Source organism: Haemaphysalis longicornis, unplaced genomic scaffold (assembly GCF_048455015.1).
Source record: "Haemaphysalis longicornis isolate Haplotype H1 unplaced genomic scaffold, Haemaphysalis longicornis Haplotype H1 scaffold_53, whole genome shotgun sequence".
Classification (NCBI taxonomy): domain Eukaryota; kingdom Metazoa; phylum Arthropoda; class Arachnida; order Ixodida; family Ixodidae; genus Haemaphysalis; species Haemaphysalis longicornis.
The window spans coordinates 690,407-762,495 of NW_027526389.1; the positions used below are offsets into that span (position 1 = coordinate 690,407).

The window sequence follows — 72,089 nt, forward strand, 5'->3', positions numbered from 1 at the left end:
CAAATGGGCGTAAAGGAAAAATGATTGACCTCGACCTTTCTTCCTTCAAACTCCTAATTTTCGGATCTACACCAGCTGAAATGCATAAATTTTTAATACGTGTCTTGTGCTCACCCATACTTTGTTGTAAATCAGGCAGAATACAGTGGACAGGCAACTGAGCTCTGCAAAACCTTTTCTTTGAAAAAACCTTTTCTTTGAACCTTTCCTGATGCCATCTGCCGGCAAAGGGCAGGATAATTCTGTTGCCACAGCTATCCCTAGAGAGATAAACCGGAAAGCCTCTTATTGATTGACGGGTATGCGGGGAGTTTTGCAACTGCGCGTATTTATAACTCTTGCTTACGTAGCAGTAACCCTCTCATCCCAAAAACACGGAATACCTCGTACGGCTCTTGTGTTATGCTTTCTTAGATGCAAACAATCTAACAGCAAAAAAACTATAAGGAGACCAAAAAACCGCAAAGCCGTCTACTGGTTTGCTTCTTTCGCACTGGAAAATAGGCGTAGCTAATGGACTGTTATGTAACTGCATGAAGCCCTTCCAGAGACTTTCTTCTGTTTGCACACAACTGGCCCACGTTGGCTCCCTTATAACGCTGCGCCGATTATCTGGAAAGACACGATTATGCTTCTGTGGGATGGGTGATACGTGTCTAGTGATTTCTGATGCTACATCGATGCTCAAGGCGTGAAGAGCAGTATTTCCCTTGCGGAAAGTCGGAAATTAAAGTGCGCCGAGGCAGAAATCCTTGCATATTGTGTGTGTTGCACAAAGGGCAGGTATTTTTTCACTACTCCCATAAAATCCTAAGAATTAACAGGTTTTGTTATAGTTTCATGGTCAGGTGGGGAAGTGGCATTCCGAGAAGATGGCTCAACGCTGAACACATGTGCAGGGGATGACACATGCCTGAGGATATTTTGACTTCGAACTAATGTTCACTTTCCGATGATAAATACAAGGATAAACTTTATAAATTTGAGCATGAGACATGCGAGTATTTTTAAAGTAAGCTTTCAATGCCTTACATGTGGTGCTTACCTCCGAGTAACGTGCAATGCAGCATAGCCAACTTTACGCATTAGGTTTCACAATAAAATTAGCAATACCACACCAGATAACATAACAATGGGATGTCTTTGCACAACTGTATCGTAAATTTCCGCTCTGTATCTATAGTGAATTCTATTTCATACCCATATTCCACGTGGTTGAGGCTTTAAGCCTGACAAAATTGGGGATTAAGTGCCTTCTGGCCATGGTGTACCACGCAAAACTCAGCCAGTCAGTGAGCACTTAAAAATACCTGGGGCGGTGCCAATGCGCCACCAAGTGTCTCCAGAAATAGCGTCTTAGCTGCTACCAATTTTTGACGCGTATTAAATTTCCGAATCAAATATGATCACACTACGCAACGTCTTTATGAAAGACTAGACCACCACGTTTCTGAACAAGTGTGGTATCCAACTAAACCACAGCTGCGTTCGGCAATCACAAAGCAAGCGTGCAGAGAGGGTGAATTGCAAAAGTTCATAACATGAAAATGTAGCTTTTTTGTGAGGCCTAAATGAACCACCACTCCCTAAAGCATAAGTAAAAACTATTGCATCTTTTAAACTTTTTTCTACCTAGAAATATTTCTTAAAATTTCCACGCGGTGGCTGTGCCCTTTTTGTTGCAGTGTTTCAAATATAAAGGGAGACGAATGGTTAGGACACACTCAATAGATAACTCTAAAATGTTTCAACGTACCTTGCGTCTTGGTGAAAGAGCACTACAGGAAGCATTAGCTGAAAAAGGAAGCATTAGCTTCCTTTTTCTGAAAAAGGAAGCATTAGCTGAAAAAGGAAGCATTAGCTGAAAAAATACCTACCGCGGCTGCTGCATATTGCGGCGTTAAGAAAGTACTGAACAGATTACTCCTACAGCAAGATAGTATTACACTGGGTTTTCATACGTTTTGTGATGTACTCACATCAGAACTTCTGAAGCTCCATGTGGGTTCCAAGTGCGATGCGTTCCATAGCACGCACTCGGCAGAAACAAAAGATAACGAACAGTCGCGCAACGCCTAGAAGACAGATCGAAGCCCTTTGGGAGCGCAATTCTGAAGAGAATCACGGAGCTAATCATGCCAATTGGCAATTTGGAGAAGCCCTCTGTGGACGCTGGGCGGGAAGAAATCCATTAACTGCAATTTACAGCTCGTCTATTCAGAACGTCGTTATGGTTTCAGCCGATCGGACAGCCCTCAGATTCTAGGTTTCCGTTATCACGTATATAATAATATCCCGTGCCTTATAATATCAGATCCATTATATCACGTGCAGTGAGCATGACAGAGCGGCCGTCATGCGGTTCCGTCATGCTGTCCTCTTATCTCGCACAGGTCATTTCGACTAGCGGCACGTGCCAAGCGCCACCCAGGTAGGATGCGCTCCTGACATCGTCATCTTCTGCGGAATAGATGGTTGGAAGTACCAGCTGTTGCCAGCTGACAGTCGCGGCACACTTCTGCTACCTACAACTCCCCTATCAACACCAGCGTCTTCGACATCAGTTCACCAACACCTATATAAGGACAATCCTGCCACCTGCACCTTCAGTGGGCATGAGAGAGCGGGCCTCCTGCGGTTTCGTCATGTTCTCCACTACTATCTTGCACAGGTTGGCCCGCGACCCTCTTTGTTTTCTAAAACATCCAGAAAAATCCGGTTTGCTGCTGGTCCTAAGCCCAAGTACGTTGTTAGATACGAAGCATCTCCTGCTCGGCGCTGTGTACCTCCCTCCCTCGTTGTTGTCCGCAGTCCGCACTCTACTGCGCATGCGCGTCTCTTGAGCCACATCAGGGTTTGGGCTGGCGTCAACGCAGTCCACTATAAAAAGAAATACTTAGGCGGCACCCGGTTTCCATCCCGCGACTCTCTGGCCGCAACGGGAGCTGCGTGGTGCTCTTCCCACTGCGCTACAAACCGAGACGGGAGCATGTGCAACGAACGCGCCTGATGTCCTTCACTCATTAAAACTACGTCAAGAAGCTACTGATACAACGAATGCAGGTAAAACTTAACGTCAACGGAAGCGACGAAGTGAAAACGTTAGAGGAGGATGTTGAATTTCCTGCGGGAAAGCTGTGGCGGGAAGCGCCACGCGCCTTGCAGTTCAACCAGAGAAGAGGACGAAGAGGGCGGGCAGCGGGGTAGGAGCGTCAGCACGCAATAAAGAAAGACGACAACCAGGCGTGTTCGATCAGGTAACGCGGGTGTTGGTCTACTCGGTGTCTCTACATTTCTCTACATTTCTATGCCTCTACATGGGGGTTCACAGTACGTTCCCATTCGTGCTCCGATAAATGAAACATAACGGTAACAAAATGGAACCTACACGGAACCCCCATGATGCTTCGCAACCTCCTCATGGTTCCCGACGGGAAGATGGTATTTTTTGTCATATTTTGCGATTGTGTTCTTGTTATTGCTCTTAGGTGGTGACGTTGAAGAAAACCGTGGACCACCAGATGGTGTAAAGGGGGATAACCAGGATGATAATGATGTCTTGCCCCTTTTGAAATCACTGAACGCGAAAATTGACACGAAATATGTAGAGGTGCTTTCACAGCTAAATGAAGTTAGGGAAATCCAGCTTGGTATGAAGAAAAAAGTGACCGACAATAATGAAAGGCTGATAGTTGTGGAAGAAAAATTACACCATCTTCCCGTGGTGAACCATGAGGAGGATGCGAAGCATCATGGGGGCTCCGTGTACATTCAATTGTGTTGGCTTTATGTTGTTTCATTTATCGGAGCACGAATGGGAACGTAGTGTGAACCCCAATGACGGGACAGAGAAATGTAGAGAAATGTAGAGACAGCGAAGAGACCGACACTCGCGTTACATGATCGAACACCTCCTGGTTCTCGTCTTTCCTTATTGCGTGCTCACGCTTCTACCCCACTGTCCGCCCTTTTCGTCTTCCTCTCTGGTTGAACTGCGAGGAGCATGGCGCTTCCCTCCACAGCTTTCCCGCAGAAAATTCATCACCCTCCTCTAAAGTATTCAGTTCGTCATTTTCTTTGACGTTCAGCTTCGCCTGCCTTCGTTGTATCAATAGGTTCTTGACGTAGTTTGAATGAGTGAAGGACATAAGGCGCGTTCGTAGCACAAGCTCCTGTCTCGGTTTGTAGCGCAGTGGGAAGAGCGCCACGTACCTCTCGTTGCGGCCAGAGAGTCGTGGTATCGAAACCGGGCGCCACCTAAGCATTTCTTTTCAATGCAGAGCATTTCTTTAACTCACGATGTCACCCGGCGTTGTCGGCGTTGGCGTGCCTCGGCGTCCGCAACAGCCGTTCCAGGTGCGCCCTCTCCCCCACTCTTCCTCTCCCGCATCACGCTACCCTCCTTGCTCTCAACAACAGGTCCGCACCCCTCCCCCTACACTATATAAAAAAATAATACTTACCGGCGCCTGGTTTCGATCCCACGACCCTGCGGGCGGAACCCACTGCGCCACAAAGCCGACACAGACTGGAAGGCTACGAACGCACCTTATATCCTTGACTCATTCAAACTACTTCAAGAAGCTGCTGATACAACGCATTCACTACCTGTGGGCGTAACCCGAGGTATATGGTGCTCTTCCCAGTGCGCCACAAAACCGACGCAGAATGAAAGGATACTAAGGCGCCTTATATCCTTGACTCATTCAAACTACGTCAAGAAGCTGCTGATACAACGCATTCACTTCCACCAACTCCCCAAACACTAAACGTTAACGCAATACACCCACCCCCTATGCGACGCATTTACTCGAGTCCCCCTTGCGGGGAGATGGGCCCTTTTTGTAGTGGAGTTCGTTGACGTCAGCCCAAACGATGACGGGGCTCACGAAATGCGCATGGGCAGTAGAGTGCGGACGGCGGTCCACAACGAGGGAGAGCGAGACACAGCCCCGAGCATGAGATGCTTCGCATCTAAAAAATTGCCGTATCCGATGGCAGATCCGGGGTTGACATTTCTCGCTCAGTTTATGATGCTGTGCGCAGTGAAACAGACTAACTCACGAGTTTAAATCAGTATAAATGGTAATTGCTAAGCTCACATGCCAAATTGTTTCTGTGTCTGCACCTGTGTCACATGGTTGCATAGCCCCAAGCTAGCAGATCAGGCTTGGAAGGTTCCGCTCTCTCACCGTTCGAAAAACCTTCCATTCCGGTTTCTTTATCCTGAGTAACGGCCGGGCTACAGAGGCGGCGTCCGCGGCTGCAGTCCGGCCGTGGCCGAAGCTGGAAGAATGTCTGATTTCATTCCTTGAAGAGCCATGTGTGTGAATTCAAGTGACGTTGAATGGGCAATTGTTGTGGGTGTCGTTTAAAGCTTTGCTTTCCAAACACCTTCACAGCATGAATTGGAGCCAATTTCTTTTATGCCTTGCGTGAGAAGGTTTGATCTAATGTCAACAGATCCTAATAATCTTCTTTGATCTACAGTGTTGTGGATGTAATTCAAAGGTTCGTGAAACACTCCCGCCGTCTGCCCGCAGAGTAGACGCCGTGGTGTTCGATTCACCACCACTCGCCTGGACACGTCACTTTGTTGACTGCTGCTTCGCCGCCTCTGTATTGTTTGAGTTGTTAGGGAGCACAAGTTCGCCTCAATAAACACATCTTCCTTCAAGACAACTGCGTCATTTTAAATCAAAGCTTTCTCGCCCTACCAGGCAACGGGTCTTTCGTGGCGTTCGGGACGACAGACTCCAAACGCGTCAGAGGCAGTGGCGGGTGGAGGGAGTGAGGCGGAAGGTTTCACTGATGGAGCAAACTAGAGATGGTGCGGTGAATCACCCAGCGTTCTTCGTTGGCTGCTCACCGCCGGCGCCGTGGGCAGTACGGCTTTTTCGTCTACTTGAGCGGCGGTGGTATTGGGCCGGTTTTGCTGCAGCTTCACGTCCATTGCGCAGTGCCTTCGCGCGGCTTGGTTAACTTGCTCGACAGTACCTTCTGGGTAACCCGCACGCGACGGTATTAAGTGGTCGCAGCACAAACATACGTTAAAGACTGCTTTTCAGGGCGGGAAAACAAAATGTACAAACCACTACAGATACCTCCGTTTTCTAAAATGGTGATTACCAATTCGGTTGTCCCTTCAGACGTATTAGAAAAGGCGGAAATAGCTACTGGTTCTGATAAACAGCGATTTAAAACGTCCCCTCAGCTTTCTCACAATTCTGAAACTTACTAAACTAACTAGTTTAAATCTATATAAACAGGAATCACTAAGCTCACATGCCCAATTGTTTCGGTGTCTGCGCTTGTGTCGCGCGGAGGTGTATCCACAATTTAATATGTCAGGATGGTTAGATTCCACTGTCGCCCCTTCAAAAGGCGCTTCTGCTCGTTTTCTCTCACTTCCGACTCACGACCGGCCTGCAGCGGCGGCGTCATCCACCGCTCTAGCCCGGTTGTGGCCACAACTGCTGCGGCGTTCGGGTGCGCGAATTTCAGGTAGCGTTTGGCAGAATCTTTGGTTTCACTCTTTGTAGAGCCAACCACCCTCACAGCGTGGATTGGAGCTAATTTGTGTTGGCTTCGTGACGCATGGTGGGCGTGCGGGGTACGCACCCTTTTTGCTCCCGTCGCATTCTAGAACCCGACAAGCCAGCGCAAGCCGAGCCACCCGCCGACTACAAGGTTCACCAGCCTAGTTTGTACCAGAACGAACTAATAGAAAGACCGCTGCAGCTGACAAAACGGTGCCGAAAGCCACTCCTCCCATCGTCCTGCAACAGCCCCGGGAACAACCATCGTACCGCCGATCCTCCAAAGAAGACGCCGAGGACTGGTTGGAAAAAGTGGAGCTCTTCTGCATATTCAACATGTGGGCTGATGAAGAAACCATCCGCCACGCTTTCTTCTACTTGAAGATACAGCTTGAACCTGGTTCGAGAACCATGAAAGCTCCCTCACTGGACTCTCTTTGAAAGCGAGTTCATTAAAACACTCGCTACGGTCGTGTGGAAATAACGAGCCGCACTTTTGTTGGAAACGCGTGCGCAACACCTTAACGAAGGGGTCATATATCTTCGTTCAAGAAATTAAGTAACTACTTCTCCGCGCGGACCCCGAGATGACGGAAGAAGCCCATATTTATAATGCGAAGAGTTAAGCAAGAACTATTTGCTTGCCTTGACCGGAACCTCCCTAGATGGGTGGCCGAAATCATGTCTGAGGCTGCTGCATTTGGGGAAGACACTGGAAGATCGTACGTGGCAGTACGACCACCCCATAAATGCCCTAACTTGAGAGACGATGGGTGGCGGGGATATTAGCTCCGATACACTACGCGACACAATACGCGCAACATCACGGAGGAGCTTCGGAAAAAAATTTTAACGACGCCGCAACCTCAAGTCGCTTTCCTGACTGTCGTCACCCGAAAACAGGTTCAACAGGCACTGGGGACTTCTACGCCATTAAAACTACACCGCGAGCCACAAGCTATGACGTCCAACCGCCCTGCTCTAAGCCGTCGGCAAAAGGCCCCGCTGTAGTACCCCTGTGGCCAGGACCCCCTGTGGTCCAATACCGGACGCCGAGAAAGAGCGACGTGTAGCGCACGCCCGATAGTCGTCCGTTGTGCCACCACTACGGGGAGGTCGACGACATCTATAATCGCTTCAAATACAAGTGGCTAGGACTGCGTAGTTTCTCCCTGGTCAAAAACCACGTGAGATCGATGAGTATCTATCTCAAACCAGCCATGGCCCATCCCGTTTAAACCGTTGGATGTAGCCCTAACCGTACCAGTCACCGAACCGCTGTAGCAATGCTGAATACGCATGCGGCAAGGTTCTCCAGCCCACGCGGGGGAAACTAAAACAAGAATCTTCTGAAGTTGAAGTTGCGCAACGGCGAACCATGCCGCGAAATATGCGGAAGACGTAAATTGAGTTTGGTAAATCTAGCGGGCCACAGTTCTTTGTTCTGTCCACTGGCAGTCTGTGTCAAAGCAATGTTCACGACGGTGACGGCGCTACACATGGCACTGTTGTTGCCACTCAAACAGGCGTGACAAGCACTGCTTCTTCATTTGTATATTTTAGTAGTTCCGTCCGTGAAGTTTTTTTTTGTTTTTGAACATTCGCAGCGTTGTGAATAAGAGCGATGAATCGTCGTCATTTATCGATACTTGTATTGCTGATGTAGTGATGCTAATGGAAACGTGGTTGTCTGCGAAGGTTTTGTGCAGCGAAATTTTTGAATGCCAAAAATATATTTTTTTGTTTCGATGTTATAGAAGCACATGGTTGGGATATCTCCTAATTGCTATCGTCGATAAACTTCAGTCATTCCATACTCTGCTGGCAGCTCCGTTGGAATTGTGTTGCGCATCTGTTCGGATCATGCACCAAAACGCTATCTGTTGCGTCTGTTATCGACCGGCTAATTCCTCCTCATCGCTTTGCATGATCTTCGCGTTGTATTAAATACCATTATCGTATGATTCTCCAAATCTCCAATCTGCCTTTTAGGGGACCAACAACCCTCTAATAAGTTCGTGCGGAAGCGGCTCGAGTGTTTCTTTTTCCTCCCGCCGAACAGCAAAATTTTTTTACTTGTGTGGCACCTTCCATTTTTACAGCGTGTAACTCAACCCACACGCAGTTCCGTAGCAAGTGCAAACGTACTCGACGTTGTTTTAACCACTTCACCAGATCTTGTCCACTCGCTCGCCTTCACGCCAGGTCTTAGTGGTAATTTTTTATTCACTTATACCAAACGAACTGATAGTAAAGCGAAACGCAGCAGGCATTGTCTTATGGCCGACTTTGCGGCTATTAACACTGAGCTGAAAGCCTTCCTAGATGGTTTCATGGTCCTATTTTATGAGCGTACAGTAAATGCTAACTGGGCCCTTTTTAAACAAAGTTCACTCTTTGGTAAAAAATTGCGCCCACCTCCCCGCGAGGGGAACCCTGTGTAGATGCGACGCATCGTGGGGTTCACTTGGTGTTTCCGTGGGATTGATTCTGAAATCGCGTTAAACGTGTCGGGAACGCGTATGAGTAATATTTTTTATGATTATTATTATGTTTTATTGGCCAATCATGGTCAATCTCTCTACGTGTTATGCTTGGGGCTTCGCTGTCGCAACGACCTTTACTCCATCGTTGTTGCTGTAAGTGGGAGCTTCTTTTCTTTTATTGCAAGTGTTAATCATTGCCCCATGATGCGTTGTACCAGTTCTTGACGACGTTTGAATGAGTCAAGGATATAAGGCGCGTTCGTAGCATTTTATTCTGTCTCGCTTTTGTGGCGCAGTGGAAAGAGCACCATGTACCTCGCGTTGTGCCCACAGGGTCGTTGGATCGAAACCGGGCGCAGCTAACTATTATTATTTTTTTTATAGTGTAGGGGGAGGGGTGCTGACGGACAACAACGCCGTATAGAGGGACAAGGCTAGTGAATGAGATGCAGTCGTATCTAAAAGTATATTCCCTGGCGTGTCATACCCTGTAGGTACTGTGCCCCTTTGTTTAATACTTCCCTAAAGCGCATTGTATGGGGAAAGAAGCGACTATTCCGCAAAGCGCAAAAGTGTGACAGTCCAGATGTGTGGTCTTTGTACCGCCAAAGTAATGAGGCTTTCACGAAACGAGTAACGAAAAGCAAAGCACTTTTCCTCCTTTAATACTCTTCCCTCACTGATTCTTCTAAATACTAAGAAGTTCTGGACTATAATCAGTGGCCTAATAAACGACTCAGTGTCTCTAGTTGATGACACTGGCGCAGTCATCCTTAATTCCATAGGCTGTTTTTTTTTGAATGACGTTTTTAAGAAGGACTTCACTCAACCGTCCCCAAATATTACCTCGTATCCTATCAAAGCGGTCAATTTTCTAACAATGGAGCGAGTTGTTATTGACTGGGGTGGAATCATAGCGCTCATTTAAAATTTAAAGGTGTCATCTTCATCGGGGGTAGATGGGATAAATTCGAAATTTCTCAGAAGCAGCAAAGTATATTCGTCCATAATTATTGCTGAGATTTTTACCAAATCAATAAACTTGAATATTTTACCAGACCATTGGAAGACTGGCAAGGTGGTACCAATATTCAAGTCCGGTGATGGCCACAATTCATTAAACTACCGTCCGACTTTATTACTAGCATCCCATGTAAGTTTTTCGATCACATAATTTATTCCCACCTGGTAGAATGTCTGGAAAACAACTTTTTTTCTTGATGCCAACACGGCCATAGAAAACAATTTCTTGCGAGACCCAGCTCATTTTCTTTAGTCTGGACGTTTTCTGCGATCTCGATAACGTATCTTTTGTGCACTGCATTTTCTTGGACAAAGAGTTAGGTCTTGTCTCTCATCAGGTATTTGGCATGAATCTTCAAAAGTTAAATCTGGAGTCTCGTATTGTAGCTTGGATTGAAAAAGAAATTTTGTTTAATCAAACACAAATTGTAACCCCTCGTGATCTTGAGTCTTCTTTCTGTTCAGTCACGTCAGGCGTGGCTCAGGGATCCGTCCTCAGCCCCCCTCTCTTTCTGATTTATCATAATAATCTACCCAGCTCAATTACCTCGCCCACCACATTCTTTGGGATGATTGTGTACTGTGCCGAACAATTTCTTCAAATTGCGACTCGTCACTGCTACAGTGCGATTTAAACAAAGTCTCAAACTGGTGTAATAATTGCAAAATACGTCTAAGCATTAGTAAATGTAAAACAATGAGACTTTGCCCGTGTCTGAATCCTCCTGAATCTTACGTTTACACAGTCCGAGGTTGTCAACTTGAAGAAAGTAAAACATATAAGTATGTATAAATCCCCATAACTGAAAACGTACCTTAGGAAACGCACATGAACTACATCATTACAATGATAATGGGACCACAGGGTACCACCGACGTAACTTTTCTGCTCCCCCTTTAGAGCTGAAATTTATGCTGTACAAGACACAAATTCGTCCCATACTAGAATATGCCTACGAAGTATTGGATCCTGGAATTTATTATCTTACTATCGCTTTAGGAGCCGTTAAAAACCGCAACGCATGCTTTCTCTTGACCAACTTCTCTCGCATGTCAAGTGTAACATCTATGAAACTCACCCTTAATCTGCCCAATCTTTGTTTAGGCAGATCACTAGCTCCATTGAACCTATTTTCCAACATCTACCATCCTAACCCGATTCTAAAAAAAACGAACTGATAAGTAGTCCGTCTTATATATCACCACGCACTCACCATCCGTACAAAGTTGAAGTTCCGCAATTCAATATAAATCTATTTTTTGATTCTTTCATCCACCCGCCGACTTCCAGCCATCCTCAATCGTCACAATCCCCGAGGCGCGCGCATTTCGATCTGTCGCGGAAAGCCACTTTCGTTCCTTGTAAAAAGCAGTTTCCTTCCCGTTGTTCACATACGTGCATTGTGCATTTATCAGGCACTTGTTTCGCCATTCTATTCTTTTATGCTGATTTTCTCTGAGTGCATGGGTGGGTGTTTTACTGCAAAGCAGTATATGTCTAGCCCCCCAGTTTTCATTCCGGTGTCATCGATTTACTCGGCGCCGTTCCAGTGTTTCTCCTCACCACCGCTGACACCTCTTTCACAAGTATTTTCCACCTCGCCTCCACCAAATCCCCTTTGACAAGTTGCGCAGTCCGCAGCTATAGGCGGTATGCGGTTATCAGATAATTGAGTAAAGTAAACAGAAGTACGTATGGGACCAAAAAATGCACTGACGATTACTACACTCCCTAAAATGAAATTTGTGCGCATCGCGAGCTGCAGTCTTCTCAGTGACCGAGCATTTCTGCTGCGTCTCACGAAGTCTTCGCGTGATCAGTGAAATGACGGTGGCGTGCGCTACTCTGCGGCTACCTGGCACTGCGCCGCCGCGGTTTTCCGGCGGCATGTTGCAAATCCTGTTTGAACTTTCCGCGCAAATGTCACGTGGTTCGGATTAGCCCCAAACAAGGGAGCAGCGAGCATGCTGCATATCGGGTTTGAGGCTCCCATGGTGGTGGCGACACATAAAACATGTGTGAGGAAAAGGCAGGGAGAGAGATGTCGCTGCAACCGCACGTGTCCTACTCCACTTTACCTTTCGCTAGACGCTCCCCTTTGTTTTCTTTCTTTTGACTCTGCTGCGTTCTCTCACTCGGTTAAGCAGACATAAACAAAAGCCCCTCCCGTGAAGCCCAGGTAACGCCTGCTAAAGGGCTGCTCCCTAAAACTACCGCAACCCGCTGTCGCCGTGTCCACTCAAACTCACTTCGCCAAGTAGCTGCAAATCCCTCCCGGGTGGAAGATAAACTTCCCCAGTTGGAACGCCAGCTGGCGCCTATATTTCTTTTTCAGCTTGGAGGGCCTTCCGAGCGACATTTTCGCCGGTGTATTTCACGCCTAAGTATGCGCCATCGCCGGTTTCAGCTTTATGCGTGCACGGTTTGCGGGTAGAAAAACGGAGGCGTGCACGCACAGCTAGGCTTCATGCTGCTACTGATGAAATGCCGGTTGTGCTGGTATTTAGATGTCGAAATTACATGGCTCAGTGTGGTTAGTCGGCTGTACTCGTGAATCAAGTGGTTCCGGTATGGGTGGATGTGTTACACAGACATCCTCCACACACAGAAGATGCAATCGAGGAGGAAGGAAAATGGAGAGCCACATGTCTGTACGCGAGAACAGAACTAAAGGACTTGCAGGCTTTGAATCGTTATTGGACGGATGCGTGCCGTTTGTTTGGAGGAAGAAGAGCGAGAATCAAAGGGTTGGCCGGAACACAAGCGCGATTGGGTGCTTAGACAACGGAAAGCTACTAGCCCAGCTGTTACCGCCTCAAATTCAGCTGGCAGAGTACCTGCCAATTACTCCCAGATCAACAGCAAATTGCCCTCTTGTAACGCCGGCGTGAGCTAATATCACTTTAGTGGCCTTTGAGGGGATATTTTTGATTGGTTCTGTCACTTCTAAGCACGCGCACATGACCAGTTTTCAGGCGTATGCGCGCGCAGCTTGTAGTGTAGAATAGTGGGAGGGAGGAGGGGAGGCGTGGACGCGCAGCTATTGGTTCCATGCTCGTGCTGACGGATGACGTGTACGTTTCACTGGTGCGATATTTAAGCGCGAACGTTAGACGGCCCAATGAGACCTCTCCGGAGTCCTTAGTGGCACAGGGGATTGGGTTTGTGCGTTAGGCTGTGTTGAGATTACCGACGCAAAAACCCGTATCGTAATCTATGGACGTAAAAAATGGCGATGACACGCAGTTCGGCTGGCTGAGACGTCAAATGACGTCCTTCTTTAAAGTTATAACTACATTTACGGCAACAGTGTGAACCCGGCCTTACAAAAACAGTAAGATGCTTACGAAGCTGGAGGAACACAGACAGTTCTATGTTTATCTGCAAAGACAAAGCTTGGATCAGTCAGATGTTTGTTTAGCTAATTGGCTAGGAAACGTCCTCCATCCGAAATTACAATAAACGCGTTTTGTTTCGTGTACTCTGTGGACTGCGTCAAGCTTTGCAGGTCATCCTTATTCACAGAATGGAAGGGCAGTAATTTTGTGCATGTGTTCGTATTTTTCGCCTTAAATAGTATTTCGCTTGTACATTCGATTGCCTTCTCTTTCGGTATTCTATGCATACGTTTTATAGGTGCGTTTATTTACATTCGTTCGTATGCTGGCTTTGTATTTACTTCATTGTTTTAGCCTGTATATTGCCAGTAGTACTATTTAATTTCTGTAAACCTTATTTTAAATGCAGAGCATTTCAGTAACTCACGATGTCACCCGCGTTGGCGTCCGTAGTCCGCACGCTCGCTGCGCATGCGCGTCGAGTCGAGGCGAAAGCGAACACTCTCTCGCGAGGGGCATTGGATTGGATTCGAACACTCACTCGCGAGGGCATTAGATTGGATTCGATTGGATTGGCTTGGATTGGATTGGATTGGATTGGCTTGGCTTGGCTTGGCTTGGATTGGATTTGGATTGGATTGGATCGGATTAAAGTGGATTGTGTTGGATTGTGTTGCGTCATAGCCGCGGCACGTTGCGTCATAGCCGCGGCAGACGCGCTGGGGCCGGCGCATGTGCAGTACTCTCTCTTCCGCGGTTTCCTCTCCTTCGGGCGCGCTGCGCATATAACCGGTGTGCCGTTCTCCGGCGAAGCAACATCCGCGCTTGGCTCAAACACCTAGGGTCCTCGCCGCTTTACAAGTACGCCAACGTTGTCGACTGGGACCGGCTTACGCAGTCCCTTCAACGTATATAAGCGGCGGAGCGCGCGTTCAGAATTCAGTCAAGGGCGTCTTTGCTTGGCTTTCGCTTGACGTGATGCTTTGCTTGCCTCTAGTAGATGCGACGCATTTACTCGAGTTCCCCTCGTGGGAAGATGCGTGCGGCTTTTTTTTCTATATGTAAATCGCATTTCTTGTGTAAGCTAAATAATCTCCCCATGTAAAATTGTTTTGTATTTGAAATATAACCACTCCTTTGAATTGCATTCCTTTCAACTCTTTGTGCCCGTGCAGGCGCAGGGTTTCCATGTAAGGTTGCACACAAGGTTCTACACTGACCTGCCCCATTCTAGTTTTAGATGCAGAGCTTCTGATTCACTCGCCTTGTCCCTCCGGCGTCGTCGTCGTTGTTGTCGTCGGCGTTGTGCACCCCTCTGCCATTCTACTCGCCGCGCGAGCTGCGCTCTCCGCCGCTCTCCGCCGCTCACCCCCTCTCCTCTCCGATAACGAACCCTCTCTCGCGAGGGGCATTGGATTGGATTTGATTTGATTTGATTGGATTGGATTGGATTGGATTGGCTTGGCTTGGCTTGGCTTGGATTCGGTTGGATTGGATTTGGATTGTATTGGATTAAAGTGGATTGTGTTGGATTGCGTTGCGTCATAGCCGCGGCACGTTGCGTCATAGCCGCGGCAGACGCGCTGGGGCCGGCGCATGTGCAGTACTCTCTCTTCCGCGGTTTCCTCTCCTTCGGGCGCGCTGCGCATATAACCGGTGTGCCGTTCTCCGGCGAAGCAACATCCACGCTTGGCTCAAACACCTAGAGTCCACGCCGCTTTACAAGTACGCCAACGTCGTCATCGACTGGGACCAGCTTACGCAGTCCCCTCAACGTTATGAGCGCTATAAAACGCGTTCCCTTCGCCGCTCCGCCTATGCGTCGCATCTACACAGGGGTTCCCGCGAGGGGAGGTGGGAGTTTTCTTTTTTCTGCTGCTTTACGTAAAAGTTACGAAAATGTCCCCAGTTGACCAGATATGGGCCAGCTGTCGAATAAAAAGAAATCATTTGGGCAAAGAGCAACGTATAATCCACACAACAGACGCTGTTATGTTTAATCTTACTTTTAATTCAGCTATTTTTTCATGGCCGAGACGATGTGCTGATGCGTTTACTACAAGTGCTAAACTCCCAAATGTTGAGCCGCTGATCCGGTCTGAGATAGCTTTTCAAATGCCCACACCTGGCCCACACCACACGTACCGCGTCTACGGAGCGAAACAGCAGCCCATAGCAAGCTCAAAAACCATGGTAGCTGTATATGTTGTGTGCCCGGATTACGACTTTTACATAACGCCACTTGTATAGTAAAGTTAAGACGGCTACGTATGGCACTTAGGCATATCAACGTCAGGTTTCAGGTTTTATAGCGCCGGAGGAGCCACTGTGCATTGAGACACTCCGTAGTGGAAGGCTGTGGACTACCTGGGCATCTTTAATGAGCGGTGATTTCTCGATAATTGTTGTTTTCGCGTTTATCCTCCACCCAAAAAGCAGCCATTTACCGGGGCCAGGATCAATCCTGACTGCTTGGGCTGAGACGCACAACGCCTTAACCACTACGCCACCATGGCGGAACACCTGCTATTCGCGTCGCAAAGATCACAGAGTGTTTAGGTAATATAAAACGTTATATCTGCTGAATTAGGGTATTTTTAAATGCACTCAATGTTATTACGAACTGGCAAATGAAGAAAACCTACCAGCGTTTCTAAATGCGACGAAAAAACTATACGCTGACTCAAAAACATGAGGGTCACATTAGTAGGCTGTTTCCAAGGCCACGTGTTGCTGGTTTCATGCGTCGAACATTATATGAGCGGAGGGGCTGAACCATGTCTAATGCTACAGCCTACGCAAGAAGTATTTATCGGTGAGAGTTACGTTTAACAATAAAATGTGTGTGATTAGAATTCCATCATTCATGTCTTTTTCAACCACAAGCGCCCTTCATAATCATCATCAGACGCAGCTTCAGCATCATTAGTGGGTGGCCTCGGCGCGCGAGACAAGCCATGCGGCAGAAAAGATAGCTCTGGCTGGTCGCAACCTACTCAACTTGCTGTTCCGTGGGCCTGTGTTGGCTTGAGTGGCATTATAAATTATATGTAGGTGGTGCCACACTGCCTAATTGGCCGCCTATGAAATAAAAAAGAACGAAAACACCTCCCTCATTTTCTCATTAAAACAGGTAGGAAATTCTGTCTGCAGCAGACGTGGTGTCAAAACATTTTGATGACACACGATGTTCGCAGTCGGCAGGTTGAAGGTAACGTAGTACGTGGCTGTGGGCAGCTCCAAGAAGGCTTTAGAAAATATTTCCAGGCATTCCCTTCCTTCCCCCACATCTCAAAACAATTAAAACCAGAAAAACGTTGTCGAATAATGCAGCGAAACCTTATGTTCATTTGCGTTTTTCTATCATGCCTACATTGCTTCATGCTGAGTTTAATATTTAAGCTGAAAATGCTTATAATGTCAGACAGTTGCCGACGGATACGAATGCACTCATGCGCCGCTCACCTTCATCTGGTTTATTGATTTGGAAGGGGAAGAAGGGGGGTGGAGGGACAGAGGTTTCGACGAGCCGAAAAATTAGGATTCTTATGGGCTATCTTAGGGTACTTTGTAGGGGCTTGTTTACTTTTATAACATTTTTTACTTACTTTTTCGCTTTTCACCACATATTTTCAATTGTACTATTATAAAGAGAAAATTTTCTAGTTCTGGAATTATACATTGTTGTGTATATACACGACCTCTTATTTAAGTAACATTGCTTCATGGATATAAAATAAAATAGAACACAACAGTCTAAGCAATACAGTCTGGTTGGTAATTATATCTCTTCTGAAAATTCCCCTCGCCAGAGGCTCCCGGAGCGAAAATGGCGGAACACAACACCGCCTCGCGTGTGGAAACCTGTGGGCTTCAGCTTTTTGCACTTTTTCAATATTTGATGCACTTAAAGACAGCAGACGAAGCTGAAGTTCCCAATGTAAAACATACAACCAGCGCCTGCATTACAGCGAGCAATTTAGTACCGTAACCGACATTAGTAGCCGTGGAAAACTCATCTGCACGTGAATTGCTAAACTTTTTGTTTTGCCTTGGTGTCAAATTAAAGAGAAGAGACACGGACACCAAACACCAAAACACAGATTGGGGCGCAATTTCCAATGGAAAATTTTGTTCAGCTATATAGTGCGACAATAAAAACTGGCACCCACCAAGAATGTTTAAAATCCAAAGAAAGACGTTTAGGCTCCCATACGGGTGCCTTGTTCACAATCTTGTTCACGGGTGCCTTGTTCACAGATTATGAACAAGGCACCCGTACGGGAGCCGAAACGTCTTTCCTTGGATTTTAAACATTCTTGGTCGGTGCCAGTTTTTATAGTCGTGTGTTTTCCTGACCAGCTGGGTTTCCGTCCAACCCTCGATTTCATTTCAGCTATATAGTGCAGTTAACCCGGATTACTCAAACTGATCGACACAAGAAATATCAAAGGATACAAGTTAAACAAGTGCGGTAGAATGAGCGATGGTTGTCTGGCCATGTGGACCTTCCCGACATTTACAAATGTTTCCGCTGTCTCCACCTCCATCTTGAGCCTGTTGCTGTACACCAGAGCTGTTTCGCTGGCTACGCTGCCTTTTTAAACACATTGCAAGCCACAGTGTGTCGGCCTAACCCCGTTTTAAATATGTCCTAGACACAAGCCGCAAGCCCGATTGATTCTTCTGAAGCAGCACATGAGGGTTCTTGAATATTGCTGTCCCTCAAAAGAAAATTTGAAATTATTCGGTGGCAAGTATTTCCTTTAGGTACAACCTTCCCTCTTCATGAAAACCAATACTTCTACAGGCCCACGAGCTCACAACACAACTAAAAGTTTTGTTTATGCAATTACTGTACCCAATGATCTTACGAAGCGGTCATTGTGCGCCCTTAAAACCCTTGCATTGACACGGCAATTCTTTTTGTGCTGCCATTTTAACATGTGCACTCAGTTAGGGAAGTTTAACTACTCCTAACTACTACTGATCAGCGTGAAGCCATGTTCATTTGTTCCACGTGAGTCTCGCTATCAACACCTTTATTTTAACACCGAATCATTCTAGTGGCTTTACTTTGATATTTAACCGAATTTATGACTCACCATGACTATCTCATATGATAACCAGGAAGTATCCTTTTTATTTCTGCTACGTGATTCCACTCATCGAGAACCTTCAATTTGATACCGCATAGGCCCCAGCAGCATCACCTTGGTTTTTAACCCAATCTGCGATTCACTTGACTATGTCATGATTATAATCAAGCCTTTTATTTGTCCCACATGATATCCCTCATTACCCCACGCGCCCTAGCGTCATCACTATAAATTTTCACCCAGTCTGTGCTCACCATTACTGTGTCATGATTACAGTTTCCAACCGTTTTTTTTCTTCAAAATTGACGGTAACCCCCGACAAGTCCGAATAATCGGGAGTCCAAAAAAAGGATTCATTGAAAAAAAAAAGCTTCATTGGCCCAACGGCTGAAAAAAAGAACGTATGCCCGTCTGTACTTACGCACGCCTACACGCGACTAAGTATGCATGTATTTCCGCGAGTGTTTGTTCACTACTTACTGTAGGCAGACAATAGCTATGCTAGGGCTCGGCCTAGATCAATATTTGATGCCTCTAGCATTGGTGGCTCGCCGTCATCGTAGTCGCTGTCCACCTGCACTTGTTCGAAGGCCTGGAGTATGATTTCGTCATCATCGAACTCGGCACATGGCAGGACGGCCCTATCAATATTGATGAAATCTTCGAGAGTAGCTGCTTTAGCATCGACACCGCTAGCACAAAGTTCAGCGAAAATGTCGGATGCTACAGCAGGTGCCATATAAGCTGTGGGGTTCTGAACTGTGTCATTATCCCCGTCCTCACTTCCAACTGCAAATCCCGCATGCCGGAAGCAGTTGCGGATCGTGTCTGCGTCACTGTTCTCCAAGCATCCGACACGATGCTGACATCCGACAGCACATCCACAACGTAGCTTTCGTCACTGTCGACACACAACAGCACACGATTCACAAGGCGCGATTGGTAGTGCAGCTTCAAGTTCTTGATGACACCTTGGTCCATGGGCTGCAACACACTGTTGGTATTAGGCAGCAGAAATTCCCAGAGCACTAAAGCTGGAGCCTGAAAAATTATGCGACGTGCTCTGCGGCGTCCGACTTATCGGTCGTGATTATACATGTACTTCAGTGCGAGAAGTGGGCGGGCCGCGAAGGTGTCCGAATAAACAAGCATGTCGGAATTTTTGGCGTCCTAATAAGCGGTCGGCGACTGTATAACCAGGACGCAATTTTTGAATTTTTGATTTGATTTTGATTTGATTTGATGAGCTTCAGTTTGATACCCCACACGCCCTAGCGGCATCAATATGAATATGAACCCAATCTATGATTCACAAAGACTGCGCAATGGCTAGAGCCAGGAAGAAATTTTATTTGTCCTCTGTCTTTGCCTACTCGAGGCCTTCAACCTGACACACCCTAGTAGCTCCAATATGAGTGTTAACCCGATCTATTAACACCATGACAGCGTGCTGAATAAAACCCGAAAGGGTTTTTTAGTTTGTCATACGTGATTCCCATCACCGAGAACTTCAGCTCGATACCCCCCACACGCTAGCGGAATCTTGAATTTTAGTCCGATCTACGACTAGCCATGCCTATTTATAGATGCTGCCATTATGCTAAACGTGTGTCGCCGGGACTTCATTTTGGAAATAATATATGTGTACTACATAACTAAAATCAGGAAAGAATGCAAATGGTTGGGCATTTTAAAAAATGCGCTCCAATCCAGGGTGTGAATTTGCTTGAAAAGCAAAGCTGCTTGGCCGCTTGGCCGCCAAAATGATTACCCATGCGACATTACATAAATTCACTCACGTGGCTCTACAAATAGTGAAACCAGAGACAACTGAGATGCACTAAGCCACATCCTTTATTACTTCAAAGAGATATTCTGTGCTAAGGTTAAATCAATGCATGATTTATGAACGGTGTTTGGTTGAGTTGTATTAGGGAATCACATGAGTGGAAACATTTTTTTTAAATAAAGGGAGCTCAAACCCGGTGTTAGACATCCTGCCTTCTCGGTCTGCCGCCGCGGACGGAGACGATGAGATCGTTGAGAGATAGAGGATGTGAAGGAGAACATATACTATATTCAGATTTCCGAACGGCCCAGACGGCGGGCCAGGGCAGTGGTTCCTTCTTCACTTTTGCCGATGTGCCTTCCGCGCTGCCTTTGCTCTGTCCACCAGTTGAAGCTGAGTAGGTGGAGAGAGCTGGACAGCAACACCTCCTATTGTTGTTGCTGGGCACAAGACGGGAAGAGAGGAGGGTGCTGAAGGTAAAGTCCCGCACCCCGATTATGTGGCGGAGTGCTCCTACCTCTGAGCAAAATGTGCATTCAATGTCGTAGGGATTCGGGTGCATCGAGTGAAGACATGTCGGATAGTATGAGCTGGAGGGTAGTTGTTGGGTGTAAATTTCAGGGTGCGGCGAGAGTAGGGTGCGTCTCTAAAGACGATATTGCAGGGTTATGTCCCTGAACGTGACAAGTGGGTGACTGTCCTCGTGCGGCTCCATAGTATTGGGGGGGAGGAGTAAAAGCGCAGGCCTGTTGGTGGGCGTATTTGTTGCCCTCCATGGCAGCTTGAGCAGGCGCCTAGATAAGATGAATGGAACTGGTTGGAGAGTGGTTTTTAGCACACGCACTGCAGCTCGAGACATCCACCTGACTGGTGGGCCTTGAGTCGTGGGCCTTGATTGACTAACACGCAAGGACGTTTATTGTGGGGTAGGCATGGTGATGGCGTACTGCTGCCCTCGATATTGAGAGGCGTCTGTGTAGACACCTTAATGATCCCCGCCGAGGGTGGTGCCGAGCCCTTGAGCCCCGGCTTGTCGGCGACCCTCATGGTATGATGGGTTCATATTTCTAGGTAAAAGGGGGAGAATCTTATTTCTTGTCGTCAAGGGTCCGGGGTGTACATCGCGCGGAGTGGCATTTTGTGCTGCCCATCCAATCTGGTGAAGTACGCGGCGAATCAGTGCAGTTCTGCTCAATTGGAGCTTCTGGTTAGAAAGATGGCCCTCTATTAGCTCTTCCTTCGTGTAGTGTAGCCCCATCCCGAGCAGCCTCTTCGTGGACGCGCTCATGGGAAGGCCAATGGCTCGCTTAACCGCATTTATAATCATTATATCAAGCATCTTTATGTCCTCCTTGCCAAGAAGAAGATAGGGGGTTAAGTAAGTGATTCCCTAGAGGAAAAAAGGTTGAATTATTTGAAGAGTATTTGCATCCTTGAGGCCTCGCTTCCTGGTGGCAACTCGCCTGATTGTGTCTATGATTTGATTAGTGATGTGTTTGAGCCGCAGCACGGATCGTCACTCTTGGCCTTGGACTGGTGATGTAGGCCCAGGATCTTGATGATGAGGCTTGGAGTGATGGCCTGGCCATCAAGGTGTATTTGAGTGTCTTTCTTGATGTGTCGTTTGGAGTGAGGGTGGATGACAAGGAGCTCTGATTTTTTAGGTGAACACTGGAGGCCACAGGCTTTAGCGTACTGGCGTACTAGAAGTGAGATTACATGCGTTGGTGTGAGCTTCCTTTAATTTTAGTAAGTCCTAGCGCATGCTCAAGGTGCGCACACGGACGGTTCATGTGCCGTGGGTTGAGCGCACAGCGACGCGATAGGTCGCGTGACGCTACCACGTGGCATTCAGCAGGAACGCCGGGGGTAATCCCACTGGTGTGCTTGGTGAGTGCACTGCCTTTGTTCACCGTTTCAACGTGGGCTCATAGCTCAATTGGTAAGACAACGCGCTCACGCTTCGTTACTACATTGGTTCCAGGTTCGGTTCCTGGTGGTGCCAGTGACTTCTTTTATTTGTTCGCAGGAGTTTTCTGTTGACATCAACGGTCGCAAAAGGGCCCTTGGAGGGTGGAGGTAAAAAGCTTTGCTTTAAAACACGGAAACATGCGTGTTGCGCACGGAAAAGCCATGCAATGTCGAGTGATGGTAGCGATTTCTTTCACGGGTTGCGGTGTTCACCAGCGCCAGGAGTTACACCTGCCTCAGCATTGGCCCTTTGTAAAATCATCGTGCTTTACAAACTCATGAGAGCAGTTTTGCCACAAGGCATTTTTTGAGGAGAAAGAACATATATGGATGGCACCCTAACCATAAACAGATTAGATGTAAATCACCTAAGCGTGCTCAGCGTCCTCAGCTCACCCCAGCGCCTGGAACGTCTTCTTCATGAATATCCAGCTGATATCAAGAGTTTGGTATCAAACAGAAACATAAATTTGCTTATAAGTGGTACTAGTCATCATTTTCTAGCAAGTGTAGCTGGATTACCCGCCATGGTGGCTCAGCGGCTAAGTCGTTGTGCTGCTGAGCACGAGGTCACGGGTTCGATTCCTAGCCGCGGCGACTGCTTTTCTGATGGAGGCCGAAACCAAAAGCGCCCGTGTGTGCGAGATTTCGGCGCATGCCAAAGATCCCCAGGTGGTCAAAATTAATCTGGATCCCCCCACTGCGGTACGTTCATCGCCTGCAGATCGTCGCCACGGTAAACCCTCCAATCAATCAATTCTGACTCCATCTGTGTCCATCTGACTTCTGAGTCCATTTGTAGTTTGAGCCACAGATTTATATACTGAGATTGAGATTGAGATATATATTGAGATTTATATACTATGAGAAAGCCTTTGACTCAGTACCAACCTTGGCCATGCTAAGAGGAATAAAGGACCAGTGAATAGAAGAGACTAACAGAAGACTTCTAGTCGGCATGTATAACGAATGTATGGGCATAATAACATTTCACAAGCAAAGCGATTAATTTAACATCCGGAAGGGAGTAAGACAAGGAGACACTATATCGCCAAAACTGTTCACAGCATATCTGGATTGGTTATTCAGAACGTTTGAGTAGGAAAACACAGGGTTAATGATAACATTTGTGGTTTGCAGACAACGTAGTCTTGCTGAGTGAGACTGCAGAACAGCTAAAAAATGCTTGAAGAGCTCCAATCAGAAGGCAAGGCCGTGGGGCTAAAAATAAATATATATAAATATAAAGTAATGAGCAATAAGCATTTCATAAGCGCCCTCTCCAACTTAGGGGCTGAAGCGCTAGAAGATAGTGAAGAATATGGCCACCACGGAGAGTTGTTAGAGCTGACCCTAACAACGAGAGAGAAATCCGGCCCAGAATAGGTAGGGCGCTCTCAGCAAGCGCTCCCAAATAATGAAAAGTTAATTACTGGTATCCCGCAAAACAAAAATATACAAACCAATGCATGCTGGCTTGAATGACCATCGCAGCGGAAACTTGGCGCCTTGCTAAACAACTGGAAAGCAAACATGGAGCGACTCAACAGGGTCATGGACCAAATAATGAAAGGAGTAACACTTAGGGAATGGAAACAAGTTTCCTGGATCCAGAAACTAACACGAGTAGATGATATGGTAGGTAAGGTAATGAACAAGAAGACTTCGGCTGGCCATGTAGTGAGTAGAACCAACAACCAGACGACAATGGGGCAACTGAGTGGATACCAGGAGAAGGGTCGAGACGTAGGGGAAGGGCAATAACACGATGGAGGGATGAAATCCGGAAATCCCGCTGCCAACAGTGGACTTCAGCGGTAATGTATGGAAATGTATGGGAGCGGCCTTGGCCATGCAGTGGGCCTAAGCAGGCTGTTGATGAAGATGAGTTGTGAATCCACTTTGAGTTCTGAGCCTAAGTGAGTTAGAAGTTCCTTTGGCGTTTTGAGCTCGAGATAGGTCTGAGCTCATTTGATGTTCTGAGCGCGAGTCAGTTCTGAGCCAATTTTGAGTTTTGAGCACTAGTGAGTTATGAGTCCACAGAGTGAATCCCTAGAGAAGGCAAGCGTGGCAGAGGGCGACAGAAAGTTGGATGAGCAGATGAGATCAAGAAGTTTGCGCAGATACATTTCATCGCAGTTAGCACAGGATTTCGGTAATTGGAGAATATTGGGAGAGGACTTTGCCCCGAAGTGGGCGTAGATAGGCTGGTGATGATGATGAGCTCCGAGTCCGAAATAAATCCTGAGCCAGAGCGAGTTCTGAGTCCCACTGGGTTCTGAGTTTTTTGCTTGGTTTGAGCGTGAGTAGTAGTCTGAGTGAGCGTAAATGAATTGCTTGGCCATGAGTCTGAGTTTGAGTCAGAGGTGATTCCAAAAATAAATTTGCGACTGAGTTTGAAGGCAGAAGTCCAACCTCTCTGAGGTATGAATTCCGGACAGGGGAGCAGAGACAATTGTTTTGAGATAACATGCTGGCAACAAAATAGTCGAGCAGCACGGAACAATCAATTTGACGTCCGCGTTTGGGAAAAGGGTAGTGTCAGAGTTCGTGATTGTTCCCTTCACGATAACGTGTGAGGCCGTCGTGTTTTCGGGCAAAACAGAGTCGGTTCAGGTGCTTTGCGCATGGGCGGACAGGTTGGTTTCCCAGACCCATTGTTTACTCTCCGAAGAGGCGTGGGAACGTCTTAGGGTTGGAGGCGAGATTAGGGGTCTGTTATGAGTAGACGGATGCGACGTTGTGGAAAGCACTGAGGCCGAACCAGCAAGTCTCTCAGGGCATGCGCAGAATGAAGGGAACCGGTGACAATCCGACGGCTAGTACACGCAAGCCAGCTGTGGCCCTATAACAGTAGGGTAATGCGATGGCATCGCTTTGGAGGAGGACGAGCCTTTCGGGGAAGGAAGCACGCAATAGGAACAGGGAAAGCAGGCGCCGAGGACATGATCCTATTGGAGAGCTTGATACGTCATCTCGAAGTGAACGAGCTAAATCGGCAGTCCTGGTGGTGTCGATGCTCATAGCTGATGGAGTACCGTGGCTGCACAGAGCTACCAACGAGCTCAGTATCCTCCTTGTAGATGCATGCTTACTGTGTAAAAGATGTAAAGTGAAGCCTTCTGCTTGGGCTTTGTAAAGCATGAAGTTATAAATAAATAAATAAATAAATAAATAAATAAATAAATAAATAAATAAATAAATAAATAAATAAATAAATAAATAAATAAATAAATAAATAAATAAATAAATAAATAAATAAATAAATAAATAAATAAATAAATAAATAAATAAATAAATAAATAAATCAACAAACAAACAAACAAATAAATAAATAAACAAACAAATAAATAAACAATAAATAAATAAAGAAATAAGGTTTTGTTTTCATCTCGACAGGCCGTCATCGTCATCACTGCTCAGCGCTGCACCAATGTAAAGCGCCAGGCAAGCAGGAAAAAGTCCAGGAATATCATTATCCGCCTTAAACGCAGACGAAATAGAACAATGGAGATTTACTAGGATGTTCTTGATAGCTTCCAGGCAGTCTTTCGGTCGAAAAATACACGAATGACAATCTCGCAGCCAACACATTATGTGAGAAAATAGAGTTGCTTCAAAGATGACGCGATATATCTATTCTCTTTGCCACATTAAAAACCGAGGAAATGCCTATTAAAACAAGAGGAACGTAAGAAAGCTTGAGAAAAGCAAGTTAAACCGGCTAAACAGGGATTTTAACGTTCCGGAACTAGCTATTGGCGCTTGGATTTAGTGTACATTTCCTTATATCGGTAAGAATATTGGCCTAAGCAGTAAAATTTTCAAAGGAACAACTAACCATTGATGCACTAGAGCATACCGCGCGCACTATACCGGGCCACGACGCACAGCCATCGAACGCGTTTGGCTTGTCTTACACGGCACTGGCCGACTCGCATAAGCGCAAGGGCCACTTGCGTGGCTCTTTCTGTAGAGTCCTACACCATGTTTCACTACCCGACTACCATCAACCGTAAGACTACGCGAGGTACAAGTTCGGTCACAAAAAACGCGTGCGGACCGTTACCCTTCTGAGTAGCATTTTGCTAACTATGTAGACAAAGGGTAACCCTGCTAACAAAAATGTTTTGCCTTAGTTTAAACCAAGGAGGTTTCTAACTTCCTTGGTTTAAACTTGCCGTGGATACGTTACAGCTGACGTGGTGAAATACGTTTGACAGGAGAACTGAAGTTTTGGATTAATTTGCGCAATATCGGAGTGAATAAAGCATAGTGTGCTACCAGAACGCATTGGGGTACTATAAACACAAAATGTTTTGAATAAAACAAACTTGTATTTCGTCTTTGTGGCTCTCTAAGAAGCGTGGCACAAAATTAATCGCACGTGCAGAAAAAAAAAAGTGAAATGTTGGGAACGGCTGACACCTAATAAGTTTTATCACTGGTTATTCTGGTGTGGGAAAATTGAAAACATCGTAGCTTAAGCCTTTGCAATTTATCCCGGTGCCGACAGGTACGAACCTAGTAAATAGTTTTAGAGACGGGGAGATTATTTGGTGCGTTGTTTAGAAAATTGTTTTGAATCTTGCATTCTGTTTTTGGATAGTTCTGGAATTTGTTGAAGTGGTTCTTGTAATACCACCTTTTGGTAATTTGTAACATAAAATTTACAGTACAGAGCTTTCTGTAGCAATGAGCAACAATTAAATTGAAAGGGCTTCTTTTGGTTTTCTTCTGAATACTTTACTTGTTTCATGCATTCCAGTAACTCTTTCGACTATTACGGGTTAAATGCTTAATTGTATCTTTTTTACAGATATTTTTGTTCCTAAATACACATCCGCTAGAAATACATCACAAATCGTTTGCGGTGCTTACACTGGATAATATAACAAATCAGCCACCGAGAAATCAACTTTGGCTATTGAATCAGAAATAGCTTCTTTACTATGTACGCCGTGAACAAACAAGAAACCGAGTTTTGAGAATTCCAGGAAAACGTCAGTAATGTGAGGTAAGGAAGTGTATGTCACAGCCTACTACACCTGATTCAGGTGAAGCAAATATGTTAAACAAGGCGTGGTAAAGAATTATTTGCCTGGCACATCCCGGGGAACTTACAATTAACGATTCATATCGGAAGTCGCTACAACAATTTTTGTAACCCAAGTGCGTGTAATACGTATCATATGTGTTATCGAAAAAGCAATTATTAATATCACCCGCAATTAGAGCGTAGTTATTTTAAACTACTAACTTTATAAACACCACAGTACGGCCAAGCACGCAATCATGAATGGACGAACGTGGGGAGTGATTAGTGCTACCCAGAATTATTTTTGTATGGCACTCTGGAAAAAACGTTTTTCTAATTCAATTCCTGCTGTGTCATTCTAAGGGACGTTGTTACTTTGATAATGTCTGTGTGAGTATTTTATTTGCGGAAAAATTAATATAGGAGTGCCTCCATGATTAGTTGAAAAATGATGGCTATATTCTGCGTGATAGTACGAAAAACGGCATGGCGTTCCACAACCACGTTTTATGAACGCAAGTGAAAGAAACGAAGTCGAAGTAAAATATAATGTTATTAATAGCGTCATATTTTTTTCACAAGACTTCTCCAACAGAAACAATGCGCAAGAGATCTATTATGAGTTAAGAGTACATTTTGCAGTTTATCCGTAGATAAAAGGCATGAAAAGGGTGCAAAGTGAGGTTTACACGGAGCGCTAATTCAGTTGAAGGTGCGCAGGTCAGCTTCGAGTGATTATGTGACTGCCATTGCTGTCTTTGTACATGCGTGCGAAGACGTAGCAATTGTAGGTACAAAGGAACTGCCTTTCTTTTTTTTCGGGGCCACTGCTTTTGGAACGTTCACGAAAACTGACTGGTCATTTTCTCCGGCAAAACCAAGCTGGTTAGTGTGGAGCCGTGCCTTTCAGGCTTTGTGACCGAAGGAAGTTTACTTGTTCCGTGAACAAAAACTGCGATCAACGATTTTATTTATATTTGATGTACAAACACTGGACTGTGTCAAGGTAAGCGGGTGTGACGACTCATTCAATTGCGTGACGACACCCTGGAGCACCGCTTTGCAGTCTTCATTTTTGCAACAATGCCCTTAACCTGAATATTGATGATTCTGGAGAACTGCTCCAAGCAGGTCTCTTTCTTTTTTAAGGACGGTCTCTTCAGTGGTGGGAACCACCAATTCCTTACTGACCGCGACAAGTTATGCGTTCTTTGCTGCAAAAGAAACGTATTGTTCGGTCATGAACCTTACTGCCTCGGCCAATTTTACATGGCCAGCAAAACCCCCGTCCTCAAACACGTTGAACATTTTAATGGTAAACAGTGTGGCGGAATGGGCGACTCATTACATCCTAATTCCATTCCGGAGAAATAAAAGTTGCACACTTTTTATTCCTTTCAGTTCCTCGGAACTAAAAATGAAGCCCCACTACTGAGATGGAAGGCAGTTCAATGCCCTTCCTCTGCTTCCTCAACTTAGAAGAGCTTGTTGATGCCGTGTCAAGCCACCGAGGTTTACAATACGGAGCTGACATTATCAAATGCGTTACGAACTGCAAAAGCATGCAAAACTACAACACCCGGGGCCCAAGATTACGTGTGGTAGCAGGTTGGTGACATATATCCTTTTGAACAGCCATTCTTCTGATGCGCAATGATGAAGTATTGACGTTACTTATAATATTTGTACCTTCAGTATGTTCTGAAGGCTTGCTTTTGCGTGGCGCAAGATGAAGCCACTATTAACTTGCTTTCGGTTTGTACAGTTTCCATACAGAGCCTGTGGCATGCTATCTTCCGATCTCATTCGTATGCCTTAACACCAGCATCATCAGCGTGGTGTTCCGAACTCGCAGAGATATAGAGCGTACCTTGTTTACACCTAGCAGTAACACTATTTTACCCACGCGAGAGACTGTAAGGCAGTGTCACGAAACAGCGTTAACATTATGGCATCCACCGTACAAAAATCGTCACCCCTTTTGCATTGACCTCCTGTTTGAATGTCAATTGTCCTGAAATTATCTAACACACCTCTTCAATAGAGGAATTTTTTTATAACCACCCATCCTTTTACTTCGCGTGCTTCTCAAGGCTCACGGTATGGTGTACAAAACGTAGTCCGGCAGCGCTTAGCCATATGTTTTCTAACTCATATATGGGGCTCGGCCTTTTCAAACTTTACGCAACACATTTTACAACAGATGCCTCTTCGGATTTGCTGGTAACTGCGACTCTGCTATATTTATTAAGACCTAACTCGCTCGGTCAGCTGTTCTAAATATCACTCACGTGTCATAATGTCTAGTATGACATAACAGTATCCCTACGGAAGTCCTACAAAATAATTAAATATGGGCTGGTAGAACAAGCAGCCTATGCATCAGGACATGACCAAAATTAAAAAAATGAGTCCGTCGTACCTCAGTAGTGGCGATAACCCACCTTAAAACACCCGATAACCGCACGCTGTAGTAATCAGATAATTTATCCCCAAGCGTAAATCTCTCACCCGCAGAAACACAAAACGAAACCAGCAGCAAGTTTTACACAACTGGACGAGAGAGCCCCACACTGCTGTATTAACGGGTTTCAAGCGATTCTGAATCGAAGCAGAGGCCGGACGGCCCGACCCGACGCTTCTGAAAGTCGCACGCGGTGGTATTTTCCAAGCCCCCTTGCCGTCTCTTACCCACAACCGAACCTGTGTCCGCTACTCCAGAGAGCGAAATAGGCTGAACACCCTCCAACTACCAAAATGCGGCAGACGATAAAAAAGGGAGGAGGGAGACGGAAATGTTGATATAACACAGTACGAAATTAGGGAAATATCTTTGTTTTATTGTACCAATACTTTATTTAGGAGCGTTTGCAGAGATTGCTTTGCATTACGGAGGGTCCACGCCACTGAATGCTTCAGCTCAACAAAATATTTCCCATGTGACAATGCCGCAAAAAATAAAGATGGCTACTGACTGCACGCTCAGTTCTCGGCCCCAGGAAGCTTAAAGTCTATGTATCTCCCCTTAGCAGCCCTGCCCCGGGTATCCCAATAACTCATTTATGACGCGGGTCACGATGAAAGAATCGTTCCTTCACTGAGCATTTCCTGGGATAGCAGGTGCTTTTGGGTGCCAGGAATAAAAGAGCGGGCCCGTTCTTAGCTACGGCAATGAACGCTCCCTAAGACGTAACGTTGGTATCTCCCGCGTCTGCGTCAAAAACATGGTATTGCTCTTGTCAATCCCGTGATGAAAATTAGTAACATGAGGGGCACTTCGGAGATTTTCGTTTTTTTGTTTTGCACACGGGAGAAAGGCCCTGAAGGCGGGCAGTCCTACGTGTCGCGGGACGGAGGGGCACCCTCTTTTGAGTAATGTGGCCGCGCGGACTTAATATTAAATCATTGCGTGTCGCTCGGCAGAGTCATTGTGTACTTACCTTGCCAGCCTACATGACCTGAACCCCCACCACCAACCAAGAAACTAGGGAATGAAGCGGGGCTTCTCAAGAATCCAGTTTTGTCCCTCCATCACCAAGTAGGATTTTTAAAGCTAATTTCCTACCCCGTGGAGCCTGACCACCTCAAAATGAAGGAGGAACTGAGAGTCATGTGGCATCATTCGGTACGCTCTGTCTCATTAAAAAGGTGAGGTGCATTATTTTACGGCCCTGCCTGATTTCATGTCTAAGGTAGTAATTTTCATTTCATGGTGGTAACGGCCTTCTTTTTGTAAAAGAATATTTTACCTGTTTCTAACAATATTTTTTATCTTCTTCACATCAACACCAGTGTATTTTGCACCAAACGTGACGCTCAAGACCGTTCAACTTATACTTGGCGCTGCTTCCGCTCTGAGGCTCTACGTCGCTAAAGAACTTTTACCATTACTTGTTTGCGGTTCTTGTGTCGAACCGCGGTAGTCTGCATACACTTAGGGAGCACAAAATACACATGGTTAAACGTTATAGTCATGTCTCATCTCTAATGGTGATCCAGCACACAAGGGTGCATTCTGAAGAAAACAGCAGCCGATAATGGCTTCTATGATAACGACAAATTTAGGCGTGAGTGCGTACTTTTGGCCGTTTCTGACCATATATTGCAGTCCATTTAACTATGCTACAATTAAACCACGAAATAATCATTGAACATTGTTGCTCGAGAGGTTATGTGGTTTATAAAGTGCTTGCAAGAAGAATAACCTGCACCTGTCCAGTGAATTTGAATAGCAAATGGTTCGCATCGAAATTGGAATTTCGGGACACCCACAACTGCTCCTCTTAGACCAGTACGCATCTCATATTGATGTCGTGTACTTTTTTTGTGGAAATAAGCAGTTTTGTCAACCAATACCAGCTACAAAGTCTTTCTTGTTTTCCTTACGTTTTTGTGGCTCCTTTCCTAACGCACTTTTTGGCGTGTTGTGCATAGTACACCATCCATCTTGCAAGATACTTCAAATTATTCGTCATTGCAATGTGTGTTAATAGTTCGAAAATTCTCGGTTGTATTGCCAACCTGAAATACACAGCAAACGGTAAACAACAGTTGCATAATCTTCAAACAGTAAAATAAAAATCTTACTCATGTAAGCAGAAGCAGAAAGCCTACAATTACAGAGCGCGTTCTTTGAATAATACGTGCATGCTTAGTACTTGACGGACAACAGATTACAGAGTGACGCTTCTCATAGAGAGGGGTTTCTGTTGTGGTTGCGTAAAAAACCGTTTCGTTATCCTGGAGCGTCTGCAGCTTGTTATGTATTTCTCTTCTTATAGACTTTATAACGCAAAAAGCGTTTCTATTGTTTAAGCGAAATCTTCCATTAGCTACACCATTCTAGGTCATTCATTGCTTCATAGTTGTCCGTGGGAAGCCGGCGCGGAGCTGTGCCTTTCTTAACAAGAAAAGCTGTGTGAATTGGTAAAGGTGCGAGACGACACAAAGCGCGAAATATACGACGATAACAAGGACACGCAAATACAATACGATGGCGCAGTACCATCAACTCAGGTTTACAGTGGGAAAATCCAAGTTATGCGCAAGAAGAACAGATAACCGAATAAGAACACGATTAGGCATAAAATTGGCCCCACATAGCGAGTAAAGTTGACGCTGTAAAAAGCTGGAAACCACGCGTCCTCAGGTCCCCCTTTCAGACAATATAGTAATAAAAACCTATCTGAACTATGGGTTTTCACGGGAAAAAATGAGTAAAGCCTGTTTGAATTTTTTTTTCAAAAGAGGAGAGGCCATGAAGGTCCAACTCATCCAACAGGGATTGGGCCAGTTGTTTCACGCTCTCTCCATCACGGGCACAAACTTAAAATTCTGTTTAAGCGCATCCAAATCTTTTTTTTGACAACGAAGTGCTCAGGCAGAACAACAAAAGCCTCCTCTCCGTTGCAGCATTGAACGCGTAGTTTCTTCAGCGCGAACCAGACAACCACAACTCTTAGACTGCCCACGCGGCATGTCCTTCCTTCAGCTCGTGCATGAACTCCGGTACATTTTTTCACGCATGTTGAGCAAACGACCCCAGAAAACAGGCGTGAAACCAACCGGCACATGAACAGTTTTTCATCCCTGTTAAGAGTGGGTTCAAAAGTGAACTTTAGACCCAGCTGCAGCACCTGCCTGTGAGTGTGCGATAGGTGCAGGTTGCTAAGTGTGAGGGCGGTTCTCTTTGACGCAGCAGTTTTCCTCGTGTCCAGCAGGTGCGGTGGAAAAAAGTTTTAGACAACCTCAGCCAGGTGGTTTGAAGTCTTGCACCAGTCTCGGTATTCATGGAGACGTCGTGGATTTCCATGATTCTCACCACAAGCACACCAAAGACAGTTGTAGTAGTAGCGTACCTCATTCCTCTTTTTCAGGAAAGCAGGCGACATATGTGTCGTGAGTGTTCTGTAGGAGGTAGCAGCAATTATTATGGAGGCCAAAATTCAAACCTTCCGTCCCTTGACACTGTCCTAACGATGCAGGCAGAGGCAGTGATTAAGTAAGGTAAAATTCCCGGGTCAGAAACATCGAAAATTGCTTTCAAACAAACAGCCCGATGTGCAAGATATATATTAAATAACAAAAATGCTGGGTGAGTTGGTAGTGGTGTATGATGAAACAAAGCGCGCCATCTTATGGTATGTGTTCCTCCCCATTTTCGTTGTTTCTTTCGTACTTTTTTTATCATGCGCCTTTCGTATAGCTTCGCTCGTTTATAGCCTTGCCGCTGCGTCGTGCTGCAACTGCAAGTGTACACCTTAACCTAAACAAAGTATACCGCTTCCAACTGCAAGTGTACACCTTAACCTAAACAAAGTATACCGCTTCCAACGATAACTCCTGAACTCCTAGGCTGTCCGTCCAAAGCTGGCAAAAACTGTCCTTGAATAGATCAAGGGAGTGTTTTACCTAATAATAACCAGGTTTATTTATTGCTCCAAGTTGCAGAGGAAGACTTCAACGGTGGAAATAAGAGTTTGCTTGGAGGTGTCATATAACAAAAGCCCGACTATGTCACGGCCAACTTTCTTTTGAAATGGAGAGAAATCTATTAGGGGGGTGCAGGTAACATTTTAGTGTTGCTGTGCCAAAGTAGTTCCCGATAAACTGGTTTCGGTTTAAGTTTCCATGTGGGAGATAGGCATTTGCTATAGTTCAATCCTTCGCGTGAATTTCGTGGTTGAGTGCGCTGAAGCGCAATCACGGAACATACAGGCGCATTGGCGTCTCCTTCCCTAGGCGTCATTTGTTAATGAACACATGTCAAGGCTTTGAATGGAGAACTCGAACCTACTGAATAAATTATACCTCGGACGATACCTTTCAACTTTGTATCATCTAGAAATGGCGTCAGTTTTGTCAGCACTACAGTTTTGAGGGCATGCACTGAGTGACACTCGTCTTGGAGCTTAAAATTGGAGAGCACCACGGACATGTGTGGCTTTCTTACATAGCGCGGTGGCGATATACCAGCACGCACGCACACGCTACGGCGCGAAGTGAAATCCTATCTTGATCACGTTGAGTTCATTGAACGGTGTCGTTATCGTGCGGCTGCATTCTTGCCTTTTCATCTGTTTAAACGGCCTTTCAATCCCCAAACAAGTCTCTGTTGTACCCTTTGGGGAGTTCAGGGTACCACTTAGAACATCTGCATTGAGCCGTCGGACAGTACGCTGGCTTACGTCGGTAAGCTGGCTGACCGAAGGAAATGCGGGAACGGGGGAGGGTCCCGGTCGTGTCAGTCCCACTTCGGCGTACACGGGGCTGACCCCTTGCTTCATTTGTTTTGACAGCTTTTGGTTCTCAAGCTGCTTTAATGTCCCATGGGACGAATGAAGTTCCGAGGTACCCGAGGAAGGGAAGCTGGGGTGAACATATTCAGCCTAATGTTTTAGTTGACTTATCAGTTCAAGGCTGAAAAATAAAAACTGCCATCTAGGTAGAATGTATATCAATATTTTTTATCCACAAATTTGCCGAAACGTCGCCCCTCGACCTGTATACCAGTGATTTGCATAATGTTAGTGGTCCTATCACTACCAGGCAGCCCATCGGGACCATCAAAATCGCAAAAAAATCTTGACACCGACATCGATCGGACGCTCCGCCATCATTTTTTGTTCCTTCTCTCGCTGAAAGGGAGCGTGTGCGTGCTATTTTCTTCCTGTCCAAGGAAAGTTCTAGCAATTAGCGCCAGTTCACAATAGCATAAAAATTATTATACAATATGCCTCATAAAAAATATTATACAATATGCCTAAGCCAACCGAGCCAGTTCAGTGACTCCGGAAACAGTGCGCACTAGTGGCGTACGCCTAAGGGGCATCTCTCTGCGTGAAACTCTCGTAACACCTCGTTTTGTGGTTGCTGAGCTGTGCACCTGGTGCTGAGTGACATGGCAGCCCACTTTTGTCTGCGAACATTCTGTCACGTATATACGAATGGGTGGCTCACGACAACCGCAAGGCAGTTGGCCTCCTGCGGGAATCGGCTCCTCTCAACGGTCAGCTCCATGGTCTGCTCCTAAGAAGTGCTTCATAAACTATTGCCCGGACTGCACCGAGGATGACTTGCTGGGGGGAGACAGAAGCATTCGCCCGATAAAACAGCTCTAATGAGTAGACGAAAAAAAGGAGCGCTTTTATGCTAAATATAAAATTCATATGTAACTTGTTTTCGACTTCTAATTTCTCGTCCGGAAGTTTAGAGGGTCGACCTATATTCAGGCTCGAACTACACTCCGTCTTATGCGGTATATATGTTTTAATTGCTTAGGGTAATCCTAGCCAAGTATTTCTGTTGAACTACTTCCAGCTGTGCAGCGAAATGGCGTGCATCGGGTCTGAACCCCTAACTGCATTACCACAACAAGTTGTCTCCGAGTATAGTTCAATTTTTCCATCTGTGGTGGTATCGTGTGGTTTTTGTGCGCGTAATATTCTAGCGAAGGAGGATGTATTCCGGCGAACAGATTGCACTAATAAGAACATGTTTGGTCTTTAGTATGATGCGTTTCTTAAGTTTCCATCTAGAGAATGCTCTCACACGTTTGTACTGCACTGAAGTATTCAAGCTTTGTAACCTTAGCGCGCACTCGAAGCTTGAAAAAACAGGTGCTACCCCCAAAACGACGGTGCCCTAAATCTTTTTGAGCATCACTACCTAAGTGAACGATCTCATTTATCTAAAGCTTGGGTAAAACGTTCAATCTAAGGGGATAATACTACGCTGCTAACTTATTCGCTGGGTGGCCTCTAAGGTTTCTTCAAGATCGGTCCCGATGACATCAGCGATTATGCTACAAAGTGGCCAGATAAAGTAGCACCTGGGTAGTCGGACGAAAAACTGGCATTCCAGAATCGAAAACTTCTCACGGACCCGCATGACTATTTTGTCTCTTAATACAATGGTGAACGTTGCAACAAAAGACGTATACATTTTGAGACTGGATCAAATAGGACAAATACGTTAGGATTGTATCAGTCGCTGTATAACTAACCACCTCAAACTTGCGCCCTTGGACCATCGTATCGTAGGAAGCATACGCAGACCTTTGTAATAGATTCGACTTTAAAGAAATAATTTTGTAGCGTTATAAAATTCCAGGTTCGGCCCCATACTTGATTTTCATTCTAGGCTGCTCTTCCGGTGTGCGAACATTTGCGGAAGAGTTGCGCCTTTAAATATTCCACTATAACGCTGTGATTCAACACCTTTTTTTTATTGAGTATGCTAATGTCTTGCAAGATTTGGCCAAGCAGCTATAGCAGCCCTGCGGGCTCAAACTTTAGGATTTCCGCAGGTCGCCAGATTTCGAAGACATTGGGAAAGTCTGAGAATATTTGGGCCCCTCCTAACAGCTGCAAGCATTGTCCATGCGTTTCGATGAGGCAAAGCCTATGTATTAAAAAACAAACTCCATCAACCATATTCAGCTAAAGGCGGGCAAGAGCCACAATTAAAAGCTTTCCACAGAAGCTAAAATGGCTGGTGCCACGCAGCTATGCACAAATCTAGCAGCATTTCAAGAGCGAGAGGCAGCGTCCTCCCCTTCTACCCCACCTAGGGAACGTGGTCTATAACGGTGATAGACGACTCGTGGTCGTTTGGCATGGTCACCATTGAGAAGGTATTTTTTTTCCTTGACGCTATTAAGTAACTAATCTGCTTGAGGGATTTGCTGTGTACAGAAAGTGCCTATAACTGCTACGCGGCTCAGCCGGGCTCATGAGGAGTTCATGAAAATGCTGTGCTTCGATATGAAGTGCTTGGAAAATTTATGTCACGTGGGTGAACGCCACTCAACCCCACAAAGACACGGGCTTTGACGATGACGACACGATAAAAAATTATCTGTTTTTGATTTCTGGTGCTGTTTACACAAAGCGATGTTTGCGCACTAGGATGAAGCTAAGGAGTTGAGGCAGATCGCCATAGGTGTATTGTAAATGCTAGTAGACTGGGCTCAGAAATGGCCGAATGTTGGGGCAGACTTCGGTGTTCTCGTTAGTAGTTAAAATCCTAGTACGCAGTGCTTCTTCCTCGGGGCCCTTGATTTGTACAGACGTTGGTTCATACCGGCTTTACATCACATCACCCACTAGTCCTTCTGAGACCATTGCTTGAAAAATGGAGTTTCAAATTTGGAGCTTCAAAATAAGCTTGTGAAGTCAGTAAATTGAATGGGTTTCAGTATAGCCATAAGCCCACAGAAACGCTTTTCGTAACATCCTTCGTTTCTGGGTTTCATTAGAGGTATTAAACCTAATGAGAACTTAATAAAAGTGTTCCTGTCTATAACATAGTAATGTATAGCATTGCAGGCGTACTGTAGCGGTTACGTGGCAGATTTTTTCACAATAACCTTTCAAGCACCTCCGTTTTGATTCTCAGCATTCCCGTGATTAGCTAAGACCAAAACCTAGCACCTCGTGTCTGTCTCGTACTTTTTTGAACGGTTCCTTCTTTATACCATTTGCCATCACACCAGAAAACAATGCTCTAAATGTTTGCTTCAAAAATTTATTTTTACTTTGAGGTAGTTTAATAAAGCTTATAAGTAGATCGGCTTTAATGAAGACCTGGTGTGCATCAAAAAGATATTTGGTTTCTTGTGTGCCTGCCTCTAGTTACAGGGAAAGAGCTTATGTGCGCAGTAGCAAAAAAAAATCGTGCACCTTACTGATTTAAGTAGAGCATTTAGTTGTATAAAGATAGGCGATTGGCTGGAATAGGAGGGCCATAAACCCTTGAACACCTGCGGTTTTGTACTTCACCGTTGTGCTCTCTAGGAAAAGCTCATCGTGCGCCCTTGTTCTGTATCCGAGTGATTCATTGGAATGCTCCTTGGTTCATACTAGCGTTGCATACCATCACAATTATTCGGGAGCAGTGTGTAGAAAATTACTTTTTCGTGGACATTGATTGGCACAATATAGAGATGGAACCGCTTCCACGAAAACTTTGAGCTTGAACGTAGTGCGAAACGGAGGGTAGAAACGAAAGCACGGACACAATGATGGCTTCAAACTTAGGTTCCTCACGTTTGTGCTTTCAACTGGAGGAAAGCAACCAATAGAGGGTGCGAGCCGACTGTTTTTATTGGTCAGTGCATGTTAGTGCAAGAAAACGGTAGGCTATCCACGCATTCTTTTTACAGCGATAGCGGCAGCACACGAAAGGGTTGATAATGGCACTGAGCGCGTACCTGCGGAGAAAATTGCAGCACCATTGACACGAAGTTAAAGATGAAGGTAATATATATACTACGAACTCTGCGCAGCGTCGTAAAGAGGGGACTATTCCCTCGCCCAATAAGATCAGTTCCCAGGAAAATACCGATGGCGGTACATTTCTTTTTTAGTCAATTCCTAGGAATCTGCGCAGGCGCGTCCTCATTCTTGTTGCTAAATATCGCCTCGAAATTTAAACGTGTAAAATCGTTTCAGAAACACTCAGTTTTGTCTATGGATGAGGTGCATGGGCAACAGCGGTAATGAAATGAAAGTTGGCCTGATGGCGTTGCCTGGAGTGAGGCTGGTTGTTCCCGGCCCCTATCGTTCTTGCACGCCCGGTTTCGTTTGACGTAGACTTTTTTGCCTGATAACAACATGCTCTATACGAATTTGGTTTGGTAGTCAGTGTATACTGTTCGGTAATTCTTCTCTATATGTCGCTTCTCACTTTTTTCTTTACGCATCGGCCATATGGAACGCCTTTTTCGGGGCACTGGACGCTACGAGCACACCTTGCATAGTAATAATACTTTCGAGGTTGTGCGTGAAGCCGTGTACCTACATTACCATGCCGTGCGGTGTCCTGTATTTCCCTTTGTGTGTTCCACGTATGTTGTCTCTCGCTTCCTCCTCCGTTTCGTCCGCTGTGGGAGAATTTCACACACTGCCGCCACGATGCTTTCCGTACCACCAGCGTTATGCAAACTCGTTATCTTGTGGTTTAATATCGTTGACATCTCTTGTGGTAGCACTTCTCCATGGCGCAAAGCATGAGGTATATGTGCTCGTTATCGCGTGTAAATGCTGTTGATAGGCATCATTTTGTCGTGTTTTATTTGTACCCTCCGTGCTTATTTACATTATTGCTGAAATTTCAGATGTCACAATACGGTGTTGAACACACTGGAGCTATACATCCGGCCTATAAAGAGCGCCGTAGTAGAGTGCTCCGGATAATTACTGACCACGTGGGTATGTTTATAGCGGCCTGCAATATCGACAAATCGGCATATTCGCTTTTCCTATCATGTGGAATGCAACCACCGCGGCCGGTATCAAAGCCGCGTCAGCCTTAGCGAAACGCATAGCCACTCAACGACCGTTGCCGATCAGATGAAATTTCCAGACAACACGAATTAACTCTCTTAATCTTAAGCAACAATACAGAGCAGCAACAGAAGTGCAGCTGCAGAATTCTCAAGAAATGCATTGAAATGCTTCTCTTCATTTTCTTCTTTTTTGACAATAGTCGCACTAAAGCACTCTTGCAGCGCTGTTGATCCTCTATTCATATATATCACGAACGTATTTACAGCGTTTATGTGCATTTGAGTAATTATTTGACAGATGTCTCAGGGCCATAAGAGAATCAGCGTCGGTGGGTTCATACCTGTGATTTCTGGTCAGTAAGAATTTAATAAAATTTTCGTTCTGCCAGCTGTACTGTTGCATGCGTTACGGGTATTTCATAAAATGCAGACGTAGTGCAAGTTGATTTGGCCCAAGCTTTTCGCCATGTCATTCACCAATTCTTCTCTTGTTCTGACAGCGTGTGAATGTAGCACCAAGGGAAACTCATGCTATTCGTCTCTGCTAAGAAAATGTCTTCACGAGATGGGTAATCAAGAACCGATTAACGCGACCAGTTTAACTGATTGTATTGGTTGGTCAAGCTTACCATTTGTCAACGCTGCTTCTATGTACCTGGAACCGCTATATACTCATATACTGCAGGACCATGATGTTTGGCAGTTTATGTTTGCGTTATTCGAGGTTAAAATCTAAGCATATGCCGACCATTAGGCTTTTTTGCTCTAATAACGTAAGAGTTGAGGCTGCTCTTGCAATTACAGAAAATCTGATAAAACTTCGAAAAAGTTTATGGAACTTCGTTCTACGGAACTTCAAGAAAAGCTCTTTTTCGGTTAAAAGAATGGGGCCCGACACCAGATTGTTTTGCAGGAAGGAAATGGAAGAGTGATCTGCCGTATTTAGGCGTTCCCCTGTAATAGTGTCTTAATACTGAAATGCGATCGGTCTGAAATCCTTTGAAGGCATAGCGCCCAAACTAAGGATTGGCGAGGACGGCAGCTGTTCATTTTTTTTTGTCTTGCCCACACCGGCTTCAGTATCCCACCTTCTTTATGCCCTAGAAGTGCCACAATGCTCTCGTCTAACAATATAGACTTTTCACCTCGTTTTTGCGAAGTTTATTTGGTGTACGCCTAGTATTCCAATGCGGCATTGTGCCGTTTATTTCCTGCTGTGGGAGGGGGAATTAGGCTTTTCTATATATTTGTTTGGCATCATATTGCTTGTTTATCATTCATTTCAGATGGCCAGGACCCGCTCTTGAGGGGTAGTCTGCATGCACTCCTTGCTAAATTTCTCTCTGATATTATCAGCCCGAAGGCCTTAGGCGTTCCAAATAGCGCCAGTGTTGTCCTGGTCGTCCAGTCAAGAATACGGCCAACGTAATATAGAGTAATTATAAAGCTACCTATGTGGTGCATGGGGATTGGAGCGCAATGTGCACAATAGAAGACCAGGGCTTCACTAACCCTCCTCTCTGTCCACGCGGCTTGCGTAGAACAACAGGGGTTGTCGTTTATTTTTTTGTGGCACATGTCGGGAAATGGCCAGAAATATGGGGTTGTGTTAATACGCCCGCTTCACAAAATTGCAAAATTCCTGAATTTCAACAGTACACGTGGCAGAACAGTGCGTGCCAGGTGACCCCTTAATGTATTGAAGCGAGAAGATGAAGACAACCGGCCACACCAGGCGGGCGGACATGTGATGCTGACCCATTTGCTTAAGCCAAGCAATTCTTCGTCATCGGGCACATCCGCGGCAACGAAGACTGTTCGATTTCGCTGATGCACAGGTTTCAGACAACGGCCGTAAATGTAAGCCAAGGCTCCTTCTAGAACTCTCCAAAAGGAGACACAGTGTGGGGATCGCCTTGTGGTGGAGTTCTGGAATAGATACATCAGGACCGCCACAACCTGTTCGACTAATAGGACTATGTATTCCTCAAAGAGGCATAGACAATGAAAGGCTGTAACCGGGACCCAGGAAGAACAATCAATCTTCTGTGCCGGGGACACGTCGCTAGCGATGCTGGTCACCATAGCTCGACTTCGACTGTAGCGCTGGTGGTACAGCTGGCCACTTTCGCAGTGATCGCAAATGGCGCACTTCCGCTCGGCTGTGCCTAGTACCTGCACCCTTCGTCATCCATACACAGAAAATATATCCTACCTGGAACCGAAAAATGGCTATATTGCCTTGTTACAACCAGTCACAAGAAAGCGGCTACTGAAGGCCAGGGTCATAGCTGTTTCGGCGGCGACGTAGGAAACCCAGATCGACTAGGTACTTTCCCCGCTTTCCAACGTGCTGCTCACTGGTGGAACACATCTAACTCAGTCATTTGTATGTTAACAAATGTTGAGTCAGCAGTTATCGTCGTGGGTGACGGTGTTGTCATTTGTCCGCCTTTTTTAGCTTTAGGAGCACAAGCGTCAATTGACGATGAACTTGTGGGTCCGACGACCTTCTCAATATCCCTTCAGACGTTTACTGAGGTGGGGGCTGAATGATTCTATCTAGTCACTTGCACAACTATTACAAGACAATATGGCGGCCGTGCCATCTCGACCGGCGATACAAGCGGCCACAGAATTGTGCTTCTTGACTGAGCGGCACAAAACACACACGCTCCCTATGCACAGGTCCTAGTCCAAGAAGAGTGCGGTCGCTCATACAACCAGTTTCAGTGCTCGATTACCCGAACCCAAACCTTCTCAAACACTTGTGGCAGCACAAAGAATTGGACAGTGAAACTCAACGGGGCAAATGAAGCGCTAAGATAATATATACAAAATTTTACATCAAAGTCAATCAGCTATCCCCTGCCTGCAAAAACCACACTGAGGATAAAAGAGCCCCAAATTTCATAAGCAATTCTCCCTGCCACGGAGAGCCAGTGATAGCTGCACGCACTGGAGCACTGTAAAAACAATCCGTAATTTTACGCACAAATTACGGACCAGATGGCCGTAACAAAACCGAGCCGTGTTCTCTTTGAGGCAGAACAAAGAAAACACTCGTAATTTAACGGACGTGCGCTTCGTCCCTCAGTATACGTATGCTCTCGCAATTACATGTCAAACGGAATCTTTTTTCTGCTTTGCGAAATACGGGCGTTTCCTCTGTATGATGCAGAACAGAAACAGATCAGTTTATTAATAACTGCAAGAAATATATTCTCGTGTCGATCGTCGGGAATCGATCGAGATGCGAAAACTGCGCCCGAAAACATTCGTGGCGTAATGAATGCGGCTCTGCTTCGTTAGTGTGTAAAGTGTACTAAACTTAGTGAGGACCATGAGGACCATACCGCTGAACACGAGCGCTGTATCTTGTCTTTACGACGCTCCGGCGACGTCACTGCCCGGACCTGCAAACTGCACATGCGTGTGTGACCGTCCCCACTTGTAGGAAATATATGGTCATTTGCGTGAAAAAGTCGATTTGCGGAAGGTAATTTAGTTCTTAAGGAAACAATATCGGCCGAAGTTTTTAGCCTAAAGCCTAAAACCAAAGCACACCAAGCACTATTCAGGCAGTATGAAATCGCAGTCGCAGCCAGTCACACACATTTTTGCGAGCACTTTCTCGAAACAGCGGATTTGATGGCGATCAACTATTTTCGGGGCTTCGCCGAACCTTACTGCGTGAGTGCTATTTAAGAAATCGCACTTTAACAGCCAGGAAATCTGTAAGGCAGCTAGTAAACACCGATGTATGGCACACGCAGGGTGGGCATCCATGTAGTATAGAGGTTGTTCGGCACAAGTGCCGCGTTCGTGCAGTGGTGCACTCCACTTCAGTACCTCGGCGTGCCGTTACATCAAATACGGAACACAGTGCCTCATTGGTCATCAGCGTTCACGCAAGTTAAGCGCACATCGCAGGCAGGGAATGGGCGAGACCTCTCTGTGTTTGCACGTGCAAGAGTGTGTAACGTCTTCCTTGCCACAAAGCTTCTTTATGTGCTTCAAGTGTTTCGCTTAGCGCGAGCAAAAGTTCAGGCCTACATAGAGTTTTTGCAACGTTTATGTGCGGTTCTCAATGGAACCCTATGCGCAGGGACAACTTCTTTCTTCCGTTAAAGGCGGGGGGTGTTCGGCTCATGGATTTATTTGTGCATTAACTTCTGTCTCGTTTTTTACTTCTACAAATTGGTTTATCACCCACTTTTACTACCTATACTTCAACAGCGCATAAGTTTCCATTTGCCTTTTTTGCTTGTATGTACAGGCGAGGTCAATACGACGCCTCCATGGGGATTTCTCAAAGACGTCGTGGAGTCATTTAACTTTCTTACCGCGCGGTTTTCCTTGGAATGTCTCTTCAGCATGTCAAGGAAAACTATGACGAACACGCTTATTGAAAGTCTATTCACGGTGCCTGTTTATCGCCAGCCTTACTTAGTCCACCGGAAAAGCAATGTTTTAAAACGCGTAATGAGCATGTGTATCCCGCCAAATGCAAAATCATTCTCCTTCAAGCTTCATTCTTCCACACTCCCAGTTAAGACATGGCTCTGCGAAAAGGGAATGTCTATTTCTTGGTCGGACAATTGTCGCTTCTGTATCAACCAGACACAATTGATCATTGTTTTGTGTTGTGCCGGGAAACTGTGTTTTTCTGGGACGTTTTGCAGTGGACACTAAAAAAGGACATTGACATCACCCGGTACACATTTCGCGTCCTGCCATTTCAACATGTTAATCGCGTGCCGTTTGACGTTTTCGTTCTCCTAGCATTGTTTAGCTTGTGGAAGTGCCGCATGACTGATCGGCATGCGGAACCCCCTAGGCCGACCAATTGCATTTTTCGGGAACAGGTGGCGTTGGTGCGGAGCGTTTATGCATCGCAGAGTGATCCACCAGAGTGGCTGCCTTTTTGGATGCGTGTGTTTGCTTGCCTGAGTTTTAATCTTCCTCGACTGATGTCCTTGCCCTTTGCTGACTTTTATTTTTATATTGTGTGTTAAGTGTCTTGTCTTCTGAAGTTTCCTAAAATTTTCATGTATTAAAAAAAAAATTCGTGTGGTGGCGCAGTGCACACCACACTATAGGCAACTCGACAAAGGCATGAGCGCACAATAACACCTTATGCGACCCGTAACAACTGCTTTAAATAGTCCTTCTTTCCACGAACTATAAACGACTGGAACAAACTAACCAACACCGAAGTTTTACAGCCATCCTTAACATTGTTTTCTTATAGCCTCAACAACAGTGTTTAAACTAACATGCCAATTATTCTCTGTCCCCACAAACGTTGGAATTTTTTTGTATATTTTGAGTTGCTTTGTGCGTTCTTTTGTTTGTGTGTGTTTTATCTGCCTGCTTTGAAAATTTGTTTGTTTGCATATTGAGCATTCATGTAATTCATGTAACCCACTCTGCGAAAATCCCTAGTAGGGATTGCAGTATTCATAAATAAATAAATAAAATAAAAGTGATCTTGAGCGGAGCGTAGTGCCATTTCGATGAACGTCGCGGGTTCGATTCCTCGTCGAAGTATTTTTTTTCTTTTCTGAAGGTTCAGCCAATTACGGAAAGACATGCTTTTTGAAGCGGAGTGTTTGTTTTGTTATGGCCTTACCATACTACGGAATGTCCGCTCTTAAAATTCTTTCCGTTGTCTAAAAACGGAAATGTGTCCGGCAACATTTTGCCAGCAGCTTTCTCCGTAAAATTGGCCATTTTTTACAGTGTGTGGTGGTGTCGAATATAGTGTCGATTACAGTGAAAATTCGGTAATTCGGATGTGTAGTACTTTAAAGAAATTCCGTAACTACCCAATGTCGAACCACCGGACGAACGAGAAAAATAGCACGTTTACAACCCTTTTCTAAAGACCTATACTTACGGAAAGGTCGGTTATGCTATTTTGTCGTTAGCGGATAGCTGGGAGGAAAGCACAAATTTTAGGACTTCCGATAGTCCATGTAGAGGAAGAGTAATGCTCGGAGAGTAACAGCAGAATTGTTCAAGACAGTGAGATCATCCGCTCATTTTAGTGCAGAACGACCCGCCGAGAGTCTGACAGTATACTGGTCCTATTTATTGGGTTCCTGATCCGCGGCAGTAAAGACGTCGTTCACGATGCCATCATCGCTTACCTTTCAGGGGACAACAAAGCCGGCAATTTATGGAAGTAAAGGCTCCGTTTCTTGCCATCGGCGTGAGGAAGAGGCGTCCCAATATTTATTGGACGCGTTGTATGTTCGCCTTCACCCCGACGCTAGGGGAAGGGAACGGCTGAGTGAAAAACGGTGCGTTTCGACTCACGTTATGAGAAAGTGTTGTTCGGAATTAAGTAGTACGCATGTAAATTTGCGCTGAAAAACGCATATCCACCGCCATAAGAGAATTTATATTTTTTTAGGGAGGTTGCGGGAGTGATGAATTTCCCTAATTTTCCAAATAAAGTTGAAAAAATTAGCGAAAGTTTGCTGTAGTTACGATACATATTTATTATGGTATTCGTATAAAATATACACCTGCCTTTAAGGGGTCACTGCCCTGGTTGGCACTTCCAACTGGTTCATAACAATTTCTTCTTATTAAGATACTACGGCCGCTCCGGCTCTGAACTGGACATCTGAATGATCAGCTACCGGTACTGCATACAGTATTAATCAACTGAAATGCGCACATCCCACTTTGGGGATATGAACGCATGTATGGCGAGGTAAGCTGATTTCAAGGTTTGGAGGGTGACCCATACCTTATCTACTTATAAAAAACAGACATCCGAATACAACACAACACGCTACACCCAGTCCCCCATGCAACTCGCCATGGGCTGTTGCGTTCACTGTATATCATTTGACTTTGGTGTGGAAGCCAACCTCAAAGGAAGTAAGCGCTTCCTAGGCTGTTGAAAGTGCATGAATAAATGCCCCTCCCAAGGACGCAGCTTTGGTTCCCGGCCATGGAGACCGCTTTTCCGATGGAAGAGAAAAGCAAAAACGGCCGTGTGTTGGGCGTTTGGCACACGTGTGTAACCCCATGTGGTCAAAATTAACCCGAGCCCTCCACATGGCACCCCTCACCGCTCGTGTAGCGTTGGCGCGTAAAATCCCACAATCAATCAAAAAATGCCCCTGGAGTTATAGCTCCCCTAAAATATAAATGAGTTTTTGTCAACTTGGCAAAATTAGAAAACTGTTTAGATGTTTTTACAGACCCGTTACCAATTTAGGTCTTGGTGAAGTGTGTAACCCTTATCACAGGTTCTCGATTCTGCCAATGCTTGTAGCTTCCCTGCTCTGGTTCCACATATAACATTCTATCGGGGTCCCTGGTAGAAGAACGACTGCAGGAGAACCCGCTATTTTCTTGAATAAGGTCTAGGATTTTCCCAGAGATATCAGAGTACACAAAACCTGATTGACTCACAGAGGAGAAATGAGACAGAAAAGTGCTTTTGCTTCTGCGGAACACCAAACCGCTGGAGGTGGTTTGTATCGATAAAAAGCTTTTATACAGACACAGACAAAGTTCTGACCAGGATAAAAATACTGCACGAATCCACAGACACACCTTAAGCCTCTTTTCAGCATCACTGGTTACACACCGAAAGACTATGCAAGCACTCCACCCCATTTCGTACATACAACAAACTTTTTCGTCTACACCAACACATTTCTGGAGCAGAAATAGTCACTCCAAAATGTCTATTCCTGACAGCAATAAATGTAGCGAAGTGAATACTTTTCTGTTTTCTGTGCAGCAACTTCTGGGGACCCACAGAACGTACATCGCTTCGACGCCAGGCGCAAATGAAACAAGATAAACAATTATATCAATCCTTCATGTGTACAGCAATCTTCAATAATTTCATTCTAGAATGAGATATTTCGCGCACAGCGCATTCCTCGTGTATTCAAGGGTATAGTTTTCCTGGAAATACCGAAAAAAGAAAAATATGCCTCCTCTGCTACAAGCTACCGCAATATAACTCTGACAAGCTGCCTCAGCAAGCCGTTTGAAAACAGCATCAGTAAATGACCTATCTGATGCTCAGAATATCGAGATGTTTTTGATGGCTCCCAGGAATTTTTTGTCGCACGGGAAAATCCCTCACAGACATTTTCGCGGGAGGTGAATCACATGTAAAAAGCATTTCTTAACAAAAGACGCTGCATATCAGTAGTATCTGCCACAAGAAAGACCTACGAGAAAGCTTGGTGATAGGGCAACGTGAACGACTTGATATCCTTGGCATATGTAGAAGCACACAAACACGCTGTACAGCGTCTTGTCCGACTATATCGTGTATGGTATGGTTTAGCATTATCTAGAACATATACACAAGAATGTATCGCCCTTCAGGGTAGAGTTCTTACATGTGTAATATATAGTACTTACTTGTTTGAACGTCAATACTACTCCGCAATCTTTCTTTTTGTCCAGAAGTACCAGATTTCTGTCAAAGATTCTTTAGGAACTGTACTGCAATACAAGTTGTATGCGCGGATCAAGTATGCTCATGATATTTATGAAGCTCCTGAGATCTTGCTCGTGATATGTATGACGCATGCTTCGCAAAATCTCACACACACAAGAAGTGTATTTGTGACCAAAGCCATTCAAACACCCCTTTTCAGCTGGCCTATTGCTGCTGCTGTAGTCGCCGTAGTGTCAGGTGGGCATTTCTGCTCATTCACCTTATCCTGTTGCGGAAGTAACGGAAGCGTGGAGTGCGGAGTGGTTTGAATTTTAGGGGCCGTATGCAAATGCAACGCGGTGGTGGTGATAGTAGGAAACGGCAGTCAACAGCCACCACTTCTTCCGTCATAGATGTTCAACCTCGTCCCGTCGAAGCGATAAATGGAGGACTGTGAAGAACATAGAGTGCAGATTTCGCTTTTTAGCGGTCACCCAGCGCACTACGTTTGATGTGAGCTATAGTAAAATCCTTGTTTTCATTTCACCAAACCATTCGCTGCGATCAGATTCAATTGCAGGTCCGTGGTAACCCAACATCGTAATTCATTCTTCTGTTTCTACCTATCCTTTTACAGTCTGTGGCACACGCCCTTTGTGGAATCGGGATAGGACAAGCAACCTACTTTTGGCGTCATTTGTTTTGGAGTATTTCGCAGTGCCCGCGTGAGCAAGTTCCACTTTTAATGGCTTTTTTTGTATTTGTTCGAATTAAAAGAACGAAAACTGTACTGCATGATGGCGGTAAAAATCCTCCTGACGGAAACATTTGCATGATAAAAAATTCGGTAACCACCGACGAAAATTCCCGTTGAAAGGCTTCCTGTACGCATACGAGTACAAAGCCGGCCGATTGAAATTTGTAGGTGGAATATGAGATCCTGCAAAATACTTGTTACATTGGTCGCATCATGTAGGACATTATGCGGCGACAAATACGAAGTATTTTATTGGCAACACAATGAAACCAAAAGAAATGGTCGCAAAGGGGTCTTACCTCTTTTTAGCGGAACAGTCCAACGCCAGGAGAGGAGGAGGCCAAGTTATTATTTTTCCTCGTGTATTTCCCAGCAAAACCTGCGTCGTGTAATGCGGCGACGTTTTGTTTCCTCCAACATAGTTCATGTACATTCCTCCCGCACAGCATGCCGCCTTACATACTAACTGAAAGCAATGAATGCCGCATTCCATTCACATATGCACACATGGCTTGTACATAAATAGATTTGGAGCCAGGTGTTTGCCCACTGTAAGAAAAATGTGCGTAGAGCACGTGTTTTTTGTATGTCACTGAGCCTATCTTATGATGAAAATGGCATACGTGAGTAACACACTCAATTTAGTTGCTCATCACTTGGAGCTTTCTTTGGTGCCGGAACTCCTAATTAATTTCGAATGGTTTTAAACCGTCGGTTATATCTGCTTAGAGCATGAATATGAATTAAATCAGACAATCAAGTAAGTACGGTGGCATTCTATACCCCTCACTATCAAGTGAACATTTCGTGCGAATGCAGTAGGATTACGTGTTTGGTTAGAGCTCTGATAAAGCGGATATAAATATGCCATTCGCTCTTTCTTAGCGAGAAAATTGAATGTTTTACGCTCAAATTGCTTTAATGAACTACTTCGCCTCAGGCCATCTCCACAGTTACATATGTACAAAGCTATGTCATGCTTGAGTGTACAGTGCTTGGCTGTACAATATGTATATTGCTAAAGTAACGTAACGCGAATCACCCCGTTAAAGCCGCTGGCCGTGGACGGCCGCAAAGTTTCCCTGGAGAACCGCTCCAGCCATAGATTGGCTGGAGTGGGGGGGATTGTTCGTCAAAATTCTTTTTCGTTCTTTTTCTTACGGGAACATAGACTCAATAAAGGAGTAAAGGACACTACCTGCATGAACCAACCATGTTCCAAGATTGAACAGCGGACCCTAGTGTGAAAACTGACAAATTCGCAATACCCAGCGCCAACCCTGTGCCTCGTCTTGCAACAGCCACCAACAATGAGCGAGGGAAAATAGCCGCGACTACTTCAGGGGCCACCGATCCGTTGCCAGAGAGGGCACGCCACCGCTACGTCAGTGGTTAATATTCTGTTTTCGTGCAGGCCAATGACGTGCCTAATGCGGCTTGTTTTTGTTCTAGTCACCACTTACTTGCGGTGTCGTGCGCCCTCTTGCTTTTCTGGATAGCTGGAGCGTAGTACTGTAATTGTTTCTCTGTACTTGCTGCACCAACATTCACGTTGTGCGCGTTTTTTTCTTCTGTTAGGTCACGTTGAACTTAACCTTGAAACCGAAGGTGACGATTCATCTCCACCTATCAAATTCCTAGTAGAAGCATTTTGAAACATGCCAACCACGCTAACCGCAACACTAGCCCACCTCACGCCCATTCGAGCCGCCAAAAGCAACAATCCGTCCACTTGTATCGACGTGTTAGAAAAAAATTGATACCGTGAATCTATCCCACATCGATCGCTTTGTTGCAAGCCAGAGTTTCTGCATTAATAAAGTAACCCCCGAAATCGATTGATTGATTGATTGATTGATTGATTGATTGATTTATTTATTGATTGATTGATTGTGGGGTTTAACGCGCCGACGCAACGCAGGCGATCAGGCGCGCCGTAGTGCAGGGCTCCGGATTGATTTTGACCACCTAGGTATCTTCAACGTGTGCCGAAATCTCGCACACACGGGCGTTTTCGCTTTTCACATTCATCAGAAAAGCCGCCGCCGCGGCCGGAAATCGAACCCGCGACTTCGGGCTCAGCAGCGCAACGCCTTAACCACTGAGCCACCGCGGCGGGTGCAACCTCCGAAATCAAAACGCTAAGTGAAATTCGATGGAGCGGAAAATAGCCTGCCTCGCTCGAACGTAATTTTTTGAATTGCAGAGAAAAAATCTGAAGGTGATTACTATACTCTCAGATGCGATATTTGGTGCAGCCTAAACTGCAGTGTGGTCAATCACGGCGCATATATGCTGCATCTCAGGAAGTGATCCCGTCATCAGCAAACGAACGGCGGTGCGCGCTACTTATCTCGCAGCGCTTCGCTGCCGCCGATCATGTTGTTGTAAAGCGTGTTTCAACATTTCTCGCAAATGTCTCGTGGTTTGGATTAGCCACAAACCCAGGAGGCGGCGACTCATGGCGGAAGTATGAGGGGGAGTGAGACATACTGAGCAGTCGCAACGCGCTCATAGATGGCGCCCTAGCAGCGTGTGGCGCCCTCTCCATCATACTTTGGCCAGCGCTGCTTCTCCGTGTCGGTTCTCCTGGGGAGGCTCGTTCGGTTGCTCGGTTACGCGCAAGCCGCCGGTGCCACCACCGCCGCCGCAAAACCCGTGTACCAGGCGCCAAAGTGCTGCCCGCTAAAAAATGAAACACGAGCGAATCCAATTAGCATGTGATGTCCCTAGGTTCCGGGAAACTGGGATTACGCCCCAAAGCGTGGGCACAAAATTAGCGGATTGCCTCGGTATTTCCGAACGAGATATAATTCGTCCAATCACTGCTAAGTGCACCTACTTTAAAGAATAATCGGATGTTCTCTCCGCTGTGTCTAAGCTGCAATGCTGCCCCATCTGGATTCGCGAGGACTGTTCGGGTCGAGTTCAGCTGCATGATAAAAAAAGTTACTTGAAAGACAAGCAAACAATGTAACTCCTCTTCCAAAATTCGTTTTCATGAACTACTTCTCAACAATAAGAATAGTACCTACCATGCCGAAACCAATTTAATAGTTGAAGTAAAATTGTAGCCAATTCCCAAGCACTATCACACAAGCGCTTGCCCCTCCTTCTCAGCATTATCGACAACACTCAGGGTCGCAAACTTACGACACTTTGGTCGTTCTCCTGGCAAATATTCGCAGGTATTTTCTTGAAAAAAAACCTACGGGTTCTCTCCGAGAGCATAACAACACCGGCAACTCCATACTAACAAAATCATGGCTGACTCCCAACGTTGAGGACCAAGAGCTGCTCCAAATTATTTCTGCGTACACAATTCACAGACTCGGCAGGGAGGGGCGGAGCGAGGAAGAGTGGTCATCTTCATTAAAAAGAACACTCCGTTATCTCTGTTCGCAGCCACGTGCAATCTTCAAATTGTCTGTCAGTAGTTCCTGTTCGTGCCACTACAGAGAGAGTCATGGCTTGATATAGAGCTTCTAATGGTGACCATTAGTTTACTTCCGATCCAAGATCGCTACTCTTTGAATTGACATCTCGCTTCTTTATAACCAATCTGTTACCGGAGGTTTCAGCTTTCCCTATACCTGTTAAAACCACTTAACTGCGCATTCTCAACTTTTAAAAGATTTTCTCTAGGTAATACTGCCCTTCGGGCTCAACCAAACACTGAACGCTTAAAGCCAAGGAATCAATATACTAGATCTTGTTTTTGTTTCCAATCCCGAACTAACCAAGCTGCCCTTATGCATACCAGATCTCAATGAGTACTGTGTTGTAGCATTTATTCTCTGCAGTGCGATTTTAATTCACCAACCACCCGTGACATAAATACGTGACTACGAGAGAGCTAAATACACTAAAATTAGCTTCGACTTTTAATCATTCGCTAGCGTTCCAGCGGAATGCCTCTTAGTCAAAAACTGGATACTCTGCAAGCAGAAAATACTGTCGGCAGTAGACGCACACTTTCCCCTTGTCAAAATTCGTGGTGACAAAAACGTTCCTTTGTAGCAGCCAAAAAATAGGTAGTCCCTTCAAAATTGTAAAAATATCTCTTGTGCCTACGCGAATGTATTTCAGTATTTGATCTTTATTTCTTGGCGAAACCAAGGGGAGGCTGAGACTAAAGGCGAACGTAGCCTGACAGAGGCATCAGCCACCCGATTTACAGCGCACATAATAACACGTCTGTTCACAAATTTAAGCATTTAATCAGTTAAGCTGAAGCAAGAAGTTTTTACCCCATCATGTACAAAAAGCTTCGCTACCAACCTTCAAAATGATTGTAAAATTCTACAACCAAAAAGCAACTCTACCCACAGCACTTCCTTCAACTATCTAGGTGGCTCTCATTTCCATTTTATCAGCGCGCTGACGTTACGAAACCGTATTTCTCTTCCCCTTTTGCCCTCGAACCCGACCTCCATAGTTCCGCTCCTCGGGAGAGCTACAATGTTTCCCAAATGCTTCCCATGACATAACATTCAAGATATTCAGAGCCACCCAAGTAACTTCTACAAGATCCTGCAAAAAAAATTTTCCCAATCGATAGCTAACAATTCACTTCCCTATGACTGGACACTTAATAGAATAGTTAGGGTTCACAAATCAGTCAACCGCTCATATCCTTGCACTTTCCGCCATTGTTCACTGAAGTGCATCGCATGGAAATTACTGGAAGACATATTGGATTGCCAAACAGCGCGCCACCTCAAAAATAACAAGTTCTTCTTTTCAATAAACACGGATTCCGGCTCGGCCTTTCATGGGAAACCAAACGTTTCTAAATCACTAGTGATCTTCATTTTAATCGTGACGTTTCAATTCAAAACAACGTCATTTACCTGGAATTCTCTAAGGCCTTTAAACGGGCTCCCCATTAACGGCTATTAACCAAACTGTCTACGCGCTGCCTGGGCGCCTTAATTCTAGCATCTATTCGCTCACTTATTACTAACCACTACCACTTCACCGTAATCGGATCGGACCCCTTATCTTTACCCAGACTTTTTCTGGACTTTCTCAAGGCTCGGTTTTGGCTCCTCTGCTGCTCTTAATTTTTGTAAACGACCTGCGTAACGAAATGTAATCATTTATTCGTCTCTCAGATGACTGTGGTTTGTACCGCCGCATAAAATTCAACAGCGATGCAGACCTACTTCAAAATGATCTCTTTGAACGAGAAAGCTGGTGTGTCCAAAATTTCACAAAGCTAAAAGTTTATAAGTTCTGACTCATGCAAATACCACATAAACATGCCAGTATTACCAATGCACATACTTTTGGCTCCTCTACCCTCTCTTCAAGAGAATTATTTTGTTATCTAGGAGTTCTTATCACAAAAACTTATCGTCCGAACATATCTAAAAACGTACGGCTGACGCTTCCAAATGCCCTGCTTTCATTTAAAGATTACTTGATTTATGCCCTCCATTCACAAGGAAACTTGCGAACGAAACTTTTGTCAGGAGCAAACTTTATTGTGCATCCTCCATCTGCAACCCTCACCATCAGTACTTAATCAAATCTCTCGAAACTGCAGAACCGCACGATCTCTTCGTAGCTTAAAAATACACTCCTAACACAGCAGCATCAGCACCATCAAAACATACCTTCGAATCCCCGCACTGATCATTCGCTGCAAAATATCAAAATCCCTCGACTTTTCTTCAATTCGCTTTTCTTTAGTATCCCTGACCTCGACACTACACACGTGATCCCCCTACCAGTTTCCCACGGAGCCTCTTTAACTCCCGTAGCCTTCAGCGCTTACATGGCGCAACCAACTCTTTCAATAAATCGCTCTTGCGAGCTTCAGTTTAAGAAATGAATGCCCGATCCGAAGCAATTTCGGAGGGGAGCAACTAAAAAAAATTCGACTGCCATTAATTGTTTATTTGTACACACAGTAAGTTTATTCTCTTTCTTTTGGTGACCGCTACTAACCATCATATCTGCCTCTTTGTCTGCAGCGCCCATCCTAAAACCCTCTTTGTGCACCTAATACCGCTGAAAATCTGAAAATGTGCCTTTCTGCTTGTATTTGACGACCATGTGGGATTTATAACTGTGTCATCAATTTTTTCGCTAATATGCCCCCCCCCCCCCCTTATGTAATGCCCACTTAAACAATATCCCGTGGATAAGGGACCAATAAATGATAATGGTGTAACCCACCAAGGAAAGTACTGCCATCCGCAATTGTTTATCCTGTTTAGGTCTGCACCCCCCACTTATGTAGTGCTCACAAAGAATTTGGCTTCGATAAAAAACCAATAAATGATGATGGTGTAACCCACCAAGGAAAGTACTGCCATCCGCGATTGTATATTCTGTCTACGTAGACAACGTTAGGAGCAGCTACAAGGCTGTTGTGAAGCATCGGTATTACTGTTCTCGAATGAGTATCGGATCCTAGACAACATGGGATAAAAAGCTGTGATTGTTGTCTTCAGAAGTGGCTATTTTGTTTTTTATAGTACCTTTTTAAATCTCTTAATTTTTTTGAGTATGTTTGTTTGTTTGCAGACAAGCTACTCATAACCCTGCCTTTCCCTGGAATAAATCACTTGTTATTAGCGCATCTGTGTCGTCGTTCTTCGTTTTTTTGTTGTGATTGTTAGCGCTCGTTTTCCTTAAGTCTTTTTACCCCTCCCTCTGCGAACACTGACACAACATTGTGTTTACAGACAAGCCGAATGGGAGGTCAAGAGCGTTTGTAATATCAGTACCCAGAAAGCCACTTTTTCTTTTTAAGGAGGTCATCCTTCTACAATTGGCGATATGACTAACAGAGCATATATACCTGTTAAAGGGTAAGAAACGTTTCTGGGTGATGTGAGGTATGACAAGCTAACGTTCATTAAACTGACTAAACTAGTGAACACGAGATTGTTGAAGATGCAGACCGTTTTAATGTCCCAAGGCGCCAGTCTTTTGGAGTAGATAAATTGTACTTTTGGCGTCTTTTTAGAGTTTACTGACGTCGGGCATAAAATAAAGGTGTGTCGTACAGCTTTTTTAAAAATGAATTTGTCAAAAGTTTTTGGCCACAGCAACCGTGGCCGGAGCAGGCGGGTGGCCAAGCAGGGGCACTGCGCGTGCCGTTGTGCGCTGGTTATGCGGATGGAGAGAGTGAGGGCAACTTTCGCGCTTCCTTTCGTAGTATGTTTGGATGATAAGTGTAGCGGAGCAGGTTTCTCAGAGAAGGCGCACTTTTCTTCAGGGCAGGCACTTTGCAAAGCACTTGTAGCGCTGCACACACCACAAGAGCAAGAGCAAAAGTTCCCCTCGCTCTTTTTTGCCAGGCAACCTTCTGACAGCGGCAAGCGCAGCTCCCCTGCTCACCCGCGCGCCTGCTCCGGCCACGGCTAATGTGACCCAAAAAATTTTGACAAAGACTGTACATGGCTTTTCTTCAGAAACGGCTTTAAAATGCAGGTCCCAGTGTTATATGTAGTACTCAGCATTGCGGCTGGTGTTTTCCGGAAAAACCCCGATAGAACCTTGTATGTTCAGTACGGTGAGTGGTTTGTACACAATCAACAAATGCACACGGCGCTTAGGTATTGAAGGAAGCGACATCTACAACAAATATTTCATATACCGTGTCATTCTAAAGATACCTTCTACAAACTTTCTGTAATTGTCTGCAAAACATACCTTCTGCAGTACGAGAAAGTTACTTTTCCTGACTGATAATTACAAAACTGATTAGATGATGAAGCCTTGACGAGCGCTCAGTGCAACATACATTTGAAGTTAATACGAAATTTGTATGCACCAAAATAACTGCATTCCGAACACTTTCTACACTGAAAACAAAACAACACTTGCGTTCCTTTCCACAAGGACGACTGAAATTGAGCCATTGCTTTGGCACGCGCTCTACGAGGTCACCTGTTTATCTGTAGAACGAGACTAAGAAGAAATTCTAGTATTATTACGGCTCATACAAGCGGTATGTAACGTACATAAAGACACATTATTTAGAGCAGAGTGTCGAACCGGAACCGGAACCGTACCGAAAACCGGAACCGAACCCGAATTTTTGCCCGGAACCGGAACTGAACCGGAACCGTATTTTTTACGCCATTTTGGAATTGAACCCGAACCGGGACGAATCGAAGGAACCGTTCTGAACTGGTTCCGGGCCTCAAAAATATGATTTCTAGTTTTCCATTGCGGTACCCTACCTTGCGTCTGAAGGTATTTTGCCACTCGGCAGACAGCACCATGAAATATTTTGCATAGTCTGCAGTTCCCAAGGCCCATCATGTTCTCTTCTATTGCCCTCAATTTAATGTAAAGTTGTCCGTATATACTATCACTTTGCGTTAGGACTGCCCATCTCTCCCAATTATATTTTACATTTAGTATAACCTATCATGGAATATTCTTCATGGTTTCTATCTGCATGGTGTTTAAAATTTTGTAAAGTTTTCAATGTGCTGTTAATTCGCATGCATCCCTGTCCGCTTGTGAAGGCCTTCAGGGACACCATCAACAATAAATCCATATTTTCCACATATTTTAGTTTGAATTGGCAGTTATATACAAACAGCACTGAGACACAAACACTCTTAGTTTTCAATGTTAACGTCGCTTTTTCTTGTATGCAGTGTCGTTGTGTCCTTTGGTTACTGCTCTAAGAGAACATGAGATGTAAAAAAATGGGGAATCCTAATTTCCACTTTTAAAGTATATTTCATAGCCTTTTCATGTTATCTTGAATCTGCTAACCTTAAACTTTAGAGGCGGATGGATTAAAGTCGATTATTGCGGGTTAGCGGGTAGACTGGGGTGGATTAGTTAGGTGAGTGAATGAGCTAATGTTAATTAGTTGGACTGGTGTGTTGATTAATTTGGATTACAGGAATTAGCGGGTCAGTTAAGGCGGATTAGACGGTCAGACCACACATGATATCTTTGGGGTCCTTGGCATTTGGAAATTTTGCAGCGTTCTCCTTCTGGACAAATCAGGAAATTTTGTCAAGCACAAAGTAGCCGCAATTTATGTGACGACTACCTGAATGCTATAAAGGTATTTCTTTATGCCCCTATTGCGCTGTTATGTTGTTTCTATATGAAAATTGACATCTCGCACTAAAGTTAATAACTAATTGCCTAACGCATATTGTCACGGGACCAGTGGACAATGCCCCATGGCGGCATAGCTCGGCATCGAAGACGACGTGGAAGAGGGCGCGTGCAGACTCAGCGGACTCGGTGATGGCCGCTTGTAAATACTGTAAATAGATCGTTCTACCCCTTTACATCGTTCATCTCATCTATGCCCTGCCGCCGCGTAACATTTTGGTAGAGGTGCGGGGTGCAGTCCCATCCCGGCCCCGAGCTTCACCTCGCCTCGACTCATGAAGCGGTCTCACCCTGGCTCTTGGAAAGCGTCGGCCCGCCCCAGCCCCGGTGAGCCAAGGACGCGACCATTCCACAGCCCCGTGTCCCCTGCCCATGCCCCGCCGAGACCAGACAAACTGACCCGCTACGACCATACGTAGAGCCGACGACGTTCCCCCTCCCAGATCTCCGGCGCTTCTCCGAGGGTTTTGGATGCTGCCTCGTGGGGTAGGTGGTGGTTACAGCTGTTCCGGGGCCGGTGCTTATCACGACCATCACCATCATATGCGGCGGCCAGAACTTCACTGTACATACTCATCCCACCTCGTCCTCACTGCAGCTATCGAAGTCAAACTTTCCGGCTGTGCGTCGACAGCATCGAACTCGCACTGGTTGCTACCGACCGATTCTCCGCGACAGGAAAAGCCTTGCCCCGAAGAAAAATTTGGATACTGGTGCAACAGCTTGTGGATCAAGAGCTGCCTTAAGCTACCCGGTTGAGAGGTCCCAATAACAAAGCCGAGCGTCGTACAGGCACATCCAACCACACAGCCCCCCTCTTCTGCAATTGCGCTCAACCTATCAGCAACCGCGGGCACTAACCCGCCGCGGTGGTTCAGTGGCTAAGGCATTGCGCTGCTGAGCACGAGGTCGCGGGTTCGATTCCCGGCCGCGGCGGCCGCTGTTCTGATGGAGGCGAAAAAGCAAAAACGCCCGTGTGTACGAGATTTCGGCGCACGTTAAAGATCCCCAGGTGGTCAAAATTAATCCGGATCCCTCCACTACGGCGCGCCTCATCGCCTGAGTTGCGTCGGCGCGTTAAACTCCACAATAAAGCAATCAACCGCGTGCACTACTGCGGCTGGCACTCGAGCACTGCTAAGACAAGGTCGAGCTGCCGACTCGGTCCCTCGCAGGCGAAAGGAATCAACGGCACCGCCTTCGAGTCGTATCCCTATGGCCTCGACCGGGACGGCCGTCTTTGCGCGGGGGGTAGTGTCACGGGACCAGTGGACAATGCCCCATGCCGGCATAGCTCGGCATCGAAGACGACGTGGAAGAGGGCGCGTGCAGACTCAGCGGACTCGGCCATGGCCGCTTGTAAATACTGTAAATAGATCGTTCTACCCCATTACATCGTTCATCTCATCTATGTCCTGCCGCCGCGTAACATTAACAATATTTCCCGTGACAATATTTTATATTCATCAAAGGGTTTCAAAACGTGTATATATATTAGGCGAGACGTTTGGAAAGAAACTAAACTGAAAGAAAAAAAGGGAGGAACGATCAACTGGTTTGATGCGAGAGACGCCCGACAGTATTCAATACGTTCTCTTTCTTTGTGGTACCGTTCTGCAGCCTCCCACAGGTGTAGCATCTCAACCCCCGAACACAGCCCCCTTCAAGCTGAGGAAGCGGCGCCAAAACCCTCATAACGGACTCTTAGCAGGCGTGGCCCAACTTTGCCAACGATCGATAGCATGTTACAACACTTCCAATGATCAATCAGAGACCACCAACGCGACAGTCACGGCACAAGCTCATACTGGCATCCCCGGCAAACCAGATCACCAACCTCGTGGCTCGATATTTGACCCGCTTAGCCAGCGCTGATGAAGCCGGGCCCGAGTGCATGCACCCTGCAATCACAGACCAGGAAGTTACTCAGCGCTATAGCCTCTTCCTTAGAACGTATTCCTCCCCGCACAAATCACTACCGATTAACCAGGAAAGATTACTCCGCGCCCTGAGGGCATACACCTCCCCGCACACCACCAGACTCCACCTCTTTGACGGGACACAACTCTCTCCATTGCGTCGCTTCTGTGGAGAGCCTGGGAACCTCATACATATAGTAGGCGGCGGCGACAAGTGTACCGTAGATCCACCCAACCTCCACGTTTCCATAGAGATTTGGGAGACAGCCGTGGCTACCTCCGGCCTGGAAGATCAGTTGCTCTTGATGGAAACGGCTGTCGATTCGGCCCCCTCGAATGAGGACGCCTCTCTGCACCTTTGCCTCGATTTAATTAAACTTCATTTTCTCTCTCTGTCTACAAGTGATCAATTACTGCTGCTTGTGACTTCACCTGGCTATCATCTTTCCTAGACCCCAATCGCTATCACCGGTCGCTGAAGGGCCATTAGCAAGTTCCTATTTCCGGAGGTTCCTTATCCAATGCCGTCCTATACACGCCGTCCAATGAGCCTTTATAGCCGTTATCTCTTTCTAACAGCTCTGTTAGTAGATAAAAGATGAGCAGAAGGAAATTGCTCTAAATGCCACCTGCCACGCTTAGCAGTCAGAAATTACCGCCGACGCCGGACTGTTTTCTACTTCTAGCACTGCTAATGATTTCGTGTTCAAGCTAAAGCGCCGCTGAAACTTGGGGTAGATGAAAATTGTAGCAGATCGACCGATTTATTTACAATGCAAAAATTTTTGCCTCATTGTGCGAAAATAGGGGTGCGTGCGAGCGTGCGTGCGTGCGTAACATTTGATGGATCCAAAAAAAGATGGCGGGCGCGTAGGCTCTCCTGCCCGCCAAAGAGACCGCCCGCTTGCCAGTAAACTACCTCCCCGCCTGCCTGCCTGCCTGCCAGGCAGAACATTCTGGTGAGGATGCATGATTTGGGGACGAGGGGCGGCCCGTCTGCAGAGGCAGCCTGCAGAGAGGCTGCCCATTGCCAGGAGATTCTGGTTAGGATGCACAGATGGGGGAGGCGCTGGAGGCACTGGGGCGCTGCCAGCTGGCCAGGAGGGTACATGTTCGCCTTCAAGAATACTGTGACGAGGACACATTATTTGGAAACGATGTGCGGCCCATCACTAGTCGGCGAAGGGAGTGGATCACAAGGCGGCACAGCGGTGTAGAGCCATGTGTTAGAGCGCAGCCCTTAAGCGCCAGCTCCTGTGGTTTCGCGTAGTTTCTCAGCGTCGGCCTCGTTGTAACCGAGAGAACGAAGACGCCACCGAAGATAGAGCGAGCAGGAAAGCGGAGGACGAAAGTATGGCGAAAGTGGGAGGGGAGGGCGAAATTTCCAGACCATACGAGACGTGATCCACGGCAGCAACGCCTTACGAGATAACGAGAAAGTATACCGCATGCCGTCGTGCATTTGTTGAGAGAGAGAGAGAGAGAGAGAGAGAGAGAGAGAGAGAGAGAGAAACAACTGTATTTTAAATGCAGAGCATTTGTATAACTCCCGATGTCACCCGCGCGTGGGCGTCCGCAGCAGCCAGCCTGCTCCTACACTATAAAAAGAAATAACTGTTACCGGCGCCTTGTTTCGATCCCACGACCCTGCGGGCGGAACGCAAGGCACATGGTGCTCTACCCTCTGCGCCACAAAGCCGATACAGAGGGAAAGGCTACGAACGCGCCTTATATCCTTGACTCATTCAAACTACGTCAAGAAGCTGCTGATACCACGCATTCACTACCTGTGGGCCGAACGCGAGGTACATGGTGCTCTTCCCACTGCACCACAAAACCGACACGGAATCAAAGGCTGCGAACGCGCCTTATATCCTTGACTCATTCAAACTACGTCGTGAGCGGCGTGCGTTGCGACTCAGCGGCGTGCTAGCGGCGTGATAGCTGCGTGGTGTACACGTGATAGCGCCAACCCCCCAAACACTAAACGTTAACGCAATACACCCACCCCCTACGCGACGCATTTACTCGAGTCCCCCTAAGACACAGCAGCTATGCGCCGTCGCCGACAAGACTACGGTTCGCGCTGTGCTCAAATTTCGCATTAGCGACTACCGTAATCGACTGCCATATTTGTTTTTTCCTCAAGAAAACAACTGTGGTGTAAAAAATTGCAGTGGTGTGAGCCAAGAATAACATAAAATTAAATCATGAAAATGAATGAACTTAAATTAATAAAGCTAAACTTGCAGCCACAAAGAGTAATGCTTTCACATTCGTACAAATAGGCAGCCTTAAGTGTCCCAACGAACCTTTTGTTTCGCTTCAGTTATTGTCATAATCGTTGACATACCTGTCACGATTTGGCCCGCATTCGTGAACTTGGAAGGGTCGTACTACCCTCCACCCGAGTAAAGACCCGCAGTGTGCTGGTAGTGACGGTGACTGACCGCGAGCGGCTGTGGTCGTCGGTGTTTATTCGCCAGCCGTGTACAATGTCTCCCGCCGAGCCTGGCAAGGCCACCGAACATGGCGGCTAACGAAAATTGGGGAGGGGAGAGGGGGCGCCACATACCCATCACATTACCATAGAAAACGTTTTGCAGTAGCTTGTACAGTTAAAGGAGCTATTAAACACTTTAGATAAACTCGACGAGGTGGCTCAGTGGCTACGGCGTTGCGCTGCTGAGCCTAAAGACGCATGTTCTATTCCCGGGCGCGGCGACCGCTACGCGAAAAGCGATAACGTCCGTGTGTACGAATCTGTAGCCCTCCACTATGGTGCGCCTCATTGCCTGCGTTGCGTCGGCGCATTAAATAAATAAATAAATAAATAAATAAATAAATAAATAAATAAATAAATAAATAAATAAATAAATAAATAAATAAATAAATAAATAAATAAATAAATAAATAAATAAATCAACACTTTCTATATACGATTTCGCTCTTCTGCGCACCTGGAAGCAGTGCGAAAACTATAGCTATTTCCAGCACGGAGCAACAATGCATGATTTGCTGGTCACTGCGGATGCAGCTTCCGTTTCTGCTTCGCTTTTGTGGATTTCTTTTTAAAGTGGCTATCAAATACGTTCTATTCTGCAACTTAAGGAATGCTGGCAAACAGCCGCTACACCGCTGAAATGATGTCATTCAGCGGTCGAAGAACGCCAAGACCGGGAAGGAGAAAGAAATATTTAAAGCAAATTTCTGAGTTATCTGATGAGTAGAGAGCGGCAATTTTTGGCTGAGGCACTTTGCGACCCCCTAATCTAAATACAGTATGTGTTGGTTGACTACTTTCTGCAAGCACTCAATATTTAGAAAAAAAGTTGAAAAAAGTGTTCCAGGGTAGCTTGTATTTGGCCAAGACAAAATATTTGCACAAAGAAACATTCATTACGACTTTCTTTTGATGCCGCCTCAATAAGGAAACGAAAAACGAGCACAAGAAAACTAACAGAAGAAAAAACACCCCTGATTTTTTTCTTCGAACCCGTTTGAACCCGCTTGAACCGGTTCGAACCGGTTCGAACCGGAACGGAATAGTGCTTTGGAACCGAACCCGAACCGAACCGAAAAGTTCCGGTTCGACACCCTGATTTAGAGAGTCATCGATCCTTGTGACCTTGTTACGCGTAGAACAACTGGTTACACAGGGTGGTCATTATTATCATCATCATCATCATCATCATTATCATCATCATCATCATCATCATCAACATTGGCAGCCTATCTACGCCCGCTGTAGTGCAAGGGCCTCTCCCATTATTCTACAATTATCCCGGTCCTGTGCACGTCTATTTCTTCTTATTTTCAACTAACATGTCCTTAACACGCGTTTATTCCCTGATCAACAACGCTCTCTTCTTGTGTCCTAATGTTACACCTATCATCTTCCGTTCCATTGCTTGCTGAGTCGTCCTTTTTGAAGTTCAACTAACTTAGTGAGCCTCCAAGTTTCTGTTCGTAGGTGAGCACCGGTAAGATGCAGCTGTCATACACTTTCTTCTTCAGGAACAATCATAGGCTGCAATTCATTATGTCAGAATGCCTCCAAAATGTACTTAACCCCATTCTTATCTCTCAAATTATCTCTGCCTCATGATTGGAATCCGCGGTCACAACATGGCCTAAGTAGATATATTCGCTTACCCTTTTCCTGCCTCGCCACCTATCTCAAATCGCTGTGCTGTCCCGAGGTTATTGATCATTACATTAGTTTTGTGCATATTCATTTCAACGCCCACCGTTGTACTCTGTTCGTCCAGTGCGGTAAGCTTGCTTTGCTATTCGTCCACCGAGTTACTTAGAAAGGCAACGTCATTAGCAAATCTGAGCTTACTGAGGTATTCTCCATTAACACTTACTCCCACCTGTTCCCAATCCAACGTTATGAATACTTCTTGTAAGCATGCTGTGAATAAAATTGGAGAGATTGTGTCTCCTTGTCTGACACCCTTCCTTATAGGTATTTTACTGCTCTCCCTATGGAGGATGATGGTAGCTGTAGACCCATTGTAGATATTCCCTAGTATTCTTACATAATGCTCATATACCCCTGGTTCCGTAATGCCTGAATGACTGCTAGGGTTTCGACCGAGTCAAATGCTTTCTCATAATCTATGAAGGCTATATATAGGGAATCAGTATACTCAGCGCACTTTTCTATCACCTGATTGATCGTGTGAATATGGTCCATTGTTGAATAACCTTTACAAAACCCTACTTGTTCTTTAGGTTGACTGGAATCTAAGGTTGCAGAGATTCGGTGAGCGATTACCTTGGTAAATACCTTGTAGACGACTGACAGTAAGCTGATCGGCCTATAATTTTACAAGTCCTTCATGTCGCCTTTCTTATGGATTAGGATGATGTACGCGTTCTTCCAAGATTCCGGTACCATTGCGGTCATTAGGCATTGCGAATACTGGTTTGCCAGTTTTTCAAGTACAATTTCTCCGCCATCCTTCAACAGGTCTGCTGTTATCTGATCCTCACCAGGTGTTTGCACCCTTTCATTTCTTTCAAAGCCTTCCTTACTTCTTCGGTCGTTACTGGTGGGATGTCTATCTCCTCTGAACTACTGTCTCATTCGGCATTATCCTGTATGTCCCGGCTACTGTACAGATCCCTTTAGAACTCCTCGGCCACTGTGACTATTTTATTCCTATTTGTGATGACATTGCCTTACTTATCCTTAAGTGCATACATCTGATTTTTCCCCACGCCAAGACGTCTCTTCACTGCTTTCAGGCTAGCTCCGTTCTTTACAGCGTATTCGATCCTCTCCATATTATACTTCCGTATGTCAGCTGTCTTACGCTTATTGATTAACTTGGAGACATTAATAGTATGATAACTTCGAGACAGTAATAGTATGAGACAGTAATTAAACACAGTATTAGTATGATAAATTTGCCCATTTGCGCGGCCCGGAAAATAATTGGTATACTGAAAGCTTTCTTCGGCGCACTAATACGGTACAAATCACGGGAGTTTGTACAAATTGTGGGTTTTCAAGGGTGCCAATCGCCAGAGGAGAACCCCTGACGAGGATTTCCAGCGGATGCTTGCAGTGTCCATAAACATACACTCTTGAAATGTGCGTTGGCAACCGGGGTCGAGAGAGCCACAGCCAAGATATAGTGCTTCGAATATACTGGCTAGTGTGTCTTTTTCATATTTTACTTCCGTATGTCAGCTGTTTTACGCTTATTGACTAACTTTGAAAGCTCCGCTGATTCTATTCTGTCAGCTGCGGTTGAGATTGCTATGCTTTGGCGTTTCCTAATTAGATCTTTCGTCTAATGGGAAGTTTACCAGTATACAGTAAAGCCATCCTGCCCTCGACTTCCACTGCACACTCCGTGATAATGCGTCTAAGATTGTTGTTGGCTTCCTGTGATGTAAATTCTGTTTCCTCAGTAAGAGGTGAACTTCGGTTCTGCAGCGCGATCATGAATTCGTCAACCTTAAGTCTTACAGTTATCTCACCGATCGGCTTCTTAGGTACTAGCTTGTTACGGTCCCTCCTCAAATCTAGCCTAATTCCACATCTTACCATATGGTGGTCACAACGCCTTACCTTTCCAAACACTTCCACATCCTGCACGGCGCCAGGGTTACCGCATATAACTAAGCCTATTTTTATTTTATGCTCCCCATTTAGGATCCTCCATGTCCACTTCCGGCTCTCTCGTTTGCAAAAGAAGGTGTTCATAATACGTAGATTCTTCCGTTCTGCGATCTCAACTAGTAGGTCCCGCACCTGCTATTTGTACAGCCCCGACCATAGGTCCCCAATGCCTTGTCTGCGGTCCGATTCTTGCCCACTTTAGCTTTGAAATCTCCCATAACTACGGTATACTGTGTGTTTACTTTAGCCATTGCCGATTCCACATACTCATAGAAGCGTTCAACTAGCTGGTCATCGTGGCTGGATGTTGGCGCGTACCGCTCTACTACCTTGAGTTTGCACCTCCTATTACGCCTAATTACGAGACCGGCTACCCTTTCGTTTATTGTTATAGTATTGTTCTATGCTGCCAGCTATGCTTTTATTGACTAGAAATCCCACCCCCAGTTCTCTTTTGTCCAATAGACCACGGTAACATAGGACGTGTCCGTTTGTCAGCGCACTAACGGCATCAGCTGCCCTTCTATTTATACAGAGATTGGGTTTGGGCTAGTTGGTAGCGGTACGCGCTTGTGCCCGCCGCCTCGCTGTGTTCTCTATTTGTTTCGTTATACGAAGTCACCGACTTCTAACCTCACTAAGCCCTATTGCATCCAATTTATTTCTCTCTGCTTCCTTGTAGAAGATATCGAGACTCGCTTCGCTAGATAATGTTCTAGTCTTAAATGTTGCCATGTTCAGATTCGAATGGCGGCCTGTCCGACTATAGGGATTCTTAGCACCCTGTGCTTTACCACAGGTTTGACCACCGTCGTTGTCAGTTGCTTCGCAGCCACTGGAGACTGAGGGTCGTGGGTTATTCGGCGTATTCATGCATCCAAATGAACGCACCCGTTACGTTGAATAAAAATCCAAACGGGCAGGTACGAAACGAGAACGTATATTTACACAACTGACTCAAAACAACAGAGTCCGCTTAGGCTGGCACGGTGGATCGAGCGGAGATGGCTTGGTGGTTTCGGCGAGCCGATGGCAGGTGACAGTTTGTCTGCACAGCTAACGAGCTGTGCGCGACGGGAAGCTCCAAACCGGTGTTATGGTCCCACAGCGAAGAGGGTGGCGGTGCCGATGACTAGCGGCGGGAGAAGAGAGGTTAGGCCCGAAACAAGGGCACGCTGCCCGCGCTCTGTTTCACCGCCGCACCGCTCACTCGTGGACCGGGCACAGGCTTCTTCTGGCGGCGTCCAACGCTGTCGGCGGGCCTACACTTCGATGAATGGTGACTTGGACGGCAGCGCCAGCGGCGGACCTCAGGCCTAAATCTCAAGGGCACTGCCTCACAACCGCCTTGTGGCTATTGTTGATCCTTTATGTATGACACATACCCATTCAGGAGATGGGCCAATCAACAGAGGACGATGAAAATAAATGGAACTTTAATTAATTACGAGGCGCATAGAAAAGAGAATTTTAACCGGTTGGAAAGAGGTTTGGTTCCATAAATCAAATCAAATCAAATGAAGCTTATTATTTCAACAGAAAAATGACCGAGAAATAATAGACTGAAAAAACTAAAATCAAGTCGAGAGTAGGCAGTCGCAATCATAACATGAATGTATTAGAATTTTCAATAAAGCGCAGGAGGGCACAGCTTACATCCCAGCGGCAGAACCCCGTTTGGGAAACCCCGAATGATAGTAAAGCCTCCCTGAACTTCTTATCGTTTTCCTCCCCCTTCTCGCTGGCGCATTCTCTTCGGCAAGCGCTACACCACCGGTTTGGGGGATTGGCAGCCACACGGCACTAGCCCTCCACTACGGTGACCATAACAATTCCGAAACCTGTTTTCAAGCTGGCTCATTGAAGTTGCTGTGATCGGCCACTCGTAAAGTGTACCTGTCTACTCCTTCGAAGCCGTTCTATTGAAGGAACAGAGGCCTGGGATGCGGAAGTGCAGTGATTATTTATTATCCGGATGGAACGTATACCCAATGATGGGGATAGTAGAAAGGTGGTCTCAATAGTCACGCGTTTTTTCTTTGTACGTTTTCAATACCCTTCCATTAAAAATACGTGGAGGAAGGTGCATATGATATCGCAAAGAGTTCACTCTTTAGCAGAACTCCAGCGCGACTATTTTCAGTGTGGCCTATAGTAAAAACGTTATTTAGATTCAATAAGCGGTCCGTTCTCCTCAGAATTGATGATGATGATGATGGTTAGAGTTTTTTGGCGCAAGGCCAGCTGAGGCAAAGAGCGCCAAAGAAAAGTATCTAAAAGACAGTACAATTGTGGCTACTATAGCCAAAATAACAATAAAATCAATTAACGCCAAGGGTGATGGCTGGTGTATAGGGCCAGATTTGATTATGCGCGATAGGAAATGAGGTTTAAAAACTTCACGTCTGATAAGTACTCAAACACACGTTTCACGGAAAGCATGGCATCGTCACCCAGAAACAGCGATGGATGTAGGGGAATATGTTCTCTGTAGAGTTCTCTGAAGTGTTTGTGTCGGGTTATGTGAAGTGCCTTGCATGTGATTAGTATGTGCACTACGGATAGGGCCTCTCCGCACCTGCTGCACTGGGGTCTAGAAGATCCCGTTAGCAGATACGAGTGCGTTGCATGGGTGTGCCCTATCCGCAGCCTACCCAAGGCGACTTCCGTGTGTCTGTTGTGTGAGTCAGTTGTGTATCGTCCCAAGTGCGGCTTTATTACGTGTAGTTTGTTGTCTGTCTGTTCATTCCACTGTGCTTGCCATTTCCTACGAAGGTATTGTCGAATTTGTGGCTTAAGGTCACTCTGTGGTAGTATTGTTATATCTACTGTGTTCCTGAGTGCAGCAACTGCGGCCTTCTGATCCGCAACATCATTGCCAGCAATCCCAGCATTGCCTGAAACCCAGCACAACACCAGAACAAGTGTTTGGGCATATATAGACATGATAGTGTTGAAAACCATATGGGCAATTCTGTTTTTGCATGGCTTGTATGATGCCAATGCGCGCACAACGCTCAAGGAATCTGTATATATGATGGACTTCGAGATTTTGTGTTCAAGAATGTGTTGTGCAACGAGTAAGATGCCATATGCTTCAGCTGAGTAAATTCTGGTGTATGTGCTCATGGTTCTGCATGCATCAAAGTTTTCGTCCATGAGCAGCGCAGGACACTATGGTTGCAGTTTTTGAAGCGTCACTATAAAACTGTGCACATTGATACTTGTACTGCAGGGAGAAGTGCTGCAAAATTGCAGTTTGTGGTACCCTGGTTTTATCAATAATCATGAAAGACAAGTCACAACACACAGGTTCAAGCTGCCAGGGTGGTAAAACGTCAGTAAAAGAAGATGTGCAAATGTCTGAAAAGGAGATTTTGAAATCCGAGACTTCCTGTCTCACTCTAAGTGAGAATGGCGAAGGAACGGACGGGCGATTTACAAACACTGGTGATGTGGATGCATCATTAAGAACAGGTTTAAAATGATGGTTATTCATCGATGAAATTTTGAAAGAGTAGAGCAAGTCCAAGTACGTTCGTTTGTCCTCAAGGCACCATTCGTTACATTCAACGTATAGAATCTTTGCCGGGCTAGTGCGGAACCCACCCGACGCAAGGCGGAGGCCCAAGTGGAGTACTGAGTCAAGCATTTTTAGTGTGGTTTTTGGTGCCGACCCATACACGACGCTGCGGTAGTCTAACCGGGAGGACTAAGGCGGTAAAGACCCGGAGAAGTAGTTCTTTGTTTGCACCGTAGGATTGGTGGGAGAGGACCTTAAGAATGTTTAGTGTTTTGAGGCATTTATGTTTAAGTGCTTTGAGGTGAGGTATGAACGTGAGCTTGTTATCAGATATGACACCTAAAAACTTGTGCTCCCTTTTAACTGGAATAGATGCACGGCCAAGAGCAATCTCAGGGTCCGCACTAAGCCCGCGCTTGCGGGAGAACAGAACACAAGTACTTTTGCCCGGGTTCAGTTTAAAACCGTTAAGGTCCGCCCATCCAGCAAGCTTCTTAACACCGAGCGGTACTTGACGTTCGCAAATTGACAGGTTACATGATTTAAAAGATATTTGAACATCATCTACATAGATGGAACAGGAAATGGTTGGTGGCAATGCCTTTCGGAGGGAGTTCATCTTAACTATAAACAATGTGCAGCTTAAAACTCCACCTTGCGGCACACCATTTTTCTGCACATCTATCCCGGACAAGGATGACCCAACCTTAACACGAAATGTCCTCGTGGACATGTAGCTAGAAATAGTATTTAACATGTTACCTGACACACCAAAGGACTTCAGGTCGCTAAGGATGCCATATCGCCAGGCTCTCGAAGACCATATCGCCAGGCTCTCGAGAAGACCGTTGTACCCAAGGAAGTACACGAGCCTGCGATTTATCATCTTCTCGAGAAGCTTGCACAGGCTGCTTGTGAGGGTGATGGGACGATAACTGGTGGGAGAGGAAGGGTCCTTCCCTTCCTTCAGGAACGCCACTACTATCGCCTCCCTCCAAGAGTGTGGAATCTGCCCCGAAAGCCATATTTTATTCTATAGGTGTAGGAGTGTTTCAAGAGGGTCTGGGTGTAGGTGTTGTATCATGGTGTATGTAATCTTATCTGCCCGTGGAGCTGAAGGTTTGCATGTGCTCAGGGCAACCCTCAACTCATAGAGTGTAAATTCAGAATTGTAACCAGATTTTGACCTGTTATTGTCATGTAGGGACTTCTTTCCACAAGTATTTTTATGTTTTAGGAAAGTGTTTGTGTAGTGTGCAGAGCTGGAAACGTGTTGGAAGTTTTGTGCAAGTGTGTTAGCCTGGTCTTCTAGTGTGTCTCCTGTTGTACTGACCAGGGGCAGGCTATGTTTCTGTTGTCCTTTAAGGTTACGTATTCGTGTCCAGACTTTGTAAGTGTCGGTGTATGAGTTGATGGAAGTAAGGAAGCCGCGCCAACTCTCCCTTTTCGCCTCACGACGCACACGCTTCCCAAGAGCCTTTGCCCGTTTAAAGGAAATGAGATTATCTGGCGTGGGGTACCGGCGAAGGACACCCCACGCCTTGTTCTGGGCCTCTCGCGCCCGCCTACAGTCCTCCTTCCACCAGAGCCTCCTTCGATTGCGGGACGCACTGGAGGCCTGGGGCATAGACTTTTCGGCGGCGTCGAGTATGTGTCACGTGACAAGTTGGGCTGCTTCCTCCACGTGTAGGTGTTTTATGGTTGTGTGGTGTAGTTTAGATGTTTCGGTGAATGTACTCCAGTTTGATTCTGATTCATTAAACATGTTATGGGAAGTTGGACTGCATGGGCCTTTACGTATGTACGTTAGGGATGTAAGGAAATGGTCACTACCATATGGGTCTGTGCCCGCACCCCACTGAAGACATGGAATGATAACTGCGGAACCAATAGCCAAGTCAAGATGCGAGTATGTATTGTGTCCTAAGTTATGGTATGTAGGCTGTTTTTTGTTGAAAAGGCATGCTCCGGAGGATGTAAGAAACTTCTCTATCAGGCGACCTCGGGCATCCGTTCTGAAGGAGCCCCAAAGGGAGTTGTGTGCATTAAGGTCGCCTGTTAGAATGTACGGTTCGGGCAGCTGGTCGACCAGCGCCTCGAAATCAGAGCACAGAAGTGCAAAATCAGGAGAGATGTAAATGAAGCGTACCGTTATCAACCTAATAAATATTATCGTACGGATTGCTACAGCCTCAAGGACAGTGATCAGAGTGACAGGGTGGCAGGCTAAGGATTAGCGGGCGACAATTGCCATACCTCCTGAAGAGTGTGCGCAGCCAACCCTGTCCTTTCTGAATACCATGTACCTATTCAAGAAATTTGTTTTTTTAGAATTGAGGTGGGTTTCCTGGAGACTCATGATACTTGGCTGACTGGCATGCAAAATCTCATACACATCGTCAAGATTTTTAAGGAGCCCTCTGCAGTTCCATTGGGTGATGTTTTCTTTTCCATTTTATTTAAATTTAGGAATAACTGGAGTGCGCGTGTGTGTGTCTGTTTATGTCTTGTCTTTCCGGGCTTTTATTCTGGGATTTTTAGGCTTTTCTGTCGGCTTGGACATCGGAGGCCGCTCCTTGCGTTGCGTTGCAGGCAGGAACGGGGTGGCATCCATCTCCTCGTCGGATGCCAGAAGGGTGCCC

At 45.8% G+C, this 72,089-nt stretch overlaps 1 long non-coding RNA gene across 1 annotated transcript; it reads left to right on the forward strand.

Annotated features, from left to right (window-relative positions):
* The first annotated feature begins 27,067 nt into the window (after window positions 1–27,067).
* On the forward strand, window positions 27,068–45,985 carry LOC144140866 (uncharacterized). Its single transcript, XR_013316370.1, has 3 exons — window positions 27,068–27,263; window positions 28,686–28,892; window positions 45,736–45,985. It is a non-coding gene; the product is annotated as an uncharacterized LOC144140866 (long non-coding RNA).
* The last annotated feature ends 26,104 nt before the right edge of the window (window positions 45,986–72,089 follow it).